This window comes from Cebus imitator, unplaced genomic scaffold (genome assembly GCF_001604975.1).
Source record: "Cebus imitator isolate Cc_AM_T3 unplaced genomic scaffold, Cebus_imitator-1.0 Scaffold223, whole genome shotgun sequence".
Classification (NCBI taxonomy): Eukaryota; Metazoa; Chordata; class Mammalia; order Primates; family Cebidae; genus Cebus; species Cebus imitator.
In genome coordinates, this window is record NW_016107538.1 from 1,368,155 (window position 1) to 1,440,243 (window position 72,089).

The 72,089-nt window shown below is 41.2% G+C and overlaps 1 protein-coding gene across 1 annotated transcript; it reads left to right on the forward strand.

Moving 5' to 3' along the window:
• The first annotated feature begins 20,383 nt into the window (after positions 1 to 20,383).
• Positions 20,384 to 43,820, forward strand: ZNF287 (zinc finger protein 287). The gene is made up of 6 exons (XM_017496812.2): positions 20,384 to 20,644; positions 21,663 to 22,263; positions 23,579 to 23,676; positions 26,366 to 26,492; positions 26,996 to 27,082; positions 36,535 to 43,820. Exons 2-6 carry the CDS (start codon positions 21,861 to 21,863, stop codon positions 38,088 to 38,090), a joined length of 2,271 nt encoding a protein of 756 aa, XP_017352301.1. The 5' UTR covers positions 20,384 to 20,644; positions 21,663 to 21,860; the 3' UTR covers positions 38,091 to 43,820.
• Positions 43,821 to 72,089: the final 28,269 nt, after the last annotated feature.

A 72,089-nucleotide genomic window follows, 5' to 3' on the forward strand; every position in this document is an offset into this window, starting at 1 on the left:
GGGAACAGGGGTACCTATGTCATTATGCTGCTGTTGTGACCCAAAATGTCCATAGACGAGACAAGCTTATAAATATAGAGGGAAGGGATCTGAGTTTAGGGAAGGGTGGTTGACTATGTCCTGGTGAGATGGTAGCTGGACTTCTGCATAGCAGTAACAAGTAGCCATGGCAATATCCCCGTATCTCATAACACACGAGTATGAAAGTGTGTGTCAACTATAGAGGACCACCTAAAACAATAAGATGTTGCATGGACAAATAACGACAATGTGTCGCAAACAGAGGTAGCATTACAACCTTTTCACCCTCAAGTTCAAAGAGAAAAGAGTCTGCTGGTACTCATTGAGACCCTTCCTAAGGTCTCAATGTAATAAACAATTTATATAAAGTGAGATTTAGATACATTTGCTTACTTAATCTGACCCAGTAACTGCTGTTTATGTATTGGTTACTCATAACAAGTGATGTGACCAAATTAGCTCTGTAATAATCAATGATCCAGGATGTTATGAGATTACAGACATACTAATTTCATCATTGGATTGGAGATAGACACATTTTTCTTTCTTTTCTGTAGAGATGGGGTCTTTCTGTGCTGCCCAGGCTAGGCTGGAACTCCTGGGCTCAATAACAAAATTAAATGTCTAAAAAATAAACAGGGCTGAAACAGAAACTAGCTCTGTTTTCTCTGAATCTCAAATTCCTAACCCTGCTCATCTTGAGGGGTAGGTGCCAGAGCCAGCTCTTACCAGGATATTTCCCCTCTCAGATGAATGATTGTAGACACTGCCTCTTCCCACAGCCTTCTTCTTTCAGCCTGTTCACACAATTACTCCTGGGGCCCACTTTCTCCCAGCACAGGAGGACCTCCAGTGCTTTGACCCCACATCCCAAACTCCAGCCCCACCTCTCCTTATTTTTACTGCATAGCTTCACTGACACTCACTTCAGCACATACATGGCAGATCCAACAATTCTTATGTCCCTGTGACCTTTCTCCACATCTGCTTTTCAAGCCCAATCCCAGATGACTCCAAATATCTCCCCTCCCCAAGGCTGCATCTGTCAGAGCATATGATTAGGTTATTGGCCCAGTCTAATTACAGTGTCACTAAATTCCCAATGGCTGTTTCTAAATAAATATGTGGCATCCCACTATGCCAATAATTGAACCATTCTTCCACGATTCATAAATATTTCTCACTGTTCCCATGCTTTTTTAATCTCACACATTCTCCCCTTTCTCCCTCATTTTCCACAAATGGGTTCATCTCATACCACCCAAATATTTTATTTATTTATCTATCTATTTTTGGAGACAGAGTCTCACTCTGTCGCCCAGGCTGGAGTGCAGTGGAGTGATCTTGGCTCACAGCAACCTCTGCCTCCCAGATTCAAGTGATTCTCCTGCCTCAGCCTCCTGAATAGCTGGAATTACAGAGGTGCACCAACACACCTGGCAAAATTTGTATTTTGGGTAGAGATGGACGGGGTTTCACCTTGTTGGCCAGGCTGGTCTCAAACTCCTGACCTCAAGTGATTCGCCCCCCTCAGCCTCCCAAAGTGCTGAGATTACAGGCGTGAGCCACTGCGCCCAGCACTACCCAGATATTTTAATACAATGAGTATTTTAAGTCCCTTTCTTGGGACTTAAACACAACTGGAACGTGACCACTGTTGGGGAATTTTCTTTTTCCTAGGCTTCTCTGACATCTCAGCTGTGGAAGCATGGAGTTGTTTGATTTTCAGTTTTCTACATAAACTTCCTCCACTGAGTACCCTGAAACTGTCTGCCCTTTTTTGCTCCATGCCAAACTCCATGGAAAAGTGTACTTACTTGTACAGCTTCCTCTTCCAAATAAGTGGCATGCTGCCCTGGAATCTCTGGAGTGAATCTCTGCTTCAGTTCACTCATAACCCCAGAAGATGGCTGCAGTGTCAGTTGTGATTTTCTCTCTGTGCCTGTACTAACTGGAGTCTGTCCACACTTGTGTTCTTCAGAAGTCAGGCAAAGAGATGCTTGGATAGTGTGCATGTCCCCTCTCTGACTCTTGCCCTCTTCGATCCTATTGGGATGTTTTAGTGTCTATAGGGGCACAAGGGACTCACCTGACTGTGGCAGGGACATACAGGGTAGACAGTGCTCAGGAATTAAGAGCTGGGATTTTCCCATCTGTGTGGTGCTGACAGGCAGAGCAACTGCAATCAGAGCACATCCAGCCCAAACGAACAACACTGATCCTATACCCATGTATAAATAATGCATTTATATTTATATATCATAATGTATATAGAACACAATGTATATCATACTGAATGAAGGAATACACTAGGCCAAAATCAAAAGCATCTTTGTGCAAATAGATCAGAAATTTCTATGCAACTCATTAATATGAGATATTTTGAGATAAGTGGAAAATTAAATAAGCTTTCCAACAAAAAATTCTGACAAAAAAGTAGACCTGCATTGCCCTTGCTTACAACAAACAAAAACAAAAAAAGAGAAAGTTTTTTTCTTTCTCTTGCAAAACATAATTTGCAAGTTTTTTGTTTGTTTGTTTTGAGATGGAGCCTTGCTCTCTCTCCAGGCTGGAGGGCAGGGGCGCAAGCTCGGCTGACTGCAACCTCCGCCTCCTAGGTTCAAGCGATTCTTCCACCTCAGCCTCTGGAGTAGCTGGGACCACAGGCGCGTGCCACCCCCTCCCCCCGGCTAAATTTTTTTGTATTTTTAGTAGAGATGGGGTTTCACCAAGTTGGCCAGGTTGGTCTCTATCTCTTGACCTCGTGATCCGCCCACCTCGGCCTCCCAAAGTGCTGGGATTACAGGCGTGAGCCACCACACCCGGCCGCAAGTATATTTAAAGACAGACTTTAACAAGTGAATATATTTTCCAGTTTTGAAAATGAACAAAAGAGAAATGTAAAGAAGTAATAATGTATAATCCAGGCTGTTAAGAGATTGCGGACATCCTAATTTCGCCATTGGATTGGAGACAGACACATTTTTCTTTCTTTTTTTCTGGAGATGGGGTCTCGCTGTGTTGCCCAGGCTGGTCTGGAACTCCTGGGCTCAAGCGATCCTCCTCGGCCTCCCCAGGTGTAGGGTCCCAGGCGGCAGCCCGTGCCGCGCCAGCGATAGCCAAAATCAAACTGAGCGTCCTCAGATGTGGAATATTCCGAAGGGAAAAGTTCGCTCAATGAACACACCTGATTTACAAAACTCAGTCCCAGGCTCTGCGCCATCTGTAACAACTTAGGCAATCGGTTAGAGCTGGCTCCTCCCTCCTCAGCCATCAAGGCTGTTTCCTCCGCGACGAAGCGGCCCTGGGTGGTCCGAAGTCGTGCGGCGCCTCCCGGGTGGGCCCTGAGGGAACGAAACTGGTGTCCGCTCCCAGGACAAACGTCCGAATCTGCAGACTGAACGCGCATGCGCCTCACACAGAGCAGAAAAGGCGGGGGTCGGGCGCCCTCAGGCGGCCCAGCACAGGCACTTTGTACAACAATAACTGTGGATGGTGGCCCCGTGGCCCACCCGGCGCCAATTCTCTGAAATTATCCCTTTCATGTGGGCTGATTTGCTGGCGTACATTGTTCGCAGTATTCTATTATGATCCCTTTTCTTTCTGTAGCACCTATAGTAATGTTCCCACTTTCAACTCTAATTTCATTATTTTAAAACTCCTCTTTTTCTCTTGGTCTAGGTAAATGTTTGCCAATGTTGTTGATCTTTTAAAAAAAAAAAAAACTTTTGATTTTATGAAACCCCTCTACTGTTTTTCTATTCTCTGTTTCATTTATCTACACTTTAATCTTATTATTTCCTTCCTTCTTCTAACTCCCAGTGGAGGGCAGGAGGTGAAGCCTAGGAGGCCATAGGGGAGGAGCAGGACTTGAGCTGGGACAAGTGAGGCTCTGTCTCTGCTGCGGCCTGGAGAACCCCCGCTTCTACACCAGCTTCCGGTTGCATTCTTTCCATTTTTCACCGTTACAGCGGGAATTTTCCAGAAGCCCCTTTGAATTTTAAAATCTGCTAAGCAACTAGCGTTTCCGCTGACTCTTCTTTTAATTAGTCCTGTTAATTTACTTCCCTTTCCAATTGAATAAATTACTGCCAGCTGAGAAACAGGTTCCACGACCACCACGTTTGTTGTAAGTATGTGCAACCAAAACAAAAAACCAGTTTACACTTGGAGGTAGATCCTCAGAGCTCCGGTCCTGGCTCTGCCTTACTCACTGACCTTGGCTAAGTCAGGTCATCTCTCTGAGCCTTCATTTCCTCACCTATACAGAAGACTAATGCCCTCAACCTAAGACGTAGAAGAAAATGCATTGATTGACTCAGTCTCATGACTCTGGGGACCTCACACCTCAGCATAAACTGGGGAGTATTTTGAGCCCATGTATCCTCACTTCTCAGTTCTCTCACGGGTTTTTTTTGGCCTCGAGCCCTGGTTCAAGAGCTGTCACTGGGTTGTGGTCTTGGCTCTCTCTCTCTCTGTCTCTTTCTCACACACACACACACACACACACACGTAATATTTTCCCCTGAATTATTTGAGTTACATATGCTATGTCCATTCACAAATATAAAATACATCTGAGGGGTTTTCCTAAGAATTAAGATATTCTCTGCACATGTTAGCTTCCTTTCACTTCTGTCATGAGTGGAATCAGCCTGAGGTCCTCACCAGAAGCAGATGTTGGCACCATGCTTATTGTACAGCCTACAGAATTGTAAGCCAAATAAATCTCTTTTCTTTATAAACTACTTTATAACAATACAAAGTCGTATACTGGTAATACCAATTTTGATCAACCAACCAAGGTTTTCTCTGATTTCTAGGTTATTTAATCACTGTTTCCCTCTCTGTAACTAGTAAGCTGACTGTAGAGAAACACTAAGCACGTGAAAACATTCTGCTTTGCAACAAAATTTCCTCCTACCTCACCACATTTCACATCCATGGATGATTATTGCCTGATCTATTTTTACTATAACGGTGGCAAAATGATGGTTTTACAACTCTATCACTCTCTGAAACATAATTGCTTAACTTCAGAATCCCATTTGATCTTCCTAAGACACCTGTGAAATTAGGCAGTGTGGATAATATTTCTCTCTTCATTTACAGTTTAGTTTAAAAAGATATCCTGGCTGGGTGCAGTGGCTCATGCCTGTAATCCCAGCACGTTGGGAGGCTGAGGCGGGTGGATCAAAGGGTCAGGAGTTCAAGACCAGCCTGACTAACATGGTGAAATCCCATCTCTACTAAAAATATGAAAATTAGCCACATGTGGTGGCATGCGCCTGTAATCCCAGCTACTCAGGAGGCTGAGGCAGGAGAATCACTTGAACCTGGGAGGTGGAGGTTGCAGTGAGCCAAGATCATGTCCCTACACTCCAGCCTGGGCAACAGAGTGAGGCTCAATCTCAAAAATAAATAAATAAATGGGGGTCTCCTTGTCTTATATATAAAAATCAACTCAAAGTGGATTAAAGACTTAGATGTAAGAGCTAAAACTGTAAAACTTCTAGAAGAAACATAGAAGAAAAGTCCCATGACATTGGTCTGGCAATGGTTTTTTGGCTATGACCCATAAAGTACAGACAATAAAAGCAAAAATATAAAAACTGGATTACATCAAACTAAAAAGCTCAGCACAGCAAAGGAAGAAATTGACAGAGTGAAGAGACAACCAGAGTGGGAGAAAGTATTTGCAAACCATCCATCTGATAAAGGAATTTGTATCCATAATTTATAAGGAACTCAAAACAACTCAATTGCAAGAAAACGACAACAACAAAAAACTTAAAAATGGGCAAAGGATAGGAACCGACATTTCTCAAAAGAAGATATGCAAATGACCAACAGATTTATGAACATATACTCAACATCATTAATCATCAAGAAAATGAAAATTAAAACCACAATGAGATACCACCTCACACCTGTTAGAATGGCTATTACCAAAAAGGCAAAAGATAGCAAATGTTGGTGAGGATGTGAAGAAAAGGAAACCCTTGTACACTGTTGGTGGGAATGTAAGTTAGTACAGCCATTATATTATAGAAAACAGTATGGAGGCTCCTTAAAAAACTAAAACTAGAATTAGCATATGATCCAGGAATTTTATTTCTGGGTATACATAGAAAAGAACTGGAATTAGTATGTTGGAGAGATGTCTGCATTCCCATGTTCATTGAAGCATTATTCATAATAGCCAAGATAGGGAATCAACCTTAGTGTTCACCAACAAACGAACAGATAAAGGAGATGCGGTGGCCGGGTGTGGTGACTCACACCTGTAATCCAAGCACTTTGGGAGGCTGAGGCGAGGAGATCACAAGGTCAAGAGATCGAGACCATCCTGGCCAACATGGTGAAACCCCATCCCTACTAAAAATACAAAAATTGGCTGGGTGTGGTGGTGTGCGCCTGTGGTCCCAGCTGCTCAGGAGGCTGAGGCAGAAGATTCACTTAAACTCAGGAGGCAAATGTTGTAGTGAGCCAAGATCATGCCACTGCACTCCAGCCTGGTGACAGAGCAAGACACTGTAAAAAAAAAAAAAAAAAAGTGGTATATACACAATAGAATACTATTTATCCATTCGAAAAAAGGAAGTTATGTCATTTGCAATGACATGGATGAATCTGAAAGACATTACATTAACTGAAATAAACCAGGCACAGAAATACTGCTGAACTCACTTAAAAAGACAACGACTGCATGATCTCACTTATTTGTGGAATATAAAAAAGCCAAACATAGAAGTAGAGAGTAGAATGGTGGCTTCCAGTTGCTGAGGGTGGGGGTATGGGGAAAATGGGGAGATGTTGACTAAAGGATACAAAATTTCACTTAGACCAGAGAAATAAGTTTTCAAGATCTATTGTGCAACATAGTGACCATAGACAATAATAACATCTGATATATTTCAAATTGTTAAAAGAATATATTTTAAATATTCCCACCCCACACACAAAAAATGATAAATATGTGAGCTAAGGTATATTTTAATGAGCTTGATATAATCATTTCACAATGCATACATATATCAAAGCATCATTTTGTACCCAATAAATTATATACAATTATGATCTGTCAATTACAAATAAATTTAAACTAAAAAAGGGAAGAAAACAGAAGTGGAGTAGTGGTTAAATGATTCATTTGAGAACATATGGGGAGCATGTAGCAGAACTAGAACTCATATCATGGTCTTTCTCTTGTTTAGGGATCTCCATTCCTGGACTCTTGAAACCCTCCAGACAACAGGAATATTACTTGGAACCCTGCGTTGGAACTCTCGGAAAGGACTGCTTTCCAAGATTTTGCAGATAGAACAGATAAACTTGAAACCCAAACATGTGTCTATTCCAGTCAAGATCCATCTCTAAACCTTCCAGAGTGAAAAGTGCCCTATGTAATTAACTTGCTACTGAGCTTGATGGGCTCCTCCAGTGATGATACTGCACCAGACATTCAGCAGTGTTCTCTTGCTAGTAGGTTGGGTGTTCAAAGAATCAATAGTTAGATCAGCCTTGGAGAATGGGAGCATGTGGACATCCATCCATGCATAGCCTCCATGCCTTCTTCCATGGGTACTCTATCATGCGTTATGCCAGCACTTGAGTAGCTAGTGGCAGAGATAGGCTGATGACAACTGAGCAACTCTTTCTGCTACTTGGTAGTTTCATACTTCTGTAGTGGATCCTCTCTGGTGAACATTAACATATGACACAAAGATTGTCACACCTTGCAATGGTTTGAATGTGTCCCCGAAAAAGCATGATGTTGGAAAATTAATCCCCAATAACAACAGTGTTGGGAGGTGAGGCCTGATGAGAAGTGATCAGGTTTGAGAGCAGAGTGAATGGATCAGTGCTGTGATCATGAATGTGGGCTTGTTATCAAAGAGGAACTTCAGCCCTTTTTATCCCCTCTCTCCCCTTCTTCGCTCTTCTGACATGAGATGATGCAGCAAGAAGGCCCTCACAAGATACTGGCTACTTGATACTGGACTTCTAAGCCTCTAGAACACTGAGCCAATAAAGTCCTGTTCATTATAAATTACACACTCTGTGATATTCTGTCATAGCCAGACGGAACACACTAAGACACACTTCATGTTCCCTAATATGGCTCTATCCACCTGCATTTTCCCCCAGACCTCCTTGCCTCCAGTCTTTCAATCTTCTAAGCCCCTTGACCAACCATCCAAGCCAGCCACCTTTGTTCATGTGTATCCTTACTTCCATCCACTTCTCTTTCTACATAAAATAAATGCTCTGGTGTTCACCAGAAGCTCTGTCCATTGGAAGGATATCCTCTCATCAGTTTCTTTCAAGGCCACTCCTAAATAGAGCTGTGATGTAGGAGCAGTTCATTTTCAGCTGGTACCCACATATTGGGCCAACTCTTCCATGAACCAAGGTTGGACTTTTTCTTCCTCCATTAGCTGGTTCCCCTGTTATCATAGGTGTGCACTGAGGGAAGGTGTCACACCATCATGCCATAAAAGGCTGGGCCATCTGCCTGTGCAGCTTATTTGTGCACTTTGGTCCTGCTTGTGACCTATGTTAACCATGTGTTTTATTTTCTATATTCTGATGCTTTGACATGTGAAGGCTTGCTGACTTTGAAGGGACTTCCCTTTCCAGGGTTAGCCAATTCCTAGAAATAAATAACAATTTGACTGTGAGTGCACTTTTCAAATGCAAACCAACCAGTCTGGAGCCCACACCGCCAGCCACCTTCTTTATCTCTGGGCCACTATCCCCCTAATCACTCCAGCACCAAAAAAATAAAAATAATTACTCCTCTTTCCCTTTTTCTTCCCTCAGCCCACACTGCACCTAAGTAACAGACAACTGTTGACAGACCTATGCCCCAGAATGCACTAAAATTATTCAAACTAGCCAATTCTGAATCCACTTACAATGCCTCATCATTCCTTCCCACGGAAAGAAACCACAATAAATGCTCTTGCCCATGGTTCCCCACCCTCTGCCTCCTGACCAACCCTAGCACTTCTTCATGTGGATCCCCATGGCATGGTATACCCTCTTCTCTTGGGATCTGTATTTTAAACTATCTTTTCAATGCCAGTCATCTTCTGATCTATTGGACCTACTATACTTAAATAATAATACCTATATTAAAACATGCCCAAACTCACAGACATCACCTCCATCCTATTTATGAATTACTGCTAGACTTGCTTGACCTTGTGACTTAAAGCATCTGATGGAAACTAGCTCATGATAAACAGGTCTGGTCAAGGTCACATGATGTTCCATGGTCAAGTGCTTTACCCATTGTCATGCCAGGAGCTGATTTTTGAATGGTATATAATTCTCTGCTGAAGATGGCAAGACCTGTTCTATAACCCAAGGGGTCTATATTGTGATTCACGTGGTGGGGCTTGCCGTAAAATCCACATGGTGTCTTTTCCAGCCCAGATCTCTACTACTATAATGGCTGCTGGATTATATGGCCCAGGTGGAAGTGCTGCTTGAATTACAGCCTGGACCTGCTGCCTAGTCTTTTCCTGCTCTGTGCCCCACTCAGAACTGACAGCATTACATGTCATGATTCTTGCTCAAGTTAGAATATTCTGCCATTGAAACCCAAAAGGTCTTATCAAGGATTATGCTTCCTTGTTAAGAGGTAGGAGTATGGGCTGGGTGCAGTGGATCATGCCTATAGTCCCAGCACTTCGGGAGGCCGACGTGGTGAATCACGAGNCTTGGCTCTCTCTCTCTCTGCCTCTTACACACACACACACACACACACACACACGTAATATTTTCCCCTGAATTATTTGAGTTACATATGCTATGTCCATTCACAAATATAAAATACATCTGAGGGGTTTTCCTAAGAATTAAGATATTCTCTGCACATGTTAGCTTCCTTTCACTTCTGTCATGAGTGGAATCAGCCTGAGGTCCTCACCAGAAGCAGATGTTGGCACCATGCTTATTGTACAGCCTACAGAATTGTAAGCCAAATAAATCTCTTTTCTTTATAAACTACTTTATAACAATACAAAGTCGTATACTGGTAATACCAATTTTGATCAACCAACCAAGGTTTTCTCTGATTTCTAGGTTATTTAATCACTGTTTCCCTCTCTGTAACTAGTAAGCTGACTGTAGAGAAACACTAAGCACGTGAAAACATTCTGCTTTGCAACAAAATTTCCTCCTACCTCACCACATTTCACATCCATGGATGATTATTGCCTGATCTATTTTTACTATAACGGTGGCAAAATGATGGTTTTACAACTCTATCACTCTCTGAAACATAATTGCTTAACTTCAGAATCCCATTTGATCTTCCTAAGACACCTGTGAAATTAGGCAGTGTGGATAATATTTCTCTCTTCATTTACAGTTTAGTTTAAAAAGATATCCTGGCTGGGTGCAGTGGCTCATGCCTGTAATCCCAGCACGTTGGGAGGCTGAGGCGGGTGGATCAAAGGGTCAGGAGTTCAAGACCAGCCTGACTAACATGGTGAAATCCCATCTCTACTAAAAATATGAAAATTAGCCACATGTGGTGGCATGCGCCTGTAATCCCAGCTACTCAGGAGGCTGAGGCAGGAGAATCACTTGAACCTGGGAGGTGGAGGTTGCAGTGAGCCAAGATCATGTCCCTACACTCCAGCCTGGGCAACAGAGTGAGGCTCAATCTCAAAAATAAATAAATAAATGGGGGTCTCCTTGTCTTATATATAAAAATCAACTCAAAGTGGATTAAAGACTTAGATGTAAGAGCTAAAACTGTAAAACTTCTAGAAGAAACATAGAAGAAAAGTCCCATGACATTGGTCTGGCAATGGTTTTTTGGCTATGACCCATAAAGTACAGACAATAAAAGCAAAAATATAAAAACTGGATTACATCAAACTAAAAAGCTCAGCACAGCAAAGGAAGAAATTGACAGAGTGAAGAGACAACCAGAGTGGGAGAAAGTATTTGCAAACCATCCATCTGATAAAGGAATTTGTATCCATAATTTATAAGGAACTCAAAACAACTCAATTGCAAGAAAACGACAACAACAAAAAACTTAAAAATGGGCAAAGGATAGGAACCGACATTTCTCAAAAGAAGATATGCAAATGACCAACAGATTTATGAACATATACTCAACATCATTAATCATCAAGAAAATGAAAATTAAAACCACAATGAGATACCACCTCACACCTGTTAGAATGGCTATTACCAAAAAGGCAAAAGATAGCAAATGTTGGTGAGGATGTGAAGAAAAGGAAACCCTTGTACACTGTTGGTGGGAATGTAAGTTAGTACAGCCATTATATTATAGAAAACAGTATGGAGGCTCCTTAAAAAACTAAAACTAGAATTAGCATATGATCCAGGAATTTTATTTCTGGGTATACATAGAAAAGAACTGGAATTAGTATGTTGGAGAGATGTCTGCATTCCCATGTTCATTGAAGCATTATTCATAATAGCCAAGATAGGGAATCAACCTTAGTGTTCACCAACAAACGAACAGATAAAGGAGATGCGGTGGCCGGGTGTGGTGACTCACACCTGTAATCCAAGCACTTTGGGAGGCTGAGGCGAGGAGATCACAAGGTCAAGAGATCGAGACCATCCTGGCCAACATGGTGAAACCCCATCCCTACTAAAAATACAAAAATTGGCTGGGTGTGGTGGTGTGCGCCTGTGGTCCCAGCTGCTCAGGAGGCTGAGGCAGAAGATTCACTTAAACTCAGGAGGCAAATGTTGTAGTGAGCCAAGATCATGCCACTGCACTCCAGCCTGGTGACAGAGCAAGACACTGTAAAAAAAAAAAAAAAAAAGTGGTATATACACAATAGAATACTATTTATCCATTCGAAAAAAGGAAGTTATGTCATTTGCAATGACATGGATGAATCTGAAAGACATTACATTAACTGAAATAAACCAGGCACAGAAATACTGCTGAACTCACTTAAAAAGACAACGACTGCATGATCTCACTTATTTGTGGAATATAAAAAAGCCAAACATAGAAGTAGAGAGTAGAATGGTGGCTTCCAGTTGCTGAGGGTGGGGGTATGGGGAAAATGGGGAGATGTTGACTAAAGGATACAAAATTTCACTTAGACCAGAGAAATAAGTTTTCAAGATCTATTGTGCAACATAGTGACCATAGACAATAATAACATCTGATATATTTCAAATTGTTAAAAGAATATATTTTAAATATTCCCACCCCACACACAAAAAATGATAAATATGTGAGCTAAGGTATATTTTAATGAGCTTGATATAATCATTTCACAATGCATACATATATCAAAGCATCATTTTGTACCCAATAAATTATATACAATTATGATCTGTCAATTACAAATAAATTTAAACTAAAAAAGGGAAGAAAACAGAAGTGGAGTAGTGGTTAAATGATTCATTTGAGAACATATGGGGAGCATGTAGCAGAACTAGAACTCATATCATGGTCTTTCTCTTGTTTAGGGATCTCCATTCCTGGACTCTTGAAACCCTCCAGACAACAGGAATATTACTTGGAACCCTGCGTTGGAACTCTCGGAAAGGACTGCTTTCCAAGATTTTGCAGATAGAACAGATAAACTTGAAACCCAAACATGTGTCTATTCCAGTCAAGATCCATCTCTAAACCTTCCAGAGTGAAAAGTGCCCTATGTAATTAACTTGCTACTGAGCTTGATGGGCTCCTCCAGTGATGATACTGCACCAGACATTCAGCAGTGTTCTCTTGCTAGTAGGTTGGGTGTTCAAAGAATCAATAGTTAGATCAGCCTTGGAGAATGGGAGCATGTGGACATCCATCCATGCATAGCCTCCATGCCTTCTTCCATGGGTACTCTATCATGCGTTATGCCAGCACTTGAGTAGCTAGTGGCAGAGATAGGCTGATGACAACTGAGCAACTCTTTCTGCTACTTGGTAGTTTCATACTTCTGTAGTGGATCCTCTCTGGTGAACATTAACATATGACACAAAGATTGTCACACCTTGCAATGGTTTGAATGTGTCCCCGAAAAAGCATGATGTTGGAAAATTAATCCCCAATAACAACAGTGTTGGGAGGTGAGGCCTGATGAGAAGTGATCAGGTTTGAGAGCAGAGTGAATGGATCAGTGCTGTGATCATGAATGTGGGCTTGTTATCAAAGAGGAACTTCAGCCCTTTTTATCCCCTCTCTCCCCTTCTTCGCTCTTCTGACATGAGATGATGCAGCAAGAAGGCCCTCACAAGATACTGGCTACTTGATACTGGACTTCTAAGCCTCTAGAACACTGAGCCAATAAAGTCCTGTTCATTATAAATTACACACTCTGTGATATTCTGTCATAGCCAGACGGAACACACTAAGACACACTTCATGTTCCCTAATATGGCTCTATCCACCTGCATTTTCCCCCAGACCTCCTTGCCTCCAGTCTTTCAATCTTCTAAGCCCCTTGACCAACCATCCAAGCCAGCCACCTTTGTTCATGTGTATCCTTACTTCCATCCACTTCTCTTTCTACATAAAATAAATGCTCTGGTGTTCACCAGAAGCTCTGTCCATTGGAAGGATATCCTCTCATCAGTTTCTTTCAAGGCCACTCCTAAATAGAGCTGTGATGTAGGAGCAGTTCATTTTCAGCTGGTACCCACATATTGGGCCAACTCTTCCATGAACCAAGGTTGGACTTTTTCTTCCTCCATTAGCTGGTTCCCCTGTTATCATAGGTGTGCACTGAGGGAAGGTGTCACACCATCATGCCATAAAAGGCTGGGCCATCTGCCTGTGCAGCTTATTTGTGCACTTTGGTCCTGCTTGTGACCTATGTTAACCATGTGTTTTATTTTCTATATTCTGATGCTTTGACATGTGAAGGCTTGCTGACTTTGAAGGGACTTCCCTTTCCAGGGTTAGCCAATTCCTAGAAATAAATAACAATTTGACTGTGAGTGCACTTTTCAAATGCAAACCAACCAGTCTGGAGCCCACACCGCCAGCCACCTTCTTTATCTCTGGGCCACTATCCCCCTAATCACTCCAGCACCAAAAAAATAAAAATAATTACTCCTCTTTCCCTTTTTCTTCCCTCAGCCCACACTGCACCTAAGTAACAGACAACTGTTGACAGACCTATGCCCCAGAATGCACTAAAATTATTCAAACTAGCCAATTCTGAATCCACTTACAATGCCTCATCATTCCTTCCCACGGAAAGAAACCACAATAAATGCTCTTGCCCATGGTTCCCCACCCTCTGCCTCCTGACCAACCCTAGCACTTCTTCATGTGGATCCCCATGGCATGGTATACCCTCTTCTCTTGGGATCTGTATTTTAAACTATCTTTTCAATGCCAGTCATCTTCTGATCTATTGGACCTACTATACTTAAATAATAATACCTATATTAAAACATGCCCAAACTCACAGACATCACCTCCATCCTATTTATGAATTACTGCTAGACTTGCTTGACCTTGTGACTTAAAGCATCTGATGGAAACTAGCTCATGATAAACAGGTCTGGTCAAGGTCACATGATGTTCCATGGTCAAGTGCTTTACCCATTGTCATGCCAGGAGCTGATTTTTGAATGGTATATAATTCTCTGCTGAAGATGGCAAGACCTGTTCTATAACCCAAGGGGTCTATATTGTGATTCACGTGGTGGGGCTTGCCGTAAAATCCACATGGTGTCTTTTCCAGCCCAGATCTCTACTACTATAATGGCTGCTGGATTATATGGCCCAGGTGGAAGTGCTGCTTGAATTACAGCCTGGACCTGCTGCCTAGTCTTTTCCTGCTCTGTGCCCCACTCAGAACTGACAGCATTACATGTCATGATTCTTGCTCAAGTTAGAATATTCTGCCATTGAAACCCAAAAGGTCTTATCAAGGATTATGCTTCCTTGTTAAGAGGTAGGAGTATGGGCTGGGTGCAGTGGATCATGCCTATAGTCCCAGCACTTCGGGAGGCCGACGTGGTGAATCACGAGGCCAGGAGTTCAAGACCAGCCTGGCCAACATAGTGAAACCCAGTCTCTACTAAAAATACAAAAATTAGCCAGGTGTGGTAGCATGCTCCTGTAGTTCCAGCTACTCGGGAAGCTGAGAAAGGAGAATTGCTTGAACCCAGGTGGCAGAGGTTGCAGTGAGCCGAGATCATGCCACTACACTCCAGCCTGGGTGACAGAGTGAGACTCTATCTCAAAAAAAAAAGGGAGAGATAGGAGTGTGAAACACAATAATCCACCCTTTATATTGGAGAGCATTACTGGCATGCCCCTAAAATATTAACTGCTGTAGCAGGCCCCTGAAATTGTATAGGATCCATCTCTACCATCTGTAGTACTTGTCTTTTACCAAGGCCTCCAACTTGCCTAGCATGTCTTGCTCACCTGGCAGATAAACACACTTGCTAGAGCAAAGCCCAAATGCCATGTAATTGAGGATGTCTCAGTTTGTTCTAGCAAAGCAATTGGAACAAATTCTTGTTTGATCTTTTATAATAATCCACTGTCATCCTCCATAATCCATGTGGGCTTGGGAAGAGCCTGACTGTTGAATCAAATAGTCCTCATTGTGTATGAGGACTACCACCCTCTCCCCTTTAGGTCATTGAGAGAGGCATGAATCTCTGCCATTCTCTCTGGAAGTGATGCTTTTGACTTATGTCTTGGCCAGGGAAGGGGTAAGGAAATAGTTTCAGAGTATTCAAATTGGCCTTTTTGGTAGCTCTAACCCTATAGTCCAGGGAACTAATGTGGTTTGCCAACAGTAAGTACATCCATTCCAATTACACATTCAAGGTCTTGGAAAATTACCACTGGATGGGGCAGTGAATCCTGTGGACCTGCCATGAGACAGACTTTAATGGATTACGTGGCTCCCACACTTCACCATTCTAACATAGAGGCCATCATGTTGCCTCAGGTCCCTAAGTATCAGTGTCAACTCAGAACCTTTATCCAGCAGCCTTGAAACTTCTGGGTACTCCCTTTTTCCCCATGTACCTAAGTAAATGGCCATAGGTACCTTTGGGTGGGAGGGGGCTGGGAAAATCATTATCGAATATATGCATGGTAGTACAATAAGGTCCTGACTTCTGGAGATTTGGCTTCTTCAGTCATAGGTTCTGGCCAGCGATCATTACATTTTCTTAGCCTCAGTTTCTTGATTATTCATCCTTTATTTCACTTGACTGTATAGACTGATTACTTCCCCTGTTGTCTGCCCGCATATCTTGTCTTTAGAGACACCATATTCTATTAATCTCCTTGAAAGTTACCTGAAAATAAAGTGACTCTTCCCCTTTTTCTCTCCCCATCCTCCACTTTGATCATATTGCTCATTATGTGAATTGAGCTCACCTTATTTCTGAAGCCATCCTCAGGGAGCCCCAGTCTTGTAACAAATCCCCTATGGTCAGCCTCAGCTTGCAGAGGACAGCTACCACAGAGTTTATCAATGATGCTGGTGCCGCTCTCTAGCACATTCTTTATCACAGCAGATGATCTTCCAGACTTCCCAATGAAACAGACAGCTGGTAAGTATTTCAGCCTTACATACTCTACCTATTCTAGTATATTCAGTTCCCTGAGCCTTTTAACCTCTTATTTTACCTTTTGTCAAGCAATTCTGACATTTTCTGCTTGACATGAACCATGTATTTCTCTAATCCCCATCTCCTGGCATCTTTGCCAGAGTGTTTAAATCCTGTATCACAGGAGGGTGCTTTTTTATTTTTTTATTTTTGAGACAAATTTTACTCTTGTTGCCCAGGCTGGAGTGCCATAGCATGATCTTGGCTCACTGCAACCTCTGCCTCCCAGGTTCAAGTGATTCTCCTGCCTCAGCCTCCTGATTAGCTAGCTTTACAGGTGCCCGTCACCACGCCTGGCTAATTTTTTGTAGTTTTAGTAGAGATGGGGTTTCACCATGTTGGCCAGGCTGGTCTCCAACTCCTGACCTCAGGTGATCCACTGGCCTTGGCCTCACAAAGTGCTCAGATTATAGGCCTGAGCCACTGTGCCTGGCCAGGAGTGTGTTCCTTTTCAATAAACTCTCTGGTACTCAAATATATGTTCTATGTTCTTGATCCAGCATCCTCAGAATCCAGTCCAATACGTGCTGTCCTGGTTCCCACAGATAGATATAGACTAGGGCCTGTAGTAACTTCAGAGGATGGTTCTTTTCCTCTCTTATGCCCAGAATTTCCCCTGTTGGGTTTCTTGGCAACTTAATTCTAGTTATTGGTCTAGTGGATGGGGTAGGGGGAGGAAAGGGTAGGCAAATCCTGAGAGGGGCACGAGTTTTATTGCAGTGTAGAGGCCTCTGTCTGCACCATCTTCCAGCAAGGCAGAGCCCTAGCTTTAGACTTGGAGGACTGGGCCACTTTAACAAGCCCAGGAAATTCAGAGGGATTGGTGTTTGGAGGTGTTTGCATGCATAAATCAAATGTCCCCATCCCAAATCTCAGAGTTCTACTTCTTTCCCAGCAGGATCCTGACCTTGGCATAGCAAACTTGCTGGGATTTAGAATTCAATCTTAGCTGAAGTTATTATATTGCTAGAGTACTAGCAATATCATCCTGGGGCCTGATTCTCAGCTGTTTTGCTGTCAGACTTCAAGAAGTCCTCTGATTCTCACATTTTCCCTTAAATTTGTTACTAATCACCATCAGCCTTTCATTGTCAATAGCCACTGATAATAGCCATTCAATTCCATCATCTCTAGAATTATCACTTCCCCTAATGTTATAAAGATCTGAGATGTAGCATCCACCAGTGCATTCCCTTCCGTCAATATTCCACCCCAGCTCAACACCACTGACAATTTTAACAATTACATTGCTACGACCTGATATATGCTATCATTACTCTGCAAATCACAAATCCTAGGGCCCTCCCTCATTGTCAGCAAGGTGGCAGGTAACTCAGCTTCAAAATTCCGTTTTACAGCTCATGCCTGTAATCCCAACACTTTGGGAGGCCAAGGCAGGCAGATCACCTGAGGTTAGGAATTTAAGAATAGCCTGGACAAGATGGCAAACCCAGTCCCTACTAAAAAATACAAAAATTAGCTGGGTGTAGTGGCAGGCGCCTATAATCCCAGCTACTCGGGAGGCTGAGGCAGGGAGAATTGCTTGAACCCAGGGGGCAGAGGTTGCAGTGAGCTGAGATTGCGCCACTGCACTCCAGCCTGGGTGACAGAGCAAGACTCCACCTCAAAAAAAAAATCATTATAGAGTTTGCTTTCTTAGAACAACTGCTGATACCAACTGTTATAGGACAGATTCCCTAGAAATACAGTCTGAGATGGAGAACTGCGTGCAAGGTAATTATTTGGTAGCGTTCTCTGGAAAAAATGCCTATGCAGGAGTGATATAAGAAGAATTGGACAGAGGAATAGGTTTAAATGTCGTGTGATTGCAACAGAGGCCTCAGTTGGTTTCACAGGGAATTCTTAAGCCAAGATGGCCCTTTATACAGGCTGCAAGTTGAAGACAGGGAGCCAGGTCTTTGAACCCTGCACTGAGCATTCTTTGGATATGGACTTCCCCTGGGGAGAAGATGTGACTTGTGAGAGGCAGCTCCCTGCAGCTAGGACAACTTTCAAAGAAATGTTTAGCTGTGAGCCATCAGCAGCTACTCAGCCAGCAGCTGTGGGAATGGATGCCTCAGACTGGAGGCACTGTAACTATGGTTACAGTGTAACTATAGCGTGTGTTGAATTTCCAGCTTTTGTTGTTGGTTTATGTTTTGCTCCCTACAGGTATGTAAGCTATTGCTTTGTATATTTTGAGGTCTTATTGTTAGGGACTTGCTGTATATTTATGATAAATGTATCTTTTCCATCAAACATTCTTATTTGTTCCCTTGTGATCTTCTCAAATTCTAGCATAGCTGATATTAGGATTATTATTTGTATCAGTCAGGGTTCAACCAGAAAAGCAGAACCAGTAGATATTTAAGATACTTGTGGCAAGGAGTTGGCTTACTCAATTGAGGGGGGTGACTAGGCAAGTGCAAAATCTGTAAGAGCACCTCATCAGGAAAGGCAGGCTAGAAGCTGCTGCACGCTGATGGAGAAGAAACTCCAGAGACTGTAGCCTAGCCAAGTTGACAGATCATAAGACCATCACACTCCCCAGCTTTCTTTTTGTTAGAATGTTCCTGGTGTGATGATATTAAGACTCTTTGACAGTCCTCCCCCAACCCCACAGGGTTCTGCCTCATTTGAGTCTGTGCAGGATTGTGACTGCTTTGACCAAGAGTCTGGCAGAATTGGTGCTAGGTGACTTCCAAGGCCGTGTTATAATTGGCCATTGCGCTTCTCTCTTGTTCACTGGAATGCTCACTCTTGGAGCCCAGAGCCACCACGTGATAATTCCTTCCAGCTGCCCTCAGTCCTTTATGCTGGAGAAAACACATTGAGATGCTCTGGTCAAATTCAAGCCAAGCTCGTCTTTTAACCCATCTCCTCCCAAGAGGTGGACATGTGAGTGGAAAGCCATCTTGAAAGTGGCCCCCCCGCCCCCAGCCATCAAATCATCCCAACGGAGGCTACAGACAATGAGGCAAAGGCCCACTCACTCCGGTCCCTTCCAAATTCCTCACCATATTTATGAGCATAATAAGGTGATTGTTCTTCAAAACCACTAAGTTTTGGGGTGGTTTGTTAATAGAACATTATAACGGGAACACCTGGAATATGTTTTTATATCCTTTTATTTGTATGTATTTTTGTTTTGTGTCTCTTAGAAATAACAGCTACTCGGGAGGCTGAGACGGGAGAATCACTGGAACCCAGGAGACGGAGGTTGAACTAAGTCGAGATCGCGCCATTGCACACCAACCTGGGTGACAGAGCGAGACTCTGTCTCAAAAAAAAAAAAAGAAGAAGAAAGAAAAATGGGTCCCCCCTCCCCAATCTGAGAGTCTCAGAATCAAATTCCTGAGGAGGAAGTGAGAACCTTTAACAGTTAACATGTATGCACAGTAAAGCCCGAAACCGCACGTTAGGTCTTTCTGCCTTTAGACCCGCATGTTGCCTGCCCATTCTTCCTCTAGGAAATCTGGCACCGGGTTTTTTCTGGGTAATAAGAGCGGGGCTTCAACTCCCTAGCGCTCCTCCAGCTGCTGGAATCTCCCCGGCCTCCAACACTTCTGCTAGACCTGCGTCTGCCCAGGGAAACTTTGAAGTTCCCTTCGGAACCTCGCAGGCTGACAAGCAAGTCAGAGAGATGGGTGGAGGAGGTTGCCATGGAGACAGGTCCAGGGCCAGAGACGCGGGAGGGGGAGGCCGCAGGTCGGGCTCCGATTGGCTCTGCGGGCGCGCAGCGTTCCCCCGGCGCACATGCGCAGTGGCGCCGAGGCGAGGTCGCGGCGAAGCAGAGGCGCTGGGGCTTCTGGGCCGGGTTTCCCAGGACCGGGCTGGAACGTGCAGCTCCTGGCCGGGCCACGCTCTGCTTTGCTGGGAAGGGAAGTGGCGGAGCCCGAGGACCCGCTGCCGCGCGGGACTGAGCCGGCCACGCAGGCGCCCGTGCCAGCGCCGCCATTGTTGCCTGTGGCCTTAGGGCCGCTCCGGCTGCCCGTCGGCCGGGTCCCAGCGACAGGTATTGATGTCCGGGCGCCGCGCGCGAGTGTCCGCGCGGTCAGTGACAGCCCGAGCCCGTCCACGCGCGGGCGCCTGTGCTCGTGGCCTGCGGGAGGGCAAAGACGGGGTGGAGGCTGCTGTGGGCCCAGTCCCAGCGTTGCGTGTCGCAGGGTCCCCTACTCCCCCGCTGCCCTCGCCCTCGACCCTGCGGCTGAGGAGGAGTAAGAGGCAAAAGGACTTGGCCGGGAAGGGGCGGCGACAGGAGGCCAGGCGAGGCTGTCGCATCTCCTTTGCAGGGCCTTGTAAACAGTTGGCTTTGGCAGCACGACTGTGCCTGAGCAGGGCTCGGAGCTGCAGCCTGGGCACAGGTAGTGTCTGTTCTCCAGATCAGGCCAGTTCTAACGTTGCCTTCGAGAATCCTGGTTTCGAATATATCCTTAAGGAACTGTCTCCTGTAGACGCACGTAAAGGGCTTCACGTCGCACCAACCTCTTCTACTCTTTTCCAGTCCAACCCGCTGTCTTCCCAGCCCTTTGATAGTGACAAGCTAGAGTCGGCTGGCATTAACATGCAAAGCAGATAAATGGCTCGCCCTTTCCCTTGACAGTTCCCTTGGGAACCTTGAGCACTGTATTAAGAAGAAATTCTCCTAGTTTCTTCCAAGTAACAGATTTGCTCTGTTATTATCGAGAGCCCGTTCAGTCATTACAGCTTCTGTAACATCAGTGACTAAAATAATGAAACTATTTTGTCTATAAAAATGTTTAATTTTGTTTCAATAGGTTAGAAGTTTAATGTGTCATTTTGCTTAGATTGTTTGAGTCATTGCCTCTGACACTACTTTTTTAATAGCAGCTCCATCCCCCACTAACCCGAAGCAGATTGCAGCTCCCTTACAAGTCTAAGGATATAGGGGAGGAAAACAAGGTGAAGCTTACGTTTGTTCATCTAAGCACACTGCGAGTGTTTCTGTGTGTATATATGTATAGTAGAGCATGCAAGAATTCTTGACCTTGTGGTCCCTGCTTGTGTTTCAGGGTCTCTTATCCATCCCTGCAAGTTCTGGGCTCAGAATTTGTCACTAAGGCTGCTAACTCTACCTTGATTCTGTTCTGCCCTCGGCTGCAGCAGCCTTTGATATAGTGTCCTTGTGACTCTAGCATGAGACTTCAAGCAGTTGCCTCACTACTGGAGAAATAAAGGATATTGCCAGATTGACTCACCTGTCTGTAGCAATGTTAGTCTCGAGCAAGAGGATGAACAGCTCTTCACGTTCCCAAATCCTTCTAAGGTGGAAGTCAGACAAGGCTCAGAGTGGACCCTACCATGTTGAGAAGGAAATCCTTACTTCGAGATTCTTACGTGACACTGAGACCTGTCGACAGAATTTTAGGAATTTTCCATACCCAGACCTGGCTGGTCCTCGAAAGGCATTGAGTCAACTCCGAGAGCTCTGCCTTAAGTGGCTGAGACCTGAGATTCACTCAAAGGAACAAATTTTGGAACTGCTGGTGCTGGAGCAATTCCTGACCATCCTGCCTGGTGAGGTTAGGACTTGGGTAAAGTCCCAATATCCAGAGAGCAGCGAGGAAGCAGTGACTCTGGTGGAGGATTTGACTCAGATTCTAGAAGAGGAAGGTGAGAATCATAGAGCAGAGAGGGGAGGAATCCCTGGGTGGTTAAAGAAGACAACTAGCACATCTGAGCAGCTCTTTAAAGAAATTGGGGAGAACACTGAGAGGTCCAGGATGCATTTTTTAAAAAGAAAGAAATTGGGGAGAACGAAGTTTGGTGAGTCAGAACAAGGCTTTAACATGAGCTCCATCCTGCATCGTGTTCTCCTTCCAGATTGGTTGGGAGCAAACACACATTATCTAAACCCCCCTGGAAAAATATCTTGAAAGAGTGACCAGGCGCAACCAAATTACCACTGTGTGAGCCTTCAGAAAGTATCTGCAGAGGTTTGCACCATTCTACTAACAAATCATCTGTTTTGTGAATAGAATTTTACAATAAAATACTTCCAGTAAAGGAAGAAAGGGTTGAGAAAACATCCCTTTATTAAGAGACAACTCACAAAATTAATATCACATAAGGATTTAGTTAAAATGTGAATTTTGGGCCGGGTGCGGTGGCTCACGCCTGTAATCCCAGCACTTTGGGAGGCTGAGGTGGGCAGATCTCCTGAGATCAGGAGTTCCAGACCAGCCTGACCAATATGGTGAAACCCTGTTGCTACTATAAATACAAAAATTAGTCAGGCGTATAGCGCAAGCCTGTAGTCCCAGCTGCTCGGGAGGCTGAGGCAGGAGAATCACTTGAACCTGAGAAGCAGAGGTTGCAGTGAGCCCAGATTACTCCACTGCACTCCAGTCTGGGTAACAGAGCAAGGCTCTTTCTCAAAAAAAAAAAAAAAAAAAGCCAGGTATGGTGGCTCACACCTGTAATCCCAGCACTTTGGGAGGCTGAGGCAGGCAGATCGCGAGGTCAGAAGTTCCAGACCAGCCTGACCAAAATGCTGAAACCCCGTCTCTACCAAAAATACAAAAATTAGCCGGGCATGGTGGTGCAAGCCTTAGTCCCAACTACTCAGGAGGCTGAGGCAGGAGAATCACTTGAGCCCAGGAGGCAGAGGTTGCAGTGAGCTGAGATCGCACCACTGTACTCCAGCCTGGGCGACAGAGCGAGACTCCATCTCAAAAAAAAAAGAAAAAAAAAAAGTGAATTTTGTTCATACTTTTAAGATTTTTAGAGCAAGCTTGTTTTCGAAGTCTGTTTTGATGTCTTAGGACAAGTCATTGGCCCTTTCCTCTGATGCTTTGAAGTAGGAGTGCTGTTTTTGGTTTCCTTCTTAATTCTCAATTTAAGAAAGTGTAGGCATCCATTTGGTGAGGGGTTTCCTAAGCTATTCAAAAAGGACTAATCTCCTTCATGACCTCTTTCTCTTCTCTAGCTCCTCAAAACTCTACCCTTTCCCAAGATACCCCAGAGGAAGACCCCAGAGGAAAACATGCTTTCCAGGCAGGGTGGCTAAATGACTTGGTGACCAAAGTGAGTTTGTCTGTCTTTTCTAATTTTAAAATGCCTTCTTAGTGTGTGAGGACATTTTCTGTCCTGGCCCTGTAACTGCTGTGCCCCCAAAAGCTCTATCAAGGACTTAAGCCTCAGTTTCTCTCCTATGTTGTCTTTGTCTGTTAATGTAGGTAAATGTACAGTAAAGAAAAGGGGCTTCCATTGCCTTCCCTTGATGCATCTTTCCTTACTTTGACTTTGTCAACAATATCACATATGGGATACGGGATTGACCTCCACAGCCAGATGGATTTAGGTTTTGGTTCCTGGCTCTACCACTGAAACTGCAGTTTGGGACAAGAAACTTAACCACTCTTAGCCTGAGTTATTCTACTCTCATAAATAGAATTTATCTCTTAGATTGTGAGTATTAAATTTTATGAGACTTGTAGTTGGGCTGGATTACAGTTAAGCAATTAATAGACAATTGTTGCTATTATTTTTCCTCATTACCCACGTAGTTAAAGGCCATGCATTCTGTGATATTACTGTTGATCATGAGTCCGTATATATTTTTGAGACAGAGTCTCACTCTATCACCCAGGCTGGAGTGTAGTGGCATGATCTTGGCTCACTGTAGCCTCCACCTCCTGGGTTTAAGCAATTTTTGTACCACAGCCTCTGGAGTAGCTGGGGTTACAGGTGCATGCCACCACGCCAGGCTAATTTTTGCATTTCTAGTAGAGACAGGGTTTCGCCATTGTTTGTCAGACTGGTCTTGAACTCCTGACCTCAGGTAACCCAACCACCTTGGCCTCCCAAAGTGCTGAGATTACAGGCATGAGCCACCACACCCGGCCATGAATCTAAATTTTACAGAATAGCAACTTCAGCTACCTTAAGATAAATACACTGTAAAACTATAACTGGTCTTTCTGAAATTGGAAAGCCTTTGGTAACTAAGTTAAAATGATTATTCATTGATGATGTGAACCTTTACCTGCAAAACCTAACAAAATCAGGGGAAAAACTGTTAAAAACACTAAGAAAAATGGGATAATATGACTCTCCAGAAAATGACATGAAAAAATTAATCACATATATATATACATATATAAACACACACACACATACACATATATATATACACACATGTAGAAATCAGATAGGTGATAAAATGAAATAAATGCTTCCAGTATCAAAACCCCCCAAAAAGCTTAAAATATGTAAAACTAAGCATAATATAAATATTATATAAATATTGTAGTACTTTCATGTCTAATATTTTGTAGAACATGAAAGAAACCTTGTATATTATAAAGTCATCAGTCCTCCCTAAGTTATAAACCTAATAGAATTTTTAAATCTCAGTATGATTTAAAAGAAAAAAAAATTTTAAGAGATGGGATCTCACTGTGTTGCCCAGGCTGTTCTTAAATTCTGGTCTCAAAGTGATCCTCCTGCCTTGGCTTCCCAAAGTGCTAGGATTATAGGCATGAGCCACTACACCTGGCCTCCTTTCATACAGTTATATGAAAAAGTAAACGTGTGGCTGGGCACGGTGGCTCATGCCTGTCATCTCAGCTGTCATCCCAGCACTTTGGGAGGCTGAGGAGGGTGAATCACCTGAGATCAGGAGTTTGAAACCAGCCTGGCTGATGTGGCAAAACCCTATCTCTACTAAAAATACAAAAATCAGTTGGGTGTGGTGGCTCATGGCTATAATCCCAGCTACTTGGGAAGCCAGTGCACTCTAGCCGGGTGACAGAGCAAGACCTCGTCTCAAAAAAAAAAAGAGAAGCATGTAAAATAATATTACATTTTTAACAAAAGAAGAGCAAACAAGAAAGGCACTAACCTTAACAGACTGTGAAATGTATCTAACAGTATAGCAATTCAACACTGTGTTTATTGTATTTTTAAAAAGAAAGACTGCATTTAATCACAGAACACATAAAACTATCTTAACATTTTAATTATAACATGTTGGATTTATTCTTAAAGCATAGCTTGAAAAGCAAATCATTCAACTCTATGTCATCTGTGTTTAAAATTTAAAACTCAAGTCAGGCATGGCGGGCCACTCCTGTAATCCCAACACTTTGGGAAGCTGAGGTGAAGGAGCACTTGAGTTCAGGAGTTTGAGAACAGCCTGGGCAGCATAGCAAAATCCCATCTCTACACAAAAATTTAAAAATTAGCCAGATGTGGTGGTGCACACCTGTAGTCCCAGCTACTTGGGAGGGTGAGGTGAGAGGATCACTTCTGCCCAGGAACTCGAGGCTGCAGTGAACAATGATTGTACCATTACACTCCAGCCCAGGTGACCAAGTAAGACCCTGTCTCTTTTAAAAATGATAAAAATAAATATTTTCCTTTTAAAAATGGAGCTGCCACCAATGCATGCACTAGTCCAGCACAAGCGACAGAGACCATTTCTTTTAAAAATAATAAACCTTTTCTTTTTAAAAAACAGAGCTGCCACCAATGCATGCACGAGTGCCAAGTGAAAATAAATTCCACTCTATTTTCAGACTTCCTTTTAGGGTTATGGAGAGATGCTGTGGCGCTGTCCATATGTTGGGGGAGGTTTTGACTAGACAACTTCTAGGATCCTACTAAAGCTTAAGATTCTGTGACGCTCCCCCAGCATACATACACCCAGTGTTATAAGTGTCCCCTTTGCCATTAGTTCTTGAACTGAGTTAAGTTACATTTGATATTTTAGGAATCAATGACATTCAAAGATGTGGCTGTAGACATCACCCAGGAGGACTGGGAGTTAATGCGTCCTGTACAAAAGGAATTATACAAGACTGTGACGTTACAGAACTATTGGAACATGGTTTCTCTGGGTAAGAATCATTTACAGCCCTCCTCCTCCTAGCCTGTCCATCAGGGTATCTTTCTTACACCTGTTGTTAAAAATGGGTTGGGCCTCACACATGCTTAGCTAAAAATGGGGTCTAGAAATAAATGTTGTTCCTCATTCTAGCACAAAAGCAACTATTTTACTCCCATTTCCCAAATGAAAGGTTTTTAAGTGAGAAAACATTGGAAACAGATGCACAGCTTTATAGTGCCGCCACCCGATGCTGCCTTGCTTGGTCTTTGCTACTCTAAGGGAAGGTTTCTTCCTTCATGATCTCCATGCACATATCCTCTTCAGTGACAGGAAATTTTTATCCTATCTCCGGAAAGGACAACAACCAAAAGCCTAATTCTTTTATTAGATCATGTCCATGAACTATTGTTTTCCTACAGAGGTCCATACTCCCAGATATGTAGAAGTTTGGTAATAAAACTTCAAGCAACTGTTTATCTCCAGGATAAAATTTATTATATTCCTCCTGAACAGGACTTACAGTGTACAGACCAACTGTGATTCCCATATTGGAAGAACCATGGATGGTGATAAAAGAAATTTTAGAAGGCCCTAGTCCAGGTGAGAAACAAAAAAGCACATGAGCTTCTTTGCATTTCAGAATCTATATCCTAAGTGTGGTGAGATATGCTTTTTAAATATGATCAGCATACTTTCTGCAAAGGCATTCAAGCCTGTCAAGAACACTAAGCTGTTTGGCATTGCTTCCTTATGGAGGTCTCTTCAGGAAGAGTTTCCAAGCATCACTATTAGACCTTTCCCCTGTGTCTCTTCTCATTTTCTCATTCTACAGGACCTCTAGATCCCATCTCTTAGAGCTTTGTATAGGGCTTTCATTGTGCCATTTTCCCCTTCCTCTATTTTTAAACATACATGAATGCCCCCTAAAAATTTCAATGTTAAACCTTCTTCTTTTTGAGTTTCTTTTATTCTGTTCACTGACAAATTCCTACATCCCCCTGCCTTCATCTTTTGTAAAACATTCCTTCCTTATTTTTAAATTATTTAAAAATATAATATATTCATAAGATTCAAAATTCTTAAAAATGTGTAAAGCAAAATGTATATCAAATGCCCCACCTGAGTATCATATTTACCTAGTTCCTCCATCTCCCCAGCATGTGACTGCTGTAGAAGTCTGTCCTCCCACATAAGTAGAAGTCAGGTAATAAAGTGTGAACAATTGTTGTCTCCAGGTTAAAGTTGTGGCAATAAGCAGTTATTTGAAATGTTTATTATGCTTTGGATTTTTTACATGTGAAGTCAATATAAAAATAGTTTTTCTCCATTTCTAATATGAATGGTAGCATATTATACATACTGTTTTGTACCTTGCTTTTTAACTTAACAGTATATCTTGAAAAGCCTTCCAAATGAGTATATAAAGAGCTTCCTCATTTCTTTTTTTATATCTTCATCATATTTTTATTATTGAACTTGTTTCTTATTCATGGACTTTTCATTCTCATTCCTTGCTTCTTCCCTCTGCAATAACTTCATTTAAAAGACTTAAAACCTACACATGCACAATACATTCATCACTTATGTACTGTCTACCTGGAATCACTAATTATCATCATTTAACCACTTTTGCTGTATCTCTATACAAAGGTTTTTGCACTGAACCATTTTACAGTTAGTTACAGGCATCATGACAACCCCTAAATATCTCTTAAGAACATGAACATTTTTCTACATAAACATGATACCATTCTCTCACTCTAGATATTTAACATTTATGTGAGTGTTATTAAATGTATAGTCAAATATTCAGATTTTCCCAACTGTCCCAAAAACATCCTTGATAGATGTTTTTCTCCCCAATACAGGATCCAGTCAGGAATCACATGTTCTCCTTGCTTATCTCCTATCTTTAGTCCTTTTTAACAGAGAAATGTTCCCCAGACTTTTTTCTGTTTTTAAAAAAGTCTTTCATTACACCGACATTTTTTAAAGGATCCAAGCCAGTTTTGTTTTGTTTTTTAATAACCTACAGTTTAGATTTGCCTCATTGTTTCCTAAAGATAGTCAGGTTAAACATTCTGCCAAGAATATTTGAAAGGTGATGTGTATCTTCCATTGCATTTCTTCAGGAGGTACATAATGGTAATTTGTCTCATCATTGGAGATGCTCAGTTTGCTTAAGGTGGTGTCTACAAAGTCTCTCCTCTTTAAAGGTGCATTCTTTGTGACTAATAAGTAGTCTGTGGAGTGATACTTTGCAGTCACATGACTATTCCTTGATAATTCTTTACTTAAATTTTTTAGCATCCATTTGATGGTCTTTGTAATATTATATTGCTGGTTGCAAAATGGTGATTTTCTTTTTCTTTTTCTTTTTTTTTTTTGAGACTGAGTTTTGCCCTTGGTGCCCAGGCTGGTGTGCAATGGTATGATCTCCTCTCACTGCAACCTCCACCTCCTGGGTTCAAGCAATTCTACTGCCTCAGTCTCTGCAGTAGCTGGGATTATAGGCACATGCCACCACATCCAGCTAATTTTTATATTTTTAGTAGAGATGAGGTTTCACCATGTTGGCCAGGCTGGTCTTGAATCCTGATCTCAGGTGATCCTCCCGCCTTGGCCTCCCAAAGTGCTGGGATTATAGGCATGAGCCACTGCCTCCAGCCACAAAATGGTGATTTTCTAATTCAGTCATCTTTTCTAAATGATTAATAGCATTCTTCATTAAAGAACAGCCCTTCTGGCTGGGCATGGTGGCTCTCACTTGTAATCCTAGCACCTTGGGATGCCGAGGTGGGTGGATCATGAGGTTAGGAGTTCGAGACCAGCCAACACTGTGAAACCCCATCTCTACTAAAACTACAAAAATTAGCTGGGTGTGGTGGCAGGCACCTGTAACCCAGCTAATTGGGAGGCTGAAACAGAAGAATCACTTGAACCTGGGAGGCAGACGCAGAGGTTGCAGTGAGCCAAAGTTGCGCCACTGCACGACCTGAACTACAGAGCTAGACTTTGTCTCAAAAAAATAGCTCTTCCTCCCCCACCCCATTTTTATGTATATACCACTGTGAACTAATGGAAAATTTAAAAATTCAATGTATTATTAGTCGGCCAGGCACAGTGGCTCACTCCCATAATCCGAACACTTTAGGAGGCCAAGGCAGGTGGATCACTTGAGGTCAGGAGTTTGAGACCAGCCTGGCCAACACAGTAAAACCCTGTCTTTACTAAAAACAATAATAATAATAATAGAAAAATTAGCTGGGCATGGTGGTGCATGCTTGTAGTCCCAGCTACTCGAGAGGCCGAGGCAGGAGAATCACTTGGACTAAGGAGGCGGAGATTGCAGTGAGCCAAGTTTGCGCTACTGCACTGCAGCCTGGGCAACACAGCGAGACTCTGTCTTAAAGAAAAAAGTGTGTGTGTGTGTGTATCTATTATTAGTCCATTAATTCCAGTTTTTACATTTTGTTTTGTGTTTTTGATGCTCAGTTGTCCCAAATTTGGGCACCCCGACATTAAAAGAAGTTCAGCATCTTTTTGACATGTCCCAATAAGTTTTCAACCATTTCCTTGCTTTCTGGCAAAGCCAGATGTTCTTTAGGCTCACCTTATGCTTACCTTAGATTTGGAATTTCTCCAAGGAACGCTGATTCATTTTAGTACGGAATGGTACTAAAAAACTAAGATCTGGGCCATAAATGTATTCACTGTTTATTCAGTGTGAATACATTTATGTATATATTTCTATATAGTTTTTTACTTCTGAGCCGTGTGTGACTTCTGAGCCATAAATGTATTCACATTGCTTCTGTTCAGTCGATAGAGCTAGGAAGTATGTGTGTGTGTTAGTTATTTTAAGTCATGAGTTCATACTTAAACTCCAATTAAAATCTAACACTACAAGGATATTCCATTTTATATATTCCCATATTCCATTTTGTATCTCCTTTCTCATACAATGAATAATCTGGTTTCCAATAACATCAGTATATTTACTTATTTGCTATATCATATGTTACGCACAAAAATAGTTTCAAATTTATATCAGTACTACTACCAATAGAAACAGTCTAGAAAGTTTAAGATTTCTTTGAGCCGGGCACGGTGGCTCACGCCTGTAATCCCAGCACTTTGGGAGGCCGAGGCGGGTGGATCACGAGGTCAAGAGATCGAGACCATCCTGGTCAACACAGTGAAACCCCATCTCTACTAAAACTACAAAAAATCAGCTGGACATGGTGGTGCGTGCCTGTAATCCCAGCTACTCAGGAGGCTGAGGCAGGAGAATTGCCTGAACCCAGAAGGCGGAGGTTGCGGTGAGCCGAGATAGCACCATTGCACTCCAGCCTGGGTAACAAGAGCGAAACTCCGTCTCCAAAAAAAAAAAAAAAAAAGATTTCTTTGAAGTCTTTTTTGTTCATAAATTATATACCACTAAGGATAGTGTTTTCTTGCTTTTAAAAATTGTTTTTAATTTACATTTTTGAGTATGTAAAAATAGTAACATGGCTCAGAAGTCAAAAACTATATAGAAAGGTATACATTTCTATTCCCTCTGCCCTCTTCCCACCTACTCCCAAAAGGTAACCATGATCATCGGTTTCTGGTGAATCCTTCCAATGTTTCTCTTTGCAAAAATAAGTTATTAATACATTATCTTCTTTTGCAGACAAAAGAAGTATACTATGTATATTCTTGCATCTTGCTTTGTTATTCCATTTTTTATTTTATTATTTTATTTTATCTTATTGCTATTGTTGAGACAGAGTCTCACTCTTGTCACACAAGCTGGAGTGCAGTAGTGTCATCGTGACTCACTGTAACCTCCATCTCCTGCGTTCAAGCTATCTTTCCACCTCAGTCTCCTGAATAGCTGGGACTACAGGTGTGTGCCACCACACCCAGATAATTTTTGTATTTTTTGCAGAGGCAGGGTCTTGCCATGTTTCCAATGCTGGTCTCAATTTCTGGACTCAAGCGATCTGCCTACCTTGGCCTCCAGTGCTGAGATCACAGGTGTAAGCCACACCTCCCAGCCGTTACTCCATTTTTAAAATCTAAAACACTGACTTTTTGTATGTCCATCAACATGGATGCTAATATACAACAATAATGACAGATATGATATGGCCAGGCACAGTGGCTCACACCTGTAACCCCAGCACTTTGGGAGGCTGAGGCAGGCAGATCGTTTGAACTCAGAAATTTGAGACAAGCCTGGCAACACAGTGAGACCTATCTCTACTGAAAATTTTTTTTAATTAACTGGTGGTGGTGATACATGACTATAATCCCAGCTACTAAGGAGGCTAAAGTGAGAGGAAACAGGCCCGGGAGATCAAGGCTGCCGTGAGCCAAGATCACACCACTATATTCCTACCTGGGTGACACGGCAAGACCCTGTATAGAAAAAAAAAGAAAGATATACTACCTTAGAGTGAATTGTTTCACTTTTTTAAAAAAGTAACTTTGGTCATTAGGTATTTAAAGGATCATAAACTTTAAAAGCTAATTCTTCTCTATAATTTATGGCCTTATATGCCTTAGTTTGAAAAATACAAAATACACCTGCAGTACACCAAATTCTCTGGGGAACAAATTCACCACACTCAGGGCACTGAGAAAACATACGTAATGTAATGGATATAAGCCTAGACTAGAGTCAGGATAATCTTTTGGGTGATGCTTGCAGTCTGAAATCACTTTAACTTCTCAATATCAAGAGTTTTTTGGATTATCAGAGAGCACAAATTTGGGCTGTGAATCCTGAAGAAAGGGCAATGTATGGTTATACATATGGAGAGGGGAGATTTTTCTCCCTCCAAAAAGTACCAAGACTGAGAAAAACAGTTTCTTTTTTCCTTCTGTAGAGTTGAGATTTTGGGGTTTTGTTTTTCTAGCCTAGCATGTTCTTATATCATGTGTAATTCTCTGTTCAAGGGACTGCTGTCAGCCTCCTCTCCTGGGCTGGGCCCCAGGCTTTGTCTTCTGGCCCCAGAGTCCCTTGTACCCTCAAAGTGGAAGCTTAAGCTCATCAAACATGATCAAGGAGCTAGCTCAGGCAGTCAACTTGAGCTGTTACTTACGTCTTGCCTTCCTGCTTTTACTTAATTTTTGGCCTGTGAAGCTTTTGCTTTCTTGCCAGCTTAAAGATATATAGTAAGTTGAACCAAGCTTTGGTTAGGGTACTTCAGGAGGTAGGTTAGTCACACTTCAGGAAATGGAAACTTTGGTAATTAACAAACAGATTAGTAGTGTTGGTTCGATGGCCATTACTGTCCCACGTCTTTTATGGGTGTTTTATGTTTATATTTTATGGTTTATAGTTCTTTATACAGTACTTTGCCATTCTTTGAGGTCAATTCAAGTCACACCTCCCCCACTTCCCTTGATTACCTGAGTCAACATTAATCTCCTCTATTTAGAAATATTATGCCACTTTTGTCCTTATTAACCAACAGATAAAACTTCTAACCAATCCTTTCTGGTTTTAGTGATAAACACATATTTAAGCCCTGTTTAATGATCTGTTTCAGAATTTTTAGTAAACTAATTTGTTTAAAACTGTGCATTTATAGTAGCAATTTATTCATGATTATCATTTAGTCTTGCCATTTTAAGCTTATTAATTATAACTTTACTTTTCAGTTAGTTACAATCTGTCATAGGTTGATACTGATTACATAGAAGTTGAACTCTACGTCTGGTATTATCTCATCTTTTTTGTATATAGTCACACCTACTTGTACAGTCCATTCACATTCTCATTTTTTTCTGGGGAGGGGAATAACAAATCCTGGTTTGAGAAAGTTCATAATTTTTTTTCTTTCAAAAAAGTAACCACTATTTTCCATTTTAAAAAAATTGTTTCTTATTTTGCTACATCTACTGGAATGGAATATAACTACTTACTAGTACTAAATAGCAATAAAAGTAATATAGCAAATTTATTGAAAATTAGAAACGAGAAAACCCATAATATCATTATTAGCATTTTGGTAATGTTTTTCCACTTCTGATGTGTTTTCATGCTTGTTATGATACTTGTTTCATTTAACATCACTCCTAAACATTTCTGATGTAAACTATGATTTTGTATTTGAATAAAAGTTTTAAAAAGTAGTTCATAAATTCAAGCAGTACAAGGAAGCAAATAATAAGTGTCTCTCTTCCTTCAATCATGACCAGGACCTTCTCCCCTTAGATTATTTGTGTGTGTGTGTGTGTGTGTGTGTGTGTCTGTCTGTCTGTCTTATGTCTGTCTGTAGCACAAATAGCGTATCTTTACACAGATAGGATCTTGCTCCACTTTTTTTAATACGCCTGCTTTTTTTTTCGCTTAGTGTGCCCCGCACACCTTTTCATGTCAATGTACCTAGACCTACCTAATTATCAGTTATCAATATTCTGTTATTCCTTATTCTATTAATAACTAGTCCCTTATTGATGGATGTGGCTGTCATTTTTAATTACTGCATATTACTCAACTGAATGGATATGTTTGTAAAGGTATTATACTGTGACCTGCCTCTTAGAAAGTTTCTGAAGTATTTAGTACCATTTTTGCTGTATTATAAATTATATATTTGATTAAATTACATTATATAATTCTTGATATTTGCAAGTTATATGTTTCTCACCTGGTTTCAAAGGAAAAAGAGGTTGTAACTTTAATTCTGTGCTAAATAATTATACAAGAAATCTAATAGGCACCAACAAATGCATATTTGGCTGCCTTATTACAGCCAGGTTAGTTTGAGGGTCAACCTTTTTGGTTTGGGGGGTGTGTGTATGTGTGTGTGTGTTTGGTTATGTGTGTGCATGCATATCCATGTATGCTTTCATTTGAGTTCACCTTTTTACATGTGAATGTCATTTATTTTACTATGTCATTTGAGTTGCCACCATATCCAGTCTCAGATCATTTTCTAAAGGAAATGTAAAAGAAGAATAAGCTATTTCCAGAATTTTCGTCTAGGTTGGAAATATAAGAAGTGTACAGAATTGTGAATTACAGTCATGTGCTGCATGATACTTTGGTCAATGACATACTGCATGTATGACAGTGGTCCCATAAGATGACAATGAAGCATATACAGAAACCTGGTATATGAGCACTTGATATTCATATTGCAGCTCAAGTGAGGGAATTGACTGATTCTCAATAATAGTTCCGGGACATTTAGCTTTCCATATTTTAAAAAAGAAATATATATATGTAAAATCTAGGTTCATATAAGTATACTCTGTGATGATCACACAACAATTAAATCAACCAACACCACATTTCTCAGAACATATTCCCATCGTTGAGCAATGCATGACTGTACTTGTATAAAGCCAAGTTATGTCATGAGCTCAATACTATATTAGGTTGAACCATATAAAGTTCCTGACATTCAGCCATTTTGACCTATAAAAAAGGCAACTTCCTATATGATTCAACCTAATCTGTATTTTATTTTGTTGTTTTGGAGACAGGCCTTGCTCTGTCATCCAGGCTAGAGTGCAGTGGGGCTATCATGGGTCACTGCAACCTCCACCTCCCGGTTTCAAGCAATTCTCATACCTCAGACTCCCAGGTAGGTGGGACTACAGGCACACACTACCACATCTGGCTGATTTTTTGTATTTTTGGTAGAGACAGAGTTTCGCCATGGTGGCCAGGCTGGTTTCAAACTCCTGACCTCAAGTGATCTACCTGCCTTGGCCTCCCAAAGTTCTGGGATTACAGAAGTAAGCCACAGAGCCTGGCCTTTAATCTGTATTTTAAATTCAGAGAAGCATCGTAGAGAGAAACATGAACTGGACTATAAACACCTTTTTTAGTAGGTGGAGAAATCATCATGAAAGAAGGCCTAGAGAGGAGGATTAGCATGGTATCTAGAGAAAATTATAAAGAAGTAGTGGATAACTTTAGTCCGGGTGTGGCAGCTCATGCCTGTAACCCTAGCACTTTGGGAGGCTGAGGCAGGCGAATCACCTAAGGCCAGGTGTTCAAGGCCAGCCTGGCCAACGTCGTGAAACCCTGTCTCTATTAAAAATACAAAAATTAGCTGAGTGTGGTAGTTCATGCCTGTAATCCCAGCTACTTGGGAGTCTGAGGCACAAGAATCACTTGAACCTGGGAGGCAGAGGTTGCAGTGAGCCAAGATGGTGCTGAGTCTGTCTCAAAAAAAAAAAAAAAAAAAAAAAGGGGGTGAAAGCTGTCTAAAAAAAAAAAAAAAAAAAAAGTAGTGAATAATTTAAATTAAGCTGAGTATGAGTTGTAGTATCAGAAAGAATAGAATAGAAAGGCCTGAATTATTTTGGGACTGAATGCCAAGTGGAGGTATTTTAAACTTTTTTTCTTTTTTTTTTTTTTTAAACTTTTTTTCTTTAGCTTTAATCCTTTAAGCCACTAGTCCTTAAACTTTGGTATATAGAAAAACTGCTGGGCTTAATAAAACAAATTACTCAGCTCTGCCACCAAAGTTTCTGATTCAGTATGTCTGGGTGACACCCAATAATGTTAACACATTTCTAGATGATAATGATGCTTATGCTGCTAGTGTGAGGACTGTACTTTTAAGAACCGTTGTTTAGGCTGTGGGAGATTTACTAGAGATACTTGAGCATAGAAAGCACTCAGTGAAATTGCTTTAGGAATATTATGTGGGATTGTGCAGAGCAGATTGGAAGAGAGAGTGATGAGAGTCAGCATGTCTACTTTATGAACGCATTACATAAATTAATCCATGAGGCCATCCCAGTTATTCCACAAAGTGTTATCACTGTTTTGACTTCTCTTAGCTCTGTCACCTGACCTAATCTGTTTTATTCCCTCTGTGCCCATGTTGAATATGAAGAACCTGTTTTCACCAACTTAGTCTCCCTTTTTTTTTTTTTGCCCTTTTTGTCTCCTTTCCCAAGTTTTAAAGACCATGATGATGAGGTTTTCAGAGCTGCTCTCTTTGGGCATTTTATCCATGTTTATTATTTTGTTTCTATTTTACCAGTTTCCTTTCTCCAAGTAAATGAAGACTTTTGTATTCTTTTTATTTCAGAATGGGAAACTAAAGCCCAAGCAGAGGATATGTCTAAACCCACAAAAGAAGAAACCAAGACCATCAAATTAGAAGACTCATATGACTATGATGACAGATTAGGGAGGCGAGCCACAGGAGGCTTCTGGAAGATTCCCACTAATGAAAGAGGCTTCAGTTTGAAGTCAGTCCTTTCACAAGAAGATGATCCCACAGAAGAATGTCTTAGTAAATATGATATATATAGAAATAATTTTGAAAAGCATTCAAACCTAATTGTACAGTTTGATACCCAGTTAGATAATAAAACTCTGTATAATGAAGGCAGGGCAACCTTCAGTCATGTCTCGTATGGTATTGTACATAGGAAAATACTTCCTGGAGAGAAGCCTTACAAGTGTAATGTGTGTGGGAAAAAATTTAGAAAATATCCATCCCTCCTGAAACACCAAAGCACCCATGCCAAAGAGAAATCATATGAATGTGAAGAATGTGGGAAAGAGTTTAGGCATATCTCATCCCTCATTGCACATCAGAGAATGCACACTGGAGAAAAACCATATGAATGCCACCAGTGTGGTAAAGCCTTCAGCCAGCGTGCACACCTTACTATACATCAGAGAATTCATACTGGAGAGAAACCTTATAAGTGTGATGACTGTGGAAAAGACTTTAGTCAGCGTGCACACCTTACCATCCATCAAAGAACACATACTGGAGAGAAACCATATAAATGCTTGGAATGTGGTAAAACCTTCAGTCATAGTTCATCACTGATTAATCATCAGAGAGTTCATACTGGAGAAAAACCTTATATATGTAATGAATGTGGGAAGACTTTCAGTCAGAGTACACACCTCCTTCAGCATCAAAAAATACATACTGGGAAGAAACCATATAAATGCAATGAATGTTGGAAAGTGTTTAGTCAGAGTACTTACCTTATTCGACATCAGAGAATTCATTCTGGAGAGAAGTGTTATAAATGTAATGAATGCGGAAAAGCCTTTGCTCACTCCTCAACCCTTATTCAACATCAAACCACTCATACTGGAGAGAAATCATATATATGTAATATATGTGGGAAAGCCTTCAGCCAGAGTGCAAATCTTACTCAACATCATAGAACACATACTGGAGAGAAACCATATAAATGCAGTGTGTGTGGGAAAGCATTCAGCCAGAGTGTGCACCTTACTCAACATCAGAGGATTCATAATGGAGAAAAACCCTTTAAATGCAATATATGTGGGAAAGCATATAGACAAGGTGCAAATCTTACTCAGCATCAAAGGATTCATACTGGAGAGAAACCCTATAAATGTAATGAATGTGGGAAAGCTTTTATTTATTCCTCATCACTCAATCAACATCAGAGAACTCATACTGGAGAGAGACCCTATAAATGTAATGAATGTGATAAGGATTTTAGCCAGAGAACATGCCTTATTCAACACCAGAGAATTCACACAGGAGAGAAACCCTATGCATGTCGTATATGTGGTAAAACCTTCACGCAGAGTACAAACCTCATTCAGCATCAGCGTGTTCATACAGGTGCCAAACATCGTAATTAATGGATAAGGGAAACTTCATTTAGGTTTTACAACTTCATTTCAATATTATTTTGTGTGTTCTGTGTGTTAAAACATTGAGAAGAAATCCGAAGAAGTGCAATATGCTAGATACCACTCAGCAAAAGTATCAGAATTAGTGGTATGGATATAACCTATTTAGATTTAATGTGAAATTTAAGAAGAAAATTTGACTTCTTAACCTTTATTTGATATGAGTTTAATTCATTACAGAAAGAAACCCTGTGAAGGGTATTCAAAAACATAACTCATCAACTCTTTATTTCAAGTACAGTCATCCCTCAGTATACTCGGGGAATTGGTTCCAGGACCACCCATGTATACCAAAATCTACCCATACTCAAGTTGCACAGTCAGCCTGGCGGAACCTGTGTATATGTAAAGCCCTACATCTACGCAGGTTTCCCATCCCTGAATAATGTACTTTCAAACTCTGTTCAGTTGAACAAAAAAAAATCCAGTATAAGTGGATCTGTACAGTTCAAACATGTTGTTCAAGGGTCAACTGTACATCTTAATGAGGCCTTATGAGTATAACTTGGGAAAGTGTCCATCAAGTAGAGATTTCACACTAGAGAGTAATCTTAAAATTGCAGAAAAGAGAAAGCTGCTTTCAGGCGTTTTATTTTTTCCCAGCTTTGAAGCCTTAAAATATGTAAAGGATTCCCTCCTGTTTTACTTCCCCTTCTCCTGTTATGCCATAACTGCCATATGGAGCCAGTAGGTTTGAAAAAACAGTTGAAAGTATCTTAAAGATTTCTATGTGATCACTGTTTAGTTACACCTTCCCTCAGATACTGAAATATTAAAGGGAGGCTTAATGAAAGATATAGTAGAAACTAATGTGTATATAATATTAGATGTGTATAGTTAAACAGGCAAAAATTAAATGCCCCAAGTTTAAATGAATTTTTAATACATGTTAGCCTTGATTTCACTAGGTTATGATGTTCAAGGTCATCCTTATGGAAAAAACTAGGTATAAGGTATACAGTTCCCATTTTTTTCACCTGACTCCTAAATTTATATGTCAGCTTTCTCTGTAACTGTTTTACTATGGAAAGTTCATTTCTTCCATTGAAACACGTTTCTTGAGTATCTACTATGCTCAGGTCCCAAACTTCTTAATTGGATCCTTTCAAGGCTGGTTACAATGCTGAAAATCACAGGTGATTTACACAACAGAAAGATTTCTAGAGTAATGAGAAAGTGACGTGATATTTTGTCATGGAATGAGCATAAGCAACCTGCTAAAATGGGTTGCTAAATGGTACCTAGATCCCAAGAGAAGGTAGTGGAAGTAATGGTGCAGCTAAATAAATAATGTGAGAAAAAAATAAGTAATGGAAAGTAGATTTGGGTTCACTGGAGAATGTGGGCCAGAGAAGGTGAAATTTTAATGGAGTGAGGAAAAATACATAGATAATTGCTATAACATGAAAAATAATTGGACTTGCTTTGTCTGTGGAATGAAAATGGCTAAATAAAAAAGAATTCAGCCTGGTTATAAACTAAAAACAAAATGACTTATTTTTAAGGAATAAATGGAAGCCTGACACTCCTTCATACATAAAAGAAAAATAGAGATTACTCTTAACATGTCAGGAAAAAAATTAATTGTAAAAAGCACTGACACAGTAATCATTAAACAGTGATAACTGGGTGAGTTCTAAACATAGAAAGAAAACTGGCAGAAATGCAAATAGAAATAGGTAAAAAAAATACTATTGCATTTCATATTTATAGCATTCCACTACCAGAATATAAGGCCATATTCTGAGAACTGAGATTTCATTGTGCTCGTATTTGTTTTTCCAGTCCCTTGCATAATAGCGCATGGTCAATACATGGTTGAATTAATTAATTATTGAATGAATAAATTAGATAAATTATATGATTTAATTTATAATTAATTAGATAAATTAGATTTCAGTAATAAAGTAGAATTAACCGGCATGAAGTGAAAATTGGTATAACTAAAAATACTATTGTGCGTATATCAAAGAAATGTTCAACAAATAACATTTACTTGGGAACTGCTTAAAAATAGTGAATCTGATTTCATGGGGCATCTACACAGGAGATTTTCCCAAGCTAAATGAGGGGAAATTGATATCAATTCTGATACTATAAATACCAATTTAAGCATGTATTAACCATGCAACTTCCTTTGGACATTACTGTTTATAAAACTATCCTACAAACAGGTACTGAAGGTTAGACCCGGGATCCTAGCATCCTAAAGGCTATATTGCTGAGTGTTTTCTTTAAGAAACTTGATTTCCCTTTCTCTTACATTAGTTAACCTTGATTTCATAGTATTCTGCACAAAGTACAGGCTGCAGAATACTCAAACTGTGCTTATATAGTTATGTTTTTTAAAAAAAAAATAACAGTTTTTGAAAATCTTATTTTTTTTATGCTGCTTCATCCCTCACACAACACTTATTTCTCTTGGTTGAGCATGTGGCATGTTAAAGTCCATAGCATCTTTCTTTGTTTTACTGTATATTTCCTGCCTTGTATGTTTTATGTAAATAATGCATTTATAAAGTTTTCCACTGATACACAGAGGCAATTGATGCCCTTATAAAATAACAGATTAGTAATATTGGAGAACCCTAGATCTTTGTGTATTTTTCCCACTTTTACAGTTGTCTGACCCACAAATTATTCAGCAGTTTTTAGCAAATAGCCTTATTTTTCAGAACTTTTTATTGACCCACAAATTATTCAGCAGTTTTTAGCAAATAGCCTTATTTTTCAGAACTTTTTATTATGAGTTTTCAAATATACAGAAAGGTTTAAAAATAATAAAATGAACTGCATACCACCTAGATTTAAAAACCAACATTTTGCCATTTTTTTTTAAACAAACATTGGAAAGTAAGTTACAGACATGACATTTTCATCGCTAAATACTTAAGCATGCATCTCATAAAAATCAGGACAATCTTTACAGAACCACAATACAATTGCATACCTTAGAAAAAGGACAGTAATTCCCTAATATCTGAAGACCTAGTCTATGTTTAGATTTTCTTTGTTGATCCAGTCAGTTTTCACACATAGTATTTGATTTTTATGTCTGTTTCATCTATCTAGAACAGACCCCACTTTGGTTTTTCCTCTTTAAGAGAGCAGGTCAGTTGTCTTGAAGAATGTCTCACATTCAGGATTTAACTGATTATTTACATGTGGGTTGTTCCTGTACCCCTTGTAGTTTCCACAAATTGGAAGTTAGGGCAAAAGGCTTAATTGGATTCTTTAAACATTTTAATGATAACACCTGACAGATGTATTTCATAGTGCATCATATCAAAAGTCTCACTAATACCAGGTTGACTCACTATCAATGGATCACTCAGTTGAGGTGGTAACCACCATATCTTCCCAATATAAAGGTAGTTTTTCCTATTGCAATTAACAATTTGTGGAATGGCACTGGCAGTATATAGATATTTTGGTTGCCAACAACTTCTTACCTGGTAAAATGTAACCAACGGTGATCCTTGCCTGAATCCATTGTTTTATCAGTGTTTGCAAAATGACAGTTTTATAATTTTATTTTACATTTGTTGAGTAGCATTCTTGTATAGCCTTCCCTCATCAACTAGGAATGCACTAGAGGCAGAGTAAGGCTCAATTATTTTCCCTTAATTACCAGTGTTGGAGTTTAATTACCAGTAAAGAATTTGGTGCTCTCATCTGCAGTGATAACAGATGATTCAATGTGTTAACAGTCATTTATGCTCATTGTTTCTGATGTTCAGATTGTCCCAAATTTGGCCAGGTGCAACCCTTAAAGTAGCTCTTAATATCCTTTTGACATTCACCGTCTACTCTTTTATTGCCTTCCAACACAAGGTATAGCACCTAAATTGGAGAGAACACTTCCATGTTATGCATGCTAGAAAGCAACAAATTAGCTCCAAAAGACCTGTGACAAGGCCATCAGGAAATTTACAAGGGAATAGAGCTTATCAGTTAATCTGCCAAGTGGGTTAAGTAGAGGGCAATTAAGAGAGCAACTAGATGTATACCTAATCTATTACATGTCTTGATAAAATTATGGTATTTATAAGCTAATAGCCCTCCTTTCCCGTCACATCTCTTAAGGTAGGTTTCTGGTAAGATCTAAATATTAATCTTAAGGATCTGTTTCATGCAAATCTAAGTACTAGTTTTTCTTGCTAAACCTTTATTTGGGCTCTAAAACTTTAAGGCCGTTCTGTTTCATTCTTTGTCTTGTGGTGTCAGTTCATTTGCATGTGCCGGTAAATGTATTCTTACTCCTCTATTACTGTTATTCTCCCCGTGGCTCTATATTTCATCATAATTAGTAGCCCCTTAAAACACTATAATCATTAAAAATGGCAAGCATGTGCACTACAGTGATATGTACAAATGTATGTGTAAGTGTGTAAGCAGCATCAGGCCCTGCACTCTGTATGAATGGGAAAGTGAACCGCATGATGCTGAAGTATCTTGCTTGAGGTCATATGTCATATAATGACAGAATAAGGATTGGAACTGCATAGCTCCAGCACCTAGTTGAGTTCTCCTTGTAAAATAATGTTAAATGGAAATTCTGAGTACAAACAGTATGTACCTACAATTTTATAAAACTATGTATTTTTATGAGATTAGAGCACCAAAAATTTTTTAAACTGTTTTTGTCTTTTTTCCCATACAGTTTCTTTCTTTTTCATTTGTTTGTTTTAGGGAGCAGAGAGTTTAAAAGGCAATCAGGGGCAAGAAGGAAGGGAAAAGGAAGAAAGAAGAAGCTCCCCTGTACAGAGACAGAGGGAGGGGGTCTCCAAAGCTGAAAGAGGAGGTCCCCACCTGCCACAGAAACCAGCCAGGTATATATGCAGAAGCTAGAGGTGTTTGATTTGCATAGGGTTCCGGGGATTGATTTGACCAGGCTTGTCATTCACATAGCGTGAGAAAGAGCTGGCCTACTCACCCTAGTCTTTTAATATGCAAATGCAGAGTACCATGATCTACACACGTGGGGATATATGGGGGTGGCCATGTTGCCAGGAACATATGTGGCAAGGGCAAGAAGGTGGGAACCACAGTGTTGGGTGGACCCAGTTTCTAATGGCCAACATTTGCATATCAAAGGTTGCTGGCCTAAGAGCTGGGGCTTTACAAGAAACTTTTCTGGAAATGCTTTAAAAAATGAAAACTTCCTAAGGACCACCTTTTCTCTCTGATTTCTTACTAACTCCTACCACATTCCTCCCTGTGGTGATACAACACTAACTTGCTGTTAAGTGGTTTTGGGCAATGACTCTTTTTGACTACTTCCTGCTGAAAAAGGGCATCGAATGGAGAACAGCAGCTAGGGCACCTTCTGAGGTCAACTTAAGTGTCCTTGGAAGAATGGCATGTCCATGTGTGGTTCAGTTTGCATCACCATTAGGAGTTTGATTGCTTCCAGGCAAGAAGAAACAATTAGAGTTATAGTATTGAGTATACAGGGTTCAAATGTCAATACAAGATATATAAGCAAGAGAGGGCTTAATAAACGGGCTAACCAATTCCATAAAGAAGACTAGAATTCATTAAAGAGGGATTGTAGCTGACATTTTCCCTGAGCCTGTTAATAATTTTGATATGATTTTTAAGTACCTATAGATTTTTCTCTATTTTACTAAAGGTGTTAATCATTACTAAACCCAATAAAAAGTCCTAGCAGACTCAGTGATATTAAAACTTCCATGCTTCCTTTTTGTCAGTAACTATTATCCCTGCTATAAGGATAATAATTAAGCAAAGTACAACAGCAATGGAAACACTATACAATATTTCAGTTAGAAGGTGCTACCATGTATAACCCTTTTGCAAATAGTAGAGTGAATACAGCAGTTTCCACAAGTGTGTAGTAGATAATTTCCATCTAAAATTTTACTTGCCAAGATACAGAGTTTTCTTTTGTTGGTCTATGAAGCCTGTTTTTATTTTCCCAACAAAGAAAGCTCTGGGTTATGGGCATCCTACTCACTTTCATTACCTGACAGAATTTGCAGGATAATTGCCCAGAACTAGCATATTTATTCAAATTTTTACATTACCCATTCATTTTCTTTCTTCCAAACTGGAGGAGATTACCACTTGATTCACAGAAATAAGCAGAGTTAGTCTAAAATGTAGGCAAAAACTTAAATACAATTAATGATACTAGGATTTAATGAGGAATGTATGATAAGCTTTGGAGTATAAATTTTCTCTCCATTCCTCGTTTTTGATTAAAACAAATTATGATAGGACCATATGTGTTGCTCATAGAATAAACATTAGTCCTATGCATGGCCTGATTATTTGCATAAAGTGCAGCAAGAGAGGGTATTTCTACATAGGCCTTTTGGATTGGCTTTGATGAAACTCTGTTGCACAAGGAATCTCAGTTAAGACCTTTTAAAATCCAGCTCAGCCATGAATTTGTATCCTCAAATACCTGTGAATTGAGTGATCCTCTCCTTTTGAGGTCCCGAGATAAACTCCCAGACCTATTAGAAAGTGACATTCTTTACTGACCACAGGTTAGGAACCCTGTGCAGGGACTGTGCAGACAAGGTATGAGGCCAGTTCTCCCCAAGAGGCTTTTATTGGCTCTCCATGTCAAACTTGTTTCCCTTTTCAGTTAAAGCCTTGGTAATATAACCAGTTTTTCCAATTGTGTCCTGTTGACAAAGAAAAATGGATTCTTACTGCACTGACACAAACAACTATATGGCCATAAGTTAAGAGTACTTACAGACAGTCTTCAAATTCTAGAGGAACCAGGCAGAGAAGAGTAAACATGCTCCAAATTTTGTTCACAGGAGTATATCTTACTCAATTATTAAAGGCCATAAAATAACTTTTATTGACTGAAAAAGAAAATAGGGATCAGCAATATTCTAAGCAAAAGTTAAAACTTGTTAGAAACAAATGCTTATTTCTTGGTGCTGAAAAGAAGAACTGGCGCTCAAAGAATTTTCTCAGCAAGGCAATTTTACTTTCTGCAGAAAGGTTGCTTCTCAGAAGTCTGATTCCCACAAGAGCACACACGAACAAAGGAAAGCAGGGATTTTTATTATCTCTAACACAGCTTGTCCCTGTTACTATGTCCTGCCTCCATTGTCAGGAGTTGGACCACATAGTCTAAGCTAAACTTGGTTGGCTAACTTGAAAACTGCAAGAATGCGGTTATACTGGTGGGAAGGCAGGAAGATCAGTTTCAGCAGGAGTAGCCATTGCAATGGGAGAGTTAATTCACAGAGCAGGTAGCAGATGTGGAATGTGGGCTCTATGGATAAGGACTGGCAGGAAGGTTGTTTACCAGGGCAGGGGGAACACAGAGAGTAAGAAAGTCTGGCCTTGAAAGCAGGGAACAAAGACGAGGAAACTTAAGCAAGCTAAATCTTTGAAGAAGAATTTCTTACTGTATTCAACAATCCCCCCTTTAATTTTTTTATACTGTTTCTTCTTCACACCTTTCTGCATAATTTGGCTCTGTTGTTCTACTTGGTCTTCTAAAAGAAAAAGCTCGTTTTAATAAAGAGGAGCAGGATTGAGGGAGGTTTTGGTGAGAGCTGTTTCAATAAGCGTTTGTATTAGTCCTCAGGCACAGGGTATGACACAACATCCTACAAGAATAAGCAACCCTATTCCAATGGCAAGAGAGATGAGGATTGAGGACATAAGTCCCTTCCATTTGCCAAGCCAATTTCTCATTAAATGTGTGAAGGGGTTGTTTAGTCCAGAATTTTTGTCTAGCTCGTTTGATAAGGCAGTAAGACCTTGTAGTGCCTTTGTTATGGTCTTGCTGTGAGTGGTATTATCAGGAATAAAAGCACAACATTGGGTTCCAATCATAACACAAACTCCACCCTCTTTCATTAGTATCATGTCTAATGCTATTCTATTTTCCTAGGCCATTTGACCATGGGTCCTAATTGTTCAGCTGTCGCTTAATTGTTCAGCATCTCTAGTATAATTAACAAATCGTTGTTGATTGTAATAAATGTAGTTTATCCAATTCACATTCTTATTTATAGTTGACCACCAGAAGAACATAGATTCAAATCCTGCAGTTATCTGATTCTGGGCCTTAAATTCATCTGACACTCCTCATGGGACCCCAATGACATCTATATAAATATGACAGTGAAAGGACCCATGAGGCACCTCTCTTTTCCTACAATGTTTGGTTTCTATCTTTTCTGGTTGATGAAATGCCAGGGTGAAAGGGATGGCCAATTGAATTAGAGCACAAGTTCTGCTCCAGTTGTGGACACACTGGACACACTTAGCAGAGTGTCCAGTAATGGTCCACCACACTACCATTATATGTCCACTCAAGGATGACTAAGGGCAGACTGATGGGTAAGCTCTTGGAAGGACTTAAGCTCAATGCATCCCATTAAGCCTCTGAGGAACGCCAAGTTTTCTCCCTGTTGTGAGAGACACGAAGTAAAATTGGCGTTGGGAGACAGAAGCTAGATGGCCCTCGGGGGCTGACCCACAGAATGTTGAACTTCAGGAAACAGCAGAGAAAGCGCTTGGCATGATTTGTCACCCCAGGCTGAGGGATCTTGGAAGAGAGCAACCATGTAGCTCATGCCCAGTCAGTTGGAAGACCATCTGAGTGGAAAGGGAACAATCTGGGCCTTTGGTCTACTGTGCACACAAGTGTAACATTCACTTTTGTTTAAAGTGCGGATGGAATATTTAATCCATTTCAGCCAAGCATTTGCATCTTGATATACTGTCTCTAGAGCTATAGTTTGCTTTAAATCTTTTACCTCCACAATCACTACTTTGGTTGGGTTGTTCTGGAGATGGGAGGAGGATGATGGGCTTGCTATACCTGGGGAGAGCATTGGGTTTCACATGTCTCTTGGACTCTGAGTCTGGATTTTTTTATTATTGCTAACCAATGGTTCAGCTAACCTCAGGGAGAAGATTCCTATGGGATCCTGTCCTGTAACATCTGCTCCTAGCCCATACCATTTGAATACAGAGGGTTCCTGGGCCATTGTTTGGGGATTATATATAATCAGCAATAAGGAGTTACACTGCAATGGCTTACAATTTGGTGGGTGGGACCATGAATTAGTTGGAGTTTTTGTTTTAGTCCCTGTAACTTATTTGAAAAAGGAGGCCTGGCTGTCCACTCTTTATACTGAGTGGTCCACCAAACATCCGCCCAGTCACCACAGGGACTTTTTAAGACTCCATACTTATAGTTGGTTGACCCTTTATGGTATGGACATAGATAGTTATCTATATGTGATAGCTTCCTATGAGCTTGCTTGTCTCCACACGAGATGACTAAACAAGCATCGAACTGAAGGGTCAAAGGATGGTTAGCCCAAGTCACACTAATGACAAGATGACCTTCTGTTGGAAATAAAAGAGAAAACTCATTATTAAGCTCTTTTTAGAGTTAATTTGGTGGCGGTGAGCCCTGGAGTGACGATCCATGGTTCTGGAGGTGGCGGCGCTTTTCTGACTTGGATGTGATTAGTCCATCCTCTTTCCGCTGTTTGGACTGCAGTCTCAGTAGTTAGGAGCACCAGGTAGGGTCCTTCCCAAGGTGGTTTGAGTTTCCCTTCCTTCCACCCTTTGATGAGGACGTGGTCTCCAGACTGATGCTGATGTGCTGGAAACTCCAGGGGCAGTGCCTATGCTAGGAGACCTTTAGTTTTAAGGGAAGAGAAGGTAGAGGATAGACGAAGTATATAAATTTTGAGGAACTGATCTTTTGTTTCAAATGTAGGAATGTCAGCAGTGGAGTGTAAATAGAGCAATCCATGGAGCACCTCATAAGGGGAAAGGCCAATATCTCTGAGGCAACAGTGCAGATTCTTAACAAAGCAATAGGAAGACATTTAGTCCATGGCAATTGAGTTTCTAGAACTCATTTACTTAAATAGCTTTTTAGAGTCTGATTCATCCTTTCTATTCTTCCTGAGGAGAATGGATGCCAAGGGATATGGTATTCCTGTTTTATCTCTGGTACCTGGGCTAACTTTTTAATGACATGTGCAGTGAAATGGGTTCCATTATCAGAATCAGTGTTTTCCATTAATCCAAATCTGGGTATGATGTTTTCAATGAATGCCTTAATTACATTACTGGCAGTTGCACTTGAGAATGGGATAGCCTCTACCCAGTGGGTAAAGTGGTCTATTATTACTGATAAGTATTTTAAATGACCAATTGGGGGCATTTCAGTATAATTAATCTGAACACTGAAATGTTCCTAGTTCTCGATCCCTTCCTCCAAGAGGCAGTTTTCTTAGAATCTGCTTATTAGTCCTTTTACATATTAAGTAACTATCTAACTTGTTTAGGGTGTAAGTTCCTATACACCATAGACCCTGAGAACTGCATCGCTCATGGCTTGGGATCCCCAATGTGTACCCTAATATAGCTGAGACAAGATCTCTCACATAAGGTGCTTGGATAACATTTCTCTTTGGTCTAGTAACAGTCATTTTCCTTCTGAGTCTTCTCTGGCTCCTATCTTTAATTTTTCTTCTTCAATGGAAGAGAAAATGGAGATTGAAGTAGGGGAAGGAAGACAAGGAGTTAAGTGAAACACAGACGTTTCAGAGGAAACAGAAGCTTGCTTGGCTATCTGGTCTGCTACGTTATTTCCTCAACTTTCAGAAGAAAGGCTTTTCTCGTGTCCAGAGACATGGACAATAGCTATTTCTTCTGGCAACAGAAGATTATCTAGTACTTGGATGATTAATTCCTTATGAACAAGGTCTTGACTTTTACTATTAATGAGACCTCATTCAGTCCAAATTTTTCCAAATGTATGAGCCACTCCAAAGGCATACTTAGAATCAGTATAGATGTTTCCTACCTGGTTCTGCAAATATTATAAGGCTTGGCTTAGGGCAAACAACTCACAAGTTTGGGCAGACCAATTATTAGGCAATTTTCCTGACTCTCTTTCTTCAAGAGTTTCTCCATCAATTACTGAATACCCTTGTGTCTTTTTCCCTCAATCGCCTGGGAAGAATCATCTATAAGTATGTGCTGTCCTGTTTGGAAAGGGGCCTCTCCTAGATCTGGCCTGATTTCTGTTTACTAGTCAATTAAATCTAGACATAGGTGTTCTCTTTTCAGATTTGGGTTTCCTGTCAAGAAGCCTGTTGGGTTGAGGGAATTATCAGTAGTTAAAGTTAAATCACCTTTTACTCATAGAATAGCCTCATATGTTAAGATTCTGGAGTCAGTGAGCCACCTTCCTGCTTTTTTATTTAAAATAGCTCTAACTTGGTGGGATGTGCTTACTGTTAATCTCCCTCCAAAGGTTAATTTTCTACTCTCTTAACTAATACTGCTGTAGCTGCAACGGATTGGATGCACTGAGGCCATCCACAGGCAACTGGGTCCAAAATTTTTGACAGGAAGGCCATGGGCTGCTGGAAGCCTCCATGCTCTTGGGTAAGCACCCCTAAAGTCACCCCATTATTTGCACTGACAAAAAGGTGAAATGGTTTTTCTAGGGAAGGTAAGGCTAAGGCAGGGGTAGTTATAAGCCTTTCTTTTAGCTCTTTTACCTGATCAACCTCTTCAGAAGTCCACAGGAGACAGTCAGGCTTTCCCTGGGCAAGTTTTTGATAAAAAAAAGTTTACTGTTTAGTGCATATGAGTCAATCCATAAGCAGCTGTATCCAACTAACCCTAAAAATTTCCTGAGTTCCTGTTTAAGACAATGGTAAGGACATGATTCCTTCAATTTGTTCAGGCGCATCCTTCACTTGCCTGAACTTATTAAGTGACCTAAATATTTAACTTCAGGCTCCACATACTGAAGCTTTCCCTTTAAATTCCTGTAACCCCTTGAACTGCAGATGGTTAAGACTATATGTAGAGAAGCCAGCTACTTTCTTCATATCCTTACCAGATATGAAAATATCGTCGACATATTGAAGCAGGTATAATTGTTTTGAAATAGAAATGTTTTCCAGCACTTGCTCTAAAATTTTACCAAAAAGGTTGGGTGAATCCGTGAACACTTAGGGCAAGGCTGTCCATCAATTTTGTTGTTTTTGCCCTGACTAGGGATCCTCCCATTCAAAGGCAAATATGTCTCACCTATCTTCAGCCAGGGAACATGCCCAAAAAGCATACTTTAAATCTATTACAGTTAACCATTAATGATTATATGAAATTTTGCTGAGAATGGTGTAAGGGTTGGTGACAATGGGGTGAGTGGTCTGGACTATTTGGTTAATGGTCCTGAGGTCTTGCACCAGCCAGTATGGCCCATTTGATTTCTTGACAGGTAGTATTGGGGTGTTATAAGGAGACATACAGCGTTCAAGAAGCCCATCTTTAATGAGACTTATCCTGCCCTATCCTGCTCTCTAAGGGAATAGTATTGCTTCCTCCTTGCTACTTCCCCAGGGGTTTTTAGTTTGACGTGGGTTGGGGGAATTTGAAGCCTTCCCAAGTTCCCTTCCCTTGACCAGACATTGAGATGAATGCATTTGTCATCCACAGTGGTAAGTTTAATGAAGTAAGGAATCCCATTGGGCTGACTTGTAGGCCTATTCCAAACTTTAAGATTAAGTCTCTTCCTAATAAATTAGTTCCTGCTTCAGGGATTAACAAAAATTGAATCTCGGTATTTGACTTCTTTATTTTCTAAGATTCTTGCCTTAAATCCTTTCCCTTTTACCCCAGAGACTACAAATTCTTCTGAAGTGCAGGCAATATTAGATGGGGGAATACAGAGGAATGGGCCACTCCTGAATCAACTAAAAAGGTGATAATGTTATGTGTAGGGCTCACTTCCAAATTGATCAAGGGCTCCTGTTGGGACTCAAGACAACATAGACAGAACCCCTGACTTCCCTATTCCTCTTCCAAGGTCATGAGTGGAAGGGCTTCTCTCTCCTTTTCTAATTAGGGAAATTCTCTTTTGAAGTGGCCCATCCTTCCACGTTTGTAACACCTATCTTTTCATTCCCCTCTCTTGGTTCTGGGACTTTTTGGTCTTGCTTCTCTATGCTCTATAGGAGGCATGGGGAATGTAGGCTTGGGTCCTCTAATTGAAGGTTTGGATCCTCTAAACTGAGTCTGGAAGGTTTGGAATCCTTTATAGTTTCTGTCTCCCTGGAAGCCTTGGTTAGAAGCCTATGGGTTTGGAGCCACCTGCTGGAAAGTGGATATCATCAGTTTTGTCTTCTGGTTTTGCTTTTCCTCATCCCTTCTCACATACACATTTTGAGCTTCTCTGAGTTCGCTTAGAGGCCGGTTTTCCCAATCTTCCAATTTTTATAACTTTTTTGAAATGTCTGGCCAGCTCTTGACGACAAAATGGACCTTTAACATCTCTTGCCCAAGGGGATCTTCTAAATTCAGATCTGCATATTGTCTCATCTGCTTTTAGTCTGTCTAGGAATCTCATAGGTCACTCATCTTTCTCCTGTTGTATATCAAATGCTTTAGAGAGGTTTTGAGTTCGGGGTACAGATTCCCTGATTCCTTTTATTATCATTTCCCTTAAGTCCTGCATGTTTTCTGGGTGAATTGCATTGTTATTGTCCCACCAGGGGTCTTGGGCAGGAAATTTTTGGTCCACGGTAGTAATGTTTTGACCAAGAGGATGTTCACATTCCCAAATTGCCATAATAGCTCTATAGATCATGTTTCTTTCCTCCCCTAAAAAGAGGATGCCTAGGATAGACATTAGCTCGACCCAAGTGTATGACTAAGGTCCTCAGAATTGATCAACTTAATCTGCCACTCCACAGAGGTCATCTAGCAGTGGCTTAAGTTCTTTCTTCAGACCTCAGACTTCTGAACTAGTCAAGGGAGTATTTACAAAACCAGTGACGCCCCTTCCTTGTGGTACCTCCTTTAAAGGAAAGAGAGTTGAGGCTGACTCCTTAGGTGTGGAAGGAAAAGAGAAGTTCTGAATGTTCTTTTTACACTGTTTTAGTTCACATTGGAGCCCTTTTAAGGAAGGATATTTAGGTTGAAAATGAACAGACTCTTGGGATGACTGCCCCTGAGAGTCAGGGTTGTAAGCAGGGGGAATATCATGAGTAGGAGAAGAATGTGGGACAGGATCTGGGGCAGCAGTAGCTGCCTGAGGAAAGGAATGGTTAGGATTAGGGGCAGTAAGCAGAGGAAGACAGTCTAGGGGATCCCGTGTGCTGGCTTTAGGTGTGGGATTCAGCTTGTCTGACTTTTCAGTCTGAAATGCTAGATTGGGGTCTTCCCTAGTTGTCTTTAAGGGAAAGAGGAGGACAGGTCCCTGTCTCCAACAAAGTACATAGTCTAGTTCTTCTTGAGAAAGCAGACTTTTATCATTAACATATTGGATTAGAAGTTGACACATTATGTCCTCAGTTAACACAAACTTTGGTCAGAAGATTGAAAGTTTGAGGATGGGACCCTGGGTCCAAATGAAACAGCAATATTTTATCCTTTGCTGCTTCTTGTTATGCTTAGTCCTTTCATTATCTTTCAAATATTTTAACATGAAACCTAGGGAACTATCAGAGGGTATATCCTTGTTGTTACTATTTTTTTCCTTATTCTCTGTGTTGCTTGGGGTATTTCCCATATTGGATCTTAGCAAGGCTTAATCCCTCATATTAGGGGTTTCTTGCCTACTGGAGGCTTGCTGTGGCTTAATCCCTCATATTAGGGATCGCTCTCTCTCTCTCTCTCTCTCTCTTTTTTCTCTCTGGGCTTTCTGTGGCTCAATCCCTTGTATTAGGGATTTCTTGCCTATCTTCTAACTTCACCTGCTGGAGGCTCCTCGCACTCTTCTCCTTTCACTTTGTCCACTCTGGCTGCTTCCCTTGAGGGAATATTTCAGGTCCCTCTTAGCATTGACAGGATTGTATAAACCCCAACATCAGGATCCTTTAGAGAAGGCCACCCTAAGTCATATGAGGTAACCACGGAACTGCGATTGGGCTCACTCCACACAGCAGTAATGCTTGTTACCATTCATGCACTTTCAGCCTCCAGAATACCCTGACCAATGCTTCACCACCCCCTCAGTTTTTCTTGCCTTGGTATGTCCTGACCAAAGAATACTTCACCGCTCCCTGTGGCTTTTCTTACCTGGGTCCTGACCACCAAGGAAATACTTTACTGGCTCCCATGGCTTTTCCTTCCTTGGTCTGTGCATAGAGTTGCCTGGTCATCGTGGTATTCATAGGCCTTTTTCTCCCATGTTGCTGAGAGTTCAGGTTTATTGGTCACACTGGGTGGGTTCTGATTCCTTACCCCTGAGGCTGCTGTAACAAGGCAATGGGGCACGCAGCCTCACAGGAGAGGACTGGAACCCTGTTCCCCAGAGAAGAATGGGAATCCCAGACGAGTCCCCAAATTTGTTAGAAATAAATGCTTGTTCCTCAGTGCTGAAAAGAAGAACTGGTGCTCAGACAAATAATTTTCTCAGCAAGGCAACTTTACTTTCTGCAGAAAGGGTGCTTCTCAGAAGTCTGATTGCCAAAAGAGCACACACAAACAAAGGAAAGCAGGGTTTTTTATTATCTCTAACACAGCTTGTCCCTGTTACTGTGTCCTGCTTCCATTGGCAGGAGTTGGACCACACAATCTAAGCTACACTCAGTTGGCTAACTTGAAAAGTGAAGGAATGTGGTTATTCCAGTGGGAAGGCAGGAAGATCAGTTTCAGTGGGAGTAGCTGCTGCGATGGGAGGAGTAATTCACAGAGTGGGTAGCAGATATGGAATGTGGGCCCTATTGATAAGGACTGGAGGGAAGGTTGTTTACCAGAGCAGGGGGAACACAGAGAGTAAGGAAGTCCCTTAAAAACAGGGAACAAAGGATAAGGAAACTTAAGCAATCTAAACCTTTGAAGAAGAATTTCTTACTGTATTCAACAAAGTTTGCTTTAACTTTCTGAGTGCAGTCCATTTAGTTAAGTCTTGTTTTGCTTGATATTTGTGAACATGTTAGTTCATTATGAGTCCTGTACATTCTTTCTTTATTCCAATGTTACAATCTTTAAAGCTATATATATAAAAAAAAAAACCTGCATTTAAGAATACCTGTTAAAGTCCTTAATATGGCTTGATTATAAACCGTTTTTTGAGAAGGAATAAAGAAAAACAAGGAACAAAGCAAGACAACAATTGTCTGCAAATGACAAAATTTTCAAGATAGTTACAGTTTAAAACATGACTGACAAAGAAGTTTATTTTTCTTTGTGGTTTACAATAACTTTACCCTTAATTATGATTGATTAGCATATACTTAGACATTAGAATTTTAGAACTCCTGTACAATTCTGGGACATATATTAGTATTATTCACCAAAATATAACTTAAAGAAGATTAGACATCATTTTGGCAATCTCATGTGACTAATCCTATTTACCTCTTTTCTGAATGTTTCAGTGGGCCTTCTAAACCATTCAAAAAGCCAAGCATCAGGAAAAACAATTTCCAGATTGCCACAAATTATTTTGCCAAAATAATGACTCAAAAGGCAAAAACGTTTCATTAGCCTTACTATGACATGAAAATCTCATTCAAAGCAAAAATTTCTCTTGCATTAGTTTATTAATGTTAACCCTAATTCATGTACATGAAACTTTATAGATTATTCCATCTAACCCTAGCCAATTTGACTATGAGTTGAAATCTTTACAAGTCTTTTATAACTTTTATTAAAGAGCAGTTAGTGTCTTAAGATCTCCTTGCAATGCTTTTATTTTAATGCTTAATTTATGAAAAAACCATATAGATACTATAGGAGAAGGTGGTATAGGGCTTCTACCATGCATTTCATTGCAAGGCAACCCAAAGCCAATTGGCTTATTTTTGTAATTAGTCCATCCCTGATGGGAGTCTCCTCTCCGGGTGGGGGTTGGGAATGTTTCCTTATCTTCCAGGTGGCCAAGAGCATGGTTCTCTGATTTATAACTACTGTTAGCCATCCCTTACAGTGTATTTTCTACCTAATTATTACACACCAAAACTTTCTCATAATCTGAAGTAATTTCTGATACCCCCAAAACTCAAACCATCAGATAACACAATGCAAAATAGAACAGAGCCTTTGATTTTTGAGAGGGAACTATTTGCTTTTAATTCCTGGCGTTTCATGAGGAAAACAGGTGTTTTCTCAAAACGGGATCTGTGGCACCTCCTCGGTTTTTCCCAAGGAGTCCCATGCTACCAGAAGTTATCTTAGGGCCTTTTATGCGTGCATTAAGAGTAGAAAGACAAAAGATGGAGAAAAATAATTCATTCAACTGAGAAAAGCCTTTTTCCAGAAAAACAAGATTCAACAAGAGAAAAAATCATAAAGACCTTTTAATACGGCTATAACTTGAATGTTCCCTTTTTTACTTACTTATTTATTTTGAGACAGAGTTTTCCTCCTGTTGCCCAGGCTGGAGTGGTGTGATCTCAACCTTTGCCTCCCGGGTTCAAGTGGTTCTCCTGCTTCAGCCTCCTGAGTAACTGGGATTACAGGCATGTGCCACCACACCTGGCTAATTTTGTATTTTTAGTAGAGATGGGGCTGCTTCACCTTGGTCAGGCTGGTCTTGAACTCCCAACCTCAGGCAATCCTCTTGCCTCAGCATCCCAAAGTGCTGGGATTACAGGCGTGAGCCACCACAGCCGGCCTGAATATCCACTTTTAATTAAGCTGAGCACTCTTTAAGAAAATTCTTTTAAATCCCTTGTTACTGGACTTTAGTCACACCAAGCAGTTCAGATATTTGGCTTTTGAACTTTACAACGAGTAACTACACAGGTGAAACTAATGAGCCTTAATTAGGTTATGACTTAACCACAAGTGTACAAGGTATTTTTAAAGGTGTGATAGGCAGCTTTTGAAACTGTCATTGCAAAACTGTGACTGAGACAGTGAAAGAGATCTGACCCAAACAACTCCATTTTGTTTCCAGCCCTCAAGCTGTCCTTAGCCCATCTTTGGGAGAACTGGTTTACAGTTTATAGTCTAAAACAAATAACAGCTGCTTCCCAAGATATACTTCCCTCTTGCCTGGGAATCAGACCAAGAAACTAGCCACGGGATTAGAAACCATGGCCCAAGAGCCATGCAGCTGGAGCTACAAAATTTTGACCCTACCTAAACTGCTCTCATGATCCGTGTTTAAGATATTTTGTAAACCCTGCCCTTGATGGATCAACAAGCACAACCCAGACTGACAAACTAGGTTCTGATTTAGCACAAGAAGACAGCCACTATTGTCAAATGGCGGAGACTAAAACAAAGTATTGCCATGTGGTTACAGATTATGTTTCCAAAGATGAGAAACAAGATGGAGGCCTGTAGCCAAGTCTGCCACTAGCTGCTTTGCTGGGCTGATTTGAACAGCTGGTTTATGGGGTTCTGGGCCTGCATCCTGACCTGAGATACCTTTTCTTTAACAGAACCATACAGAGAGACACACACAGCACACCAGATTGTTGACAGCTTAAGACCAACCTCCCAAATCCTTCTTCATTAATTATAAACTTACAGAAAATACAAACGATTATCTTTATTATCCCTTTTGCCAGTTTGTGCAGGTAGAGAGAAGCCAAAAGCCCGACTGGTAAGAAATTTTTACCCTTTCGCCAGCATATCAGGCTTCTGGGTTCCCTTCCCCCTAGCTCAACTCTATGTCAAGCATTTTAAGGTTTGAAAATTAACATATTCCGTCTTGGAAGAACATTATAAGAGAGATAGAAGCCATTTTAAACTGTGAAAGAAGCAAAAAGACCATGGAAAGGAGTTCCAATTGGGGTTGTCAAGAGGTATTGCCTCTTTTCCTATTGGGAATGCTGTTTCCCCTATTTCTTTGGCCTTCCTATTTTTTTCTTTTCCCTTTTGGCCTACTATAGGAGACATATTACTTATCTCCAAAATTTCTTCTGCTTGCAGAACTGCCTGTTTTATCCAAAGTGAGGATCTGACTTAGCAGCAACATAACCTCCCTTCATCAGAGGTTAAATACCTGGGTTAAATTTTGGAACGCTTCTATATACCTATTAGGGTCATCAGAAAATCGGCCTAAGTCTCCCTTTACTTGCCTAAGTTCCTGCAGTAAGAAGGGAACTTGAAGGAGCCCCAAATAAGGGGACCCTCAGATGACTTCCCTGAAAGTTACTTTTTTAACTTTGGGGAACCATTTTCCCCGGGCCTGCGCGATATGACTGCAAAAGAAAATAAGCCACTTTTTCTTCAGTTTCAAGGTCAAGGAAGTCCCAGTGCTTCAAAATACTCTCAAGGGGAGTGCATGTTGAAGACGATCTGTTACCCATCTAGAAAGAGAAGGGAGAAAAAAAAGCGTCATTTTAGTCTCCTTCCTTTTGGTATGTGATCCAGGATGAAGAAGAAAGCAGTAGCAGGTGTCCCCCCAGCTATTTTCTTCCCTCGTTCCTAGATTCCCGGCACCCTTTTAAATGTGCAGCCCATGACTGCAGGCATGATCCTCCAAGCCATGGCACCAGAGGAACTGAGTTTTGGGCCTTAGTCATGCTGTTCCCAAGCAATTCTCTGCCTTTTACTTCCTTGGACCTCCTAGACTTGTGTGGCCTGTGTGCCTTCCAAAAAATGGATTTTAAGAAAAAACACGTAATTGGGCAAGTCCCCTTTAAGGGAGGGGGCATGCTAGATTGAACTCTATCCTACTGTTATAGCCCATGCTAAAGCATTTACCCAGAGAAGAATGGTTCCAGTTAACTTCCAGACTTAAAATCCCCTCACTAATTAAGTACTGTTTTAGTAGGAGCCAGAATAGATGGCTTAAAGGAATGTAGGAACCGAATGATCATTTTCCTGCCAGTGGGACAATATTGAGACTAAAATTTGGCTACAGAAAACATCTTACTCCTGTTAAAAGCAGAAACTTTCCATTCCCAGAAGAGGCCTAGAGCCTAATTTCTACTAAGTGGCTTAGAAATACCATGTGCTCGCCAGAGAAAACGTGGACAGAGAGACATTTATTGAGTTACTGCCTGTTGTGATTCACAGTCTTTTCTAACAGACAGAACCCTGCACATTAGACACACAGAGAGAGGGCAAGAGACCACGGATGGAAAGAGAAAGAAAGTTTGGCGACAGGGTAGCTGGAAGAGAGCCTTGAGATTAAAGGAAGATTTAAAGTTGAAATCCACTCCATACTCACCAGTCTGATGATTGAATTTCCTTTCCCAACCAATGCACCAGAATGATACGGCTCCAATGAGTGGAGGAACACCGGGTTCTTGGTCCTCATGCCAGTTTAGATAAAATGACACAGACACACATAGAGTGGTTTTAAAGAGCAGAGAGTTTAATGGGCAAGAAGGGTCAAGAAGGAAGGGAGAAGGAAGAAAGAAGCTCCTCTGTCCAAAGACAGAGGGAGGTGGGGCTCCAAAGCCGAAAGAGGAGGTGCCCCTCCCACACAGTTTCTTAAATTCAAATGTTTAAATGAGAACATCTCAATTCAGGATGCACCTCCCACTTCCAATTTTTGGTCTCCCACCCAGATCTATCCCAAGTTTCAGAGCCATATAGTCAGTGATCACCAGGACTACCTCACAAGTACCTTATGTGGTTTAAACTAAAACTAAATTGTTTTCATCCCGAAACCTCTTCTTTCTAAATTCATTATAACTTTGACAGGGGAAGTAGAAGCCACTCTCTTATTCATCAATAATCATCTTAGTCCTATTGGTCTTACAATAAAGTTGGCTGTTTCATGCCTACAGAGTAGAGGTTTCTTCCTGAAGAACAATTTTAGGCCAAACCAAAATAAGATCTGCATCCAGAAGTTGAAAAGTAATGATCTCCACTGTAAACTGATTTAAAACTATACCTGGAGTATTCATTCTGAGCACTATATTTTACATTAAAGTACAGTCATCCCTCAGTATCCATAGACGATTGGTTCCAGGACTCCTAAGGATACCAAAATCCTTGAATGCTCAAGTACCTGATATAAAAAAGGCATAGTATTTGCATAAAACTGATGAACATCCTCCCAAATACTTTAAATCATCTCTAGATTATTTATAATACCTAATACAATGTAAATATCATGTAAATAGTTGTTACACAGTAGTTTTAAATTTTTTATTGCATTATTTTGGGGATTTTCCACTCAGTATTTCCAACCTGTGGTTGGTTGAAATGCAGAACATTTGCATACCAAGGGCCAACTCAATAATACCTTACACTAGGGTTCTAGGAAGTCCCACTTACTAAGGGGACTCCAATCCCACTAAAACGGAGGTGGTCAAGGATGCTGAGAAGGCACTTTCTGGTCCTGCTCTTTCTCAAACCAAAAGAAAACAGTAATGGAGAAGACTCACTTAAGAACCAGAAAGGGGCAGGTGCAGTGGCTCATGCCTGTAATCCCAGCACTTTGGGACTCCAAAGCAGGTGGATTACCTGAGGTCAGGAGTTCGAGACCAACCTGGCCAACATGGCGAAACCTTGCCTCTACTAAAAATACAAAAATTAGCTGGGCGTGGTGGCATGTGCCTGTAGACCCAACTACTTGGGAGGCTGAGGCAGGAGAATTCTTGAACCCGGGAGGCAGAGGTTGCACTGAGCCAAGATCATGCCACTGCACTCTAGCCTGGGTGACAGAGTGAAACTCCATCTAAAAAAAAAAAAAGAACCAGAAAGGCACTAAGGATGCACAGTATGTGCTCAGTAAATATTAACTGAATGAATTAATGTATGTACTGTGCAAAGTGCTGGCAGGATACAGTAGTTCAGAGAAGTGCTAAGTGTTCAAAAAATATAGCTTTGCACTTTCCAGAATAAAGAAAGATGGCAACCATACTTTTTTTTCTTTCTGTAACATTTGTAGAGTGTTTTATAATTACAAAGCATTTTTATATTTTCACATTCATTTAATCTGTATATGTTAACTCCAGAATGGAAAGGGACTGACCCAGGTACCACCTCTATTCTAGTACCCATAATACCCATCATAGATTAAACTTAACTTTAAAATGATGATGTAGTAGAAGAATGAAAAGTATTCATTTTGCAACCAGGATGAATACTCATCTCAAATCAGGATGCACCTCTCCCTAGAAACCAGATACGCCTAGAAACCAGAAAAGAGAGATAGTCCAAACCTACCTGAGACCTAGCTGTAGAGCATGGTGGCCTTTCTTGCCCTGCCTCTCAGAAACGAGCAGGACTGTAAGCCAGGAGTTCAAGACTGCAGTGCACTAGATCCAGCCTGTGAATAGTCACTGCACTCAGCCTGAGCAACAGAGCAAGACCACATCTCTAAAAAGAGAGAGGAAGAGAAAGGCAAGAAAGAAAGACTACAAAGAGTTGGGAAGGGAAAGAAGCCACAGATTATCCGACCCACCTTGACAAAATTCCCACCAATCAGTGGGTACTATATACCCTGCGATTTCCAAAGGCACAGTCAAATGAGAGCCTAGTAGTACTACTAATCACTCCCAGATCTAGAGAAGCAGGCCATGAATTGTGTTATTTTGGCCAGCACTTTTCTCCCTGAATTCCCAGATCCAGGTGGACACTGCTCTGTTTCTCTACCAAGAATTGGCAAACTCTGCTAGCTGGTGGCCCAAGCTGAAACACACACACACACAGTTTACATTTTTAAATGGTTGAAAAAATATTTCATGACACGTGAAAATTAGTGAAATTCAAATTTCAAGCTCAATGAAGTTTTGTTGGAACACAGCCACACCATTTGTTTAAATACTGTCCAAGGCTGCTTTTGCACTACAACAGCAGAACTGACAACCATAAGGAGATCACAAAGCCTAAAATGTTTACTATCTGACCCTTTGTAGAAGGTCACCAACTGCTTCTCCACCATGGTAGAAGGTCTATTCACTAAGGTCTATTCACTAGATCTATTCACTAAGTCAAACAACCAGGCAAAGTAATTAAAAGGACCAACACTCTTGGGAGGGTAAAGCTGGGGAGTGTCAGAAAATAAAGTCAATTAGGAGAGCTTTGAAGCAGGGAAATGGAACATAGAGGCACAACGCCGGAAGTCCAGGTTCAGAGAATTGTTCATCTCCCTTCAGGAAGCAGGTGGACAATGCTGGTTAGAGCGAGGATGCCTTCTGTCTACATTTTCCTGATTGTGCGCCTGTAACTATCTAAAATCAGGGTGGAGGCTGCGGAATGTAGAGCCTGTGAGAGGAGTTAAATGGGCGGGTTCAAAGGAGCGGTCTTCTCTTTCTGGAGTGGCTGGTGTTCTCCTGCTCTTTCGCCGAAATGTTGCGAAAGGAAACTTGGGTTCAAGTTCGCACTAACAAGACGAGTAACTCGAGTAACTCGCACTAACAGATGTACATCCCTTTCCTCTCCCTAACTTCGGTCCCTTACTAAAGTCTGCACAAAGGGCAGCTTCTCGGAAGTGAGTCCCCTTTTCATTTTTTTATTATTTATTAACTTATTTATTTCTGAGATGGAGTCTCGCCCTGTCGCCCAGACTGGTGTGCAATGGCGCGATTTATTTATTTATTTATTTTTGAGATGGAGTCTCGCCCTGTCGCCCAGGCTGCAGTGCAATGGCGCAATTTCGGCCCATTGCAACCTCCGCCTCCCAGGTTCAAACGATTCTCCTGCTTCAGCCTCCCGAGTAGCTGGGTTTACAGGCATGTGCCACCAAGCCCAGCTAATTTTTGTATTTTTGGTAGAGACGAGGTTTCACCATGTTGGCCACGCTGGTCTCGAACGCCTGACCTCGTGATCCGAAAGACTACATCTCAAAAAAGATGTAGTCGCCCGCCTCGGCCTCCCAAAGTATTGGGATTACAGGCGTGAGCCACTGCACCCGACTTTTTTTTTTTTTTTTTTTTTTTTTTTTTTTTTTTTTTTTTTTTTTTTTTTTTTTTTTTGAGACGGAGTCTTGCTCTGTCACCAGGCTGGAGTGCAGTAGCGCAATGTCAGCTCACTGCAACCTCCGCCTCCCAGTTTCAAGCGATTCTCCTGCCTCAGTCTCCCTAGTAGCTGGGACTATGAGCGCCCGCCACCATGCCCGGCTAATTTTTGTATTTTTAGTAGATAGGCGGTTTCACCATGTTAGCCAGGATGGTCTTGACATCTTGACCTCGTGATCCACCCGCCTCCGCCTCCCAAAGTGCCGGCACTACAGGCGAGAGCCACCGCGCCCGGCCATCCTTTTCATTCTTAACCGAGGCTCCTCTCTGCATTCTGGCTCTTGTCGATGCGACTTCCTCACACCTCCGAGGGGCCGCGACACCACCCACTGGTGGGGTAACTCCCCTTGCCCGCCCTGGGAAACTGCCCGCAGTTTGACTAAGAGGGGTGGGACAGCCCAGGGACCAATATCACCTTCCGTAAGATGGGATTCGAACCTAAAACTCGTTCCTAACAGCCCTCGGTGCAAGAGCTTCCCCTCCCTGAACTACAACTCCCTCAGTTTTCAGAGCGGACAGCTCCACGGCCCAGAAAGAGACGCAGGAAGGATCCCGGCTTCCGGCTCTAAAGGGACTCTGGGACACTGGGTGGGGCCTGAAACGCCGTGTTCTTGGGAAATGTGGTCCGCCGCCTCCGCTGCGCAGGCGCAGCTCCAATCGGGCTCTGTGGCCTTGCCCCGCACGCGCTCGGCTGGAGACCCCCGTTCCCGAGAGCGCGCACGCACCCTGCCCGGGCGAGAAGGCGTGGCAGATGCTGAGGCAGGCTCTACCGGCCTCGGTGGTGGTGCTGCGGTGAGGGCGGCCGTTTTTATTTTAGGCAGACTACAAATTTAGGTGGGAGAGACATGCGGTTTGTAAGATCTTCCCACTCCAAGCGAGAGATCCGGAGCGGAAGGTGTCGCGCGCCGCCCTGGGTGCGCACCCACACACTGGTCGAGCTGCCCTAGGTAGCCCTGCTTCAGGGCTCGGGGGAGCTTGTCGACGGGGCTTCTTGAAGTAAACGCCTTGTCCCCTGTTAGAGCGCTACCGTCATCTTCCCAAGGAGATGGCAGCAGCCTTCTCGCTCTTGTTGGTCTCTGAATGAACCCTCGTGTACCTGTGGACGGCCTGAGGAGTTACCGATCTCATTTCCAACCTGCACCCCGCCACACTTCCACCACTGCTGCTCACCGCCCCCGTTATTCTGAAGCACGACGTTTCAGAATCGTAAGCATTTCAGCACCAATTTCTAAAGATAGAGACTCTGAACAGTGACATCTTTATGAATCTTTTCAAATCACAAAAAATTAATGTCAAATATCAAGTGAATGAATTTCCCTACTTGATGGAAATTTGGAGGTTTTCAGTTTATTTAAATCAGGATCCAAATAAGTTCCACACTTTAAAGTTAATTGATATGTCACTTAAGTCACTTTTTTCGATCTCCTGTCATTTCTCTTTTGTTTCTTTCAATATATTTCTTGAAGAAACTGGGTTTTGTCCTGTAGAGTTTCCCACAGCCTGGACTTCCCTAATTAAGCAGGGTGCTATTTTACATGCTGTTCTGCCCCATGTGTTTTCTAGAAACTGATAGCACAATAAAAATAAATAAAAATAAACTGATAACACAATAGGCTTGATCTGATTCAAATTGAATTTTTTTGGCCAATGTATTTCATAGGAGGTTGTGTTTTATCAGAAAATACATAATGTCTGGGTTTCTCTTTCTGAGATTAAACAACCATTAAATATTATTACTGGCCGGGCACAATGGCTCACGCCTGTAATCCCAGCTCTTTGGGAGGCCGAGGCCGGTGGATCACGAGGTCAAGAGATCGAGACCATCCTGGCCAATACGGTGAAACCCCTTCTCTACTGAAAATTTTTAAAATTAGCTGGGCGTGGTGGTGCACGCCTGTAGTCCCAGTTACTCGGGAGGCTGAGGCAGGAGAATCGCTTGAACCCGGGAGGCGGAGATTGCAGTGAGCCAAGATGGCGCCATTGCACTACAGCCTGGGTGACAGAGCGAGACTCTGTCTCAAACAAACAAACAAACAAAAAATTATTACTTAGATCCATTAGTTCATTAAGGGTTGCAAAATAGCAACACTCTAAACCTGTCATTCCTTATTAATTTATAAATTGGATTATTCCTCCAAAGAGAAACTTCCTCTCATCTGCTAGTTGTCTACCATGGGTAACAGTTTATATAGGAAAGTAATAAATGCTTGCTTTATTCCTTTATTTAACATCTTTCACAATAATAATTTGTTCTCTAGAATAGCAAACTGACCAATGAGGTTTTGTTTATTTAGTTATTTATTTGCTTGCCTCTTAAGTGTTACGTAACAAATTCATGTGACTTGTGTTTCAAATCCGTGCAGTTATTATTCCTGTTGATGCTCAAATTGTTCCATCTTTGACCTGTGGAAGCCTTTTTAGGTTGATTCGTGAGGCCTTTAACATAACCCTATTTGTCAATACTTCTTTGTTTTCTGAAATAATAAGATACACCAGGTTCAACTGGCACACTTCTTGCCCCAGACCTAGATTTAATCATTTCTTCAGGGGGCCCTAGCTCCTTTTTGTGGGAGCTGGTATTTACAAACCACAATCTAAATGCAAGTAGTGCCCATCACCGTTGAATAGTGGCGTGTGTAGGCCTCTCCCATATAGAGCTGCAGTTCGAACTGATACTCTCAATTCAAATTCAGACAACAGGATGTTTACTCACCCTCATCAGTCTTACATCTCTATCTCTATTCTCCAGTGTTGGAAACCCAAATTATCAGTTATGCCAAAATTATTACTCATTTACTTCATCAAACAATACAGATATTTTTAAAAATTTCAGAACAATTATAACAGTACCACCACCATTATGACTGAAAAGTTTAAGATTTTAAAAAACTTATTTCTGTCCTTAGAGTATACCCTACTAGGGGTGCACAGTCAAGTCAATGAGTCTTAAAGTAACTTGGAGTAATTTTTCTCTGGGTGCTATAACACCAACTCCACGGTGCTGCAGACCATATGATGGCCCCCAAAGATATCCAGGTCTTAGTCCTTGGAACTTGTGAATGTTACTTTATAATGTCAGAATGGATTTTAGGTGTGAATAATTAGGGATCTTGAGATGGGTAGATTATCCTGATTTCTCTGGGGAGCCCTGTATGAAATTACAAATGCCTTATAAGAGAGAGGCAGAAGAACATTTAACAGAGGAGAAGATGATAATGTGACCACAGAGGCACAGATTGGAATGACGCAGTCATAAACCAAGAAATGCCAGCAATTGGAAACCGGAAGAGGGAAGGAACAGACTTTACCCTACAGCCTTTGGAGGGAGCATGGCCCTGACAACATTTTGATTTTGGCCCAGTGAAACTTATTTTAGATTTCTTGCCTCCTAAGCTGTGAGAAAGTGTTCCAAGATGTCAAGTTTGTGGTGCTTTGCACGGTGACCACAGGAAACTAATACACACAAGTTCCTTTGTTTCTTTGTACTTTCAAGGTTTATGGATTGCTTTTTCTTTAAAATATTTTGGTTTTATAATTAGGTAAAGTTTTTTATGCTATCAAAGTAGAATCCACAAAACAAAGTATATTAGAGAAACCCAACTTCTATTCCTATAGCTACCACTTTTAAATTTTTTGGCTTATTCTTCCATTTTTTAGTATAAACAAATGTGTACATGTATGTTTTTATCCTTCCATTGTCTCTTACACTGTAGCATACTATTCACACATCCATCCACCTTGTTTTTCCCACATAAAAATAAATCCTAAGGATCACAGAGATATTTCTCATTTCCTTTTACAGTTGCATATTACTATATTGTTTGGTTGTTCTACAGTGTATCTAAACAGTCCTTTAATAACAAACATTTGGAGAATTTCCAAAAGGAGGAAAATAAGGAAAGAGAAAGATAGATAAGGCGGGACAAACAGAAAACAAATAACAAGAAGGTAGACTTAAACCCAAACATATTTGTAATTACATTAAACAAATGGATAAATAAGTGAAGATCAAAGACTGTCAGACTGAATTTTCTAAAACTTACTTTGTTTACAAAAGATGCACTTTCAACTTCAGGGCACAAAAAGTAGAAAGGGAAAGTATGGAGAAAAGATATATCACACAAACCCAAATCAAAAGAAAGTTAATGTTATATTAATATCACACAAAAGACATTTTAAGGCAAGAGCATTACTAGGAATGAAGAATAATATAATCATATAAGCATTAATCCACTAGATAATCTTAACAACTGTAAATTTAAAATGCACCTAATAACTTAATCTCAAAATATATAAAGCAAAAACTGTCAAAATTTAAAGAAAAAATAAATCCTGAATCATAATATGATAACATACCTCTCTTGGTAACTGGTAAAATAAGCAGGTTAAAAAAAAAAAATCAGTAAAAGTATATACAGTTTAAAGAATGTGATTAGGGGCCAGGCATGGTGGCTTATGCCTGTAATCCTAGCACTTTGGGAGGCAGAGGCAGGTGGATCATGAGGTCAGGAGTTCGAGACCAGACTATCTCTACTAAAACTACAAAAATTAGCTGGGTGTGGTGGCAGGCACCTGTAATCCCAGCTACTCTGGAGGCTGAGGCAGGAGAATCACTTGAAACTGGAAGGCGGAGGTTGCAGTGAGCCAAGATTGTGCCACTGCACTCCAGCCTGAGGACAGAGTGAGACTCTGTCTCAAAAAAAAAAAGAAGAAGAAGAAGGTGATTAGAGGCAGGCACAGTGACTCACATCTGTAATCCCAGCACTTTAATCTAATTCCAGCTTAGATTTTTGAATTCCTTATTTTCACACAACTATCATTATCTGAAAAGATAATATTGGAAAGTCTTGGAAAGCCAGGTCTGAGAATGGGAAAGGATGATAAGCAGAGAAAAATGGTAGTGTTTCCGGACATGTTGATGTGAACCTTTTAGTAATGAATTTGAAGTGAAGCAAGTAATCACAATAGTGTTAAGTTTTCTTTGAAAATATCAGAAGTTTGAATGTTGAATGAAGCAGGAGGACACTTGAGCTCAACTCGAATTTGGGTTTTAAGGGCAAATAAGGCTTTGGTGAGGAAATTGGTGGTTGTTGTAAGAAAGTATAGTGAGGAACTGTGTGACCAATCTGGACAGAATGGGGACTGATGGATCATGAGAATGTTAGAGGAACCCCTGCTTACCAGGCTTCTGGTTTAATAAAGCATGACCACAGTGACTCCATCTTGAAGTGAATAGGCACTTGTAAGGCAGCTATAAAGATAATGCTTATAGTCTGAAAATAATCACATTGCAAGTTGACCTCAATCTATGATTACAAAATATTTATAGCCATACAGAGCATCTTCCCTCTATGTTGTCCGAGGGAGAGAATACAGTCATGGGTCCTTAGTTTCTGTTTCTGGTTGGGCCAGTAAAGCCTCTTACTCATTCTTCTTTTCCACTTATCACTAGAGACAGAAACTAAAAACCATGGCTGCAGGCTGCTAAAAGCCAAAAACAAAACAGAACAGAACAACACAACACCAAAAGCAGATGGGTTGGACAAGCTTGCCAGATGTCCTCAGAATGCAGCACTCTTTACCTGGAGATAATGCTAATGAGCAGGCTTAGGCTGAAGGATTATAACGGTCATGTAAAATCAGTAATGCCGATAGCCCCTACCTTTAGTGCGTAGGTAGGCACATTCCAAGTTTAGTCATAGCTCTTTGTAGTTTATTTTTCTCTTTCTTTCTTTCTTTTTTTTTTTTTTTTTTTTTTTTTTTTTTTTTTTTTTTTTTTTTTTTTTTTTTTTTTTTTTTTTTTTTTTTTTTTGAAACAGAGTCTTGCTCTGTCCCCCAGGCTGGAGTGCAATGGCACGACATGGGCTCACTGCAACCTCTACCTCTTGGATTCAGGCAATTCTCCTGCCTCAGCCTCCGAGCAGCTGGGTTCACAGGTGAACGCCACCACACCCAGCTAAATTTTTGTATTTTTAGTAGAGACAGGGTTTCACCACATTGGCCAAGCTGGTCTGGATCTCCTGATCTCAGGTGATCCACCCTCCTCAGCCTCCCAAAGTGCTGGGATTACAGGAGTGAGCCACCGCACCCAGCCTCCTTGAAGATTCTTACAAGTAGAAGCATTAACAAAGGACAGGGCATTCCTCCTCCTGCTTTCTGAGGATGCCCTACTCTGTAACAGAGTAGTGTCCAATAAGCTTTCTTCTTTTACCGTGCTCTGTGACTCACCCTGAATTCTTTCCTACATGAAATCCAAGAAGCTGCTCTTGGGGTCTGGATTGGGACCCTCTTTTCTGGCAACAGGAACATGTGCACTGAGGACAGAGCCCTCCCAGAGGTAAAAGGATTTGAACGTTCTGAGTTCTCAGGCAAGTAGCTGATGTACAGGTGGTGGTGAGAGGAGATGCCCAGGTTAAATGATTCAGAGGGAGAGATCCTGGTGCTGGTGAGCCATAGGGATGCCTGCGGCAGGGGGGTGGAGATGAGAGTACAGAGAACAGTAGGGCAAGTGGAGCTGATCATCCCGTGGACATTGACTTCATGGAGCAAGAAGCTAAGGCTTGGGGTTTGTGAATAAAACTCTCTAGAAAATGAGGGTGAAGCAGAGTGACCCGCAGATTTGCAGAGAACAATAACAAGGTGAGCATGAAGCTGTATCCTGGTTGCCATGAGGTTTAAAGGAAAATAAGCCAAATCATTTTTATGTTGAACTTGACTTAAACTTTCTAATCATTTTCTATCCTCTGGGAATTCCTCTTATGAGCATCATAGAAATGGCGGCTCGAAGGTGTAATCAAATATTTATGATGTACAATGAATGCAGCTATTTTTCCACTTTTCCCGTTTCAGATATTTAAACTTGTAAGAAAATGAAGAGAATGTTTAAAATGCAATTTTTGTGTTTTTCAATGGCTTCATGCTGGAGAAGTGAAATAAAATGGAGTGGTTCACTGTTTATCCAATCGCTCTTCGTCTAAGAGAAAAGCGTATCTGTAAGTCTGTAAAAATCCTTTTACTGAGTATAAGGTATTCTGAGAAAATGTCTTATTAGGACTAGAAAAAGTAAAAGCGAATAAAAATTAGCCATGTTCAAAAGAGCAGCTTTGTTGGTCATTTCCATCAAGTGGGTAAAGATTTGACAGCTTGCTGCTGATGCATTGTAAAAGAGAATAGGGAATACAATTAACTTGATTTGGATTTGGATATTTGATTCAGTCTCATTTCCAGAGTTTGTGAATATTAACTGCAGGGGAAAAGTCCAGCCCCAGGAATAGAGTTTCACTAATGTCCCCGGTGTCGATTCCAGCCTGCCCTCAGGGCTGCAGAAATTGCAGTGAAGCCAAAATGCAGTCACAATGGGCCCGTGTGAACAGGAATGTTTTAGCTTTGTCCAGGCTGTCAGCCAGATGTAACAATACAAATTTAAATAGTGTCTCTCTGCGCAGCCGCCTACCTGCCCAGACCCATTTAAACCTGAACCTTTTACATTAGGTTAATTCCAGAAATCAGCTCTTCTCTCTTCTGTTACAGCTGAAGGTGCCCAAGAAGAGAAATATATATAATTTTTAACTTTTTTTAGTAGGGGGAGATAGGGTCTTGCTCTTTCACCAAGGCTGGAGTGCAGTGGCACGATCACAGCTCACTGCAGCCTCAAACTCCCCAGGCTCGTGATCCTCCCACCTCAGCCTCCCAAGTAGCTAAGACTGCAAGCACACACAGTATGCTCTGCTCATTTTGGTATTTTCTGTAGCAACATGTTGCCCAGGCTGACCTCGAACTCCTGGGCTGAAGCAATTCTCCTGCCTTGGTCTCCCAAAGTGCTAGGATTACAGGTGTGAGTCACCGCACCTGGCCTAATTTTCACTTTTAAACTCAAAATCTTGGCTTTATTAACAAAATGAAAACATTTTTTGTTAATTTCAATGTATATGGCAGAGGTGGAGGGGGTGAAGCACATGTGATGACCTTGGACTGATTCTAAGAAACACAGAAAAATGGAAATGCAAGGATTTGGATTTCCTGGCAGGGCTGGGAGGTAGCATCTCACCAGCCCTGCTTTACCAGTTTTATGCCTCTAAGAAAGAGAATTTTTTTTTTTTTTGAGACAGAGTCTCGCTCTGCTGCCCAGGCTGAAGTGCAGCGGTAGAATATCAGCTCACTGCAGCCTCCACCTCCCAGGTTCTTGTGCCTCAGCCTTCCAAGTAGCTGGGATTTACAGGTGTGCGCCACCATGCCTGGCTAATTTTTGCATTTTTAGTAGAGACAGGGTTTTGTCATGTTGGCCAGGCTGGTCTCAAACTCCTGGACTCAAGTGATCTGCCTGCCTCAGCCTCGCAAATGCTGGGATTACAGGCATGAGCCACCATACCTAAGAAAGAGATTTTCATTAGATGCCAAAAACAGCAGGCTGGCTTATTTTATGATGTCTAATATTCTTAATAAAATGTAACATGTTTTTAAAACCTGATGCAATTAAAATCCCCTGTGAACCTCTCCTGAATCTTATTCCCTTGTTTTCTTCTGTATGTGTAACCATTTTTTAAATGTCTTTATACTTTCACTGCATGTGTATGTATATACAAATAATATGTGAAATTTCACCTGTTAAGTAAAAATGAAAATTAAAAAATTTTAAGAACCAGATTGTGCATTTCTTTCTGCAATTTGTCTTATCTTGTCTTTTTCAGATTTATCCATGTGGATTCCTATAGCTCCGGTTTATTCCTTGTAATTTCTGTAAAGATGTCTATTGTAGGTGTCGTTGTATATACTTTGCTTATCTTTCTGTCATCTTTTCTTTCTTTCTTTTTTTTTTTTTTTTTGAGACAGAGTCTCGCTCTTGTTGCCCAGGCTGGAGTGCAATGACCTGATCTCCGCTCACCACAACCTCCTGCCTTAACCTCCTAATAGCTCGAATTACAGGCATGCACCGCTATACCAGGCTGATTTTTGTATTTTTAGTAGAGATGGGTTTCACCATGTTGGCCAGGTTGGTCTCGAACCCCTGACCTTGTAATCCGCCCATCCCAGCCTCCCAAAGTACTGGGATTACAGGCGTGAGCCACTGCGCCCGGCCTTGAGTTGTCTTTTTCATATTGAATTTGCTAAGGAAAAAATAATTCAATGACACTTGTTTTTTGGTTTTTTTTTGAGACGGAGTTTCGCTCTTGTTACCCAGGCTGGAGTGCAATGGCGCGATCTCAGCTCACCGCAACCTCCGCCTCCTGGGTTCAGGCAATTCTCCTGCCTCAGCCTCCTGAGTAGCTGGGATTACAGGCACGCACCACCATGCCCAGCTAATTTTTTGTATTTTTAGTAGAGACGGGGTTTCACCATGTTGACCAGGGTGGTCTCGATCTCTTGACCTCGTGATCCACCCGCCTCGGCCTCCCAAAGTGCTGGGATTACAGGCTTGAGCCACCGCGCCTGGCCCTCAATGACACTTGTTAAAGCATGGTAAGGAAGACTTTATTCAGGACCATCTGGGTAGGCATAGGGACCACTCAACGGAGTCTTGCACTGGATGAGAGAGATTGGGCTCAACTCTGAATACTGCATGGGCAAGCGGGAGTTTATAGCCAAGGAGCAGGGTGATGGTCCATGGGTGGAAACTTACTAAACGGAAACATTACAGGTAAGGAGAATTCTGGCTAGACCTACTTAACAGGATTCTTGCTGAAGACAGGCCAGGGTGACCCAACATTCCCTGGGAGATGGTGGAGAGTGAGGAATCTGATCAGGCATCCGGGTGATCAGACATAGACGCCGGCGGCGCTGGCTAAACGGACTTGGCGAGGTTCTTTGCTAAAACTCAATTTACAAGGAAGTGCACAGATGGGCCCAGGACAAGCTTCAGGAGCCTGACTAAAGTTTGGTCAAGCACAGAGTCTTTATCGAATTATAGGAGTTCTTGCTACTTTTCAACATTAACGCCTTCAGTCCACCAAAGTACTCTCTTCTAATCAGCACCAACTTTCCAGACAAGCCCTGTGGAATTTTAGGGTCTTCACCGCCTCACCTCTTCTCTGACTTTGTTGACATAATGAGTGTAGGATGTGGTATGGATCTCCCTTCC

Coding starts and splice junctions, on each gene's coding strand:
- ZNF287 (XM_017496812.2), top strand. CDS start 21,861: ATGTTAGTCTCGAGCAAGAGGATGAACAGCTCTTCACGTTCCCAAATC. Junction 22,264..23,578: donor TCAGATTCTAGAAGAGGAAG/GTGAGAATCATA, acceptor TCTCTTCTCTAG/CTCCTCAAAACTCTACCCTT. Junction 26,493..26,995: donor TTGGAACATGGTTTCTCTGG/GTAAGAATCATT, acceptor CCTCCTGAACAG/GACTTACAGTGTACAGACCA.